The sequence below is a fragment of the Zootoca vivipara genome, chromosome 11, assembly GCF_963506605.1.
Source record: "Zootoca vivipara chromosome 11, rZooViv1.1, whole genome shotgun sequence".
Lineage (NCBI taxonomy): Eukaryota > Metazoa > Chordata > Lepidosauria > Squamata > Lacertidae > Zootoca > Zootoca vivipara.
The window spans coordinates 26,931,695-27,003,783 of NC_083286.1; the positions used below are offsets into that span (position 1 = coordinate 26,931,695).

Genomic DNA, 72,089 nt, shown 5'->3' on the forward strand with positions numbered 1-72,089 from the left:
AATGGTGTGAACTGATCATTAGAAAAAATAGAAACCAAAATGGACTTCTGAACAAAACCGTAGCTCAATGTGCTAAGTCAATATCGGAGATCAAAAAGCCCATGTTTTGGGAGGGGCCATCAAACCAGGTGCCAGTGGCCACACCAATATCCTCAGTGTGCGGATGGTCCTGCTGCCCCCCGCCATGTGGCAAGCCTCCCCACCTCCTCCCATCCTAGAGGAAGGCAAGGAGGGAGACAATGGAAGCAGAGGTTTTGGGTAGCACTAAATATGCAGCAAAAGCAGGGAAGAACATAGGGCAGTGGTTCCCAACCTTTTTTTGGCCATGCCCCACCTAAACATCTCTAAAATCCTGATGCCCCCACCCTGTGAACTCCTATTCATGTGGAGGAAGCCTAAAAGGCCATTAATTGTTAATACCTCATTCTCAAATTGCCCGCCCCCAAATCAAATTGCCCCCTTGTTGGGAACCACAGATGTAGGGGGAGAGGAAGAGGCCCCCACCACTAAAGTGATGACCCTCCCACAGCAAAAAGGAAAGTCGGTAAGGAAGAGAAGGAGTTCCTCCTGCCACCCTTGCCCTCAAGAGGAGCAGGGGGGGGCAGAGACCAGTGTAGATTTAGGGCAGCACAACCGGTTCTGCTGCAATGGGTGCCAACCCTCGGGGTGTTGCAGGGTGCTGCAATTATGAGATAGTAAATTGAGCAGAACAGAAGCCAAGAGGCAGGGAATGCCAAATTTTGGGCTTGCACAGAGCACCACGGAAATTTGAAAGACCAAAACCCACCCATGCAGGGGAGGTGAAAGCAATGAAGGATCACACAGTGTGATTTGTTCCAGGCCCTGTACCTGCTTAGGCACGGACCAGCCAGCAGAGGTTTAAAAATAATGCTACTTGGAGCAAAGCCTAAGCACAGCAGAAGGCTCACATATTAATAGGGGGAGATAACTTGGATCCATGCCTTTTACAACTTTAAAGCTAATAGCCAATGTCACTACCGGTATTTATCACATTTATGATGTACTTTCTTTGGCCAGCTCCCACCTACATGCATCCGAATATATACATAATCCTGTGATCTGGGCATTGGGCATTGAATTGGATCCAGGCTTCTGTGACTGGAGCCCCAAGAGGCCTTGGTTCTCCCTTCTTCTCCCTGCAACCTTCTTCTCCTTGCCTCCTTGCTCTGAGAATGTGTGGAAGGTAATGTGAGAGGCTGCAGGGGAAAGTTGGAATGAGGGGTTGCCTTCCTCCTCTCCGTTCCTAGAACTCTTCACCTGAACCAAGCTCCTTCCTTCCATGTGTGACAAGGCAACTTTGGAGCCAATCCACTACAGTGTTAAAGGTAAAGGTAAAGGACCCCTGACAGTTAAGTCCAGTTGCGAATGACTTTGGGGCTGCGACACTCAGCTTGCTTTACTGCCAAGGGAGCTGACGTTTGTCCGCAGACAGTTTTTCCAGGTCATGTGGCCAGCATGACTAAGCCACTTCTGGTGAAACCAGAGCAGGGCACAGAAATGCTGTTTACCTTCCTTTTTATCTACCTATTTATCTACTTGCACTTTGACGTGTTTTCGAACTGCTAGGTTGGCAGGAGCAGGGACCGAGCAACGGGAGCTCACCCCGTCGCGGGGATTCGAACCACTGGCCTTCCGATCAGCAAGCCCTAGGCTCAGTGGTTTAGACCACAGCGCCACCCGCGTCCCTACAGTGTCAACTACACTGCGTCAACTACAGTGTTAGTTGAAGTGAATAATGTTTCTGTCCCTTTACTCTAAGGCTGTGTGCACATTTAACCATCTGCAGCAAAACTGAGTAGATTTTCTCATCACAGAATGTTGTTGCATGCACCACCTCAACATTCCTCTTTCAATCTATATTTATTCTAGATCCTGCTGTCCAAAAGGGTGGGTGCAGTTACTGGATAAACATTTGAAAAACTTCTATTTGATTCGGTTTTCCATGGCTTTTCCTCCCTGTGCATCCGAATGCTGAAGTTTTTGAGAACTGTAATCTTGGTATACACCCAACCACAATGTCATTAAATAGGTATGGATATATACACCTGTTACTGCTCCCATACTTTTTCAATGGGACACACTAGGAAATAATGCAAGATGAATCTGCATTGTGCTTTTCATACTTTGAATGGAACTTAGTTTATGAAAAATGACTTTTCAAGGACATAAGATATGAAATAGACTCCGGGACTAAGTAGAAAGAAAAACCTATATTTCAGAGTGCATTGAATGCAGAATATCATGTCATGTGTAAGGAGTCTAAGAGTCCTCCAATTTTCTGCAGGCTCTCCCTACATTAACTTGCAACATGTCTCATGCTGCAACGTTCTGTCTGTATTCAGAAAACAAACGTTTCCCCAATATTTTTAAGCATGGAGCTGAGTGCATCTGTGTCTTTTTTTAAAAAAACAACAACAGCAAGTGTAAGTTTCTCTAGAGGAGGTGACACCAGGAATCCACCAGCACATCTCAATTTAGCTGTGTGTGAGAGAGTGGGCGAGAGAAGTGATAGCGGTTTCTATCTGTGGGCATAAATAAAATAAAACAAATCAATGTCAACGTAGCCAAAAATATATAATCCAATAAGGGTGCTGCTCACAGTGACACAGGAAATCTGTGATCAGGAATTCCATAGGTGTTTTTAAGGTTAATAGCAGAGTGGATTGTATTGTGGCCACTGTGCTTGAGGAAGGAGAATTAACTAACTAGTTGCCAGTTCATTATTGTGTCTCGTTTAAGATGCTCACACTAATGGTTGAATTGCTAAATGACTAAGGCCCCAAATATCTGAAAACCTGCCTCTTTCCCTCTCTTGGATGTTACTATCAGCAGAGGGGGCTCTCTTGGTAGTTCCACTACCATCAGAAGTTGAGGGGGTAGACTAGGACAGGGCATTCTTTGTGGGAGCCCCAAGCTGTGAAAGGCTCTCTCCACAGAGCAGTGTCTGATACTATCATTATGATGACTCACATATTCTGAAGACTCACTTTTTTACCCTGGCCTTTAACATCTGGGAGATACATTTTCGAGACCCATGCTTTCTTGTGACTGTAATTGGTTTTACACTGTTATATATTACAGTAACCTGCCCTGGATGAATGGCAGATAAGAAATTGAAACAACAAAAGGAAGTGGTTCCTTTCCCTTGTGCTGTTTCTCCCAATTAAAATCACTGCTAACACATGCCCAAAGTTGCTACCGGTATTTGCCCCATGGGAGAGAACAAAAGGTACCACCTCTGCTCAAAATTGCTGCTTGCTATCCATCATTGTAATACTGAGGTCCTCTTGGCTTTTAAGAAAAGCAGCAGGAGCAGGGAATGTTCCGTTTATGACCACAGATTAAACTTCCATTGCAAGACCAAGAACATTGCCAGTGTGTTGGCTAGGCACTCACTGGAAGCAAATAACCTACCCTCCCAGGAAACAGAGCATGGCCTTTCTAGCATGAGTGAGAGACAAGGAGTTGGAATCAATAATGTTGGAAAGTGAACTTTGACAAAGAACCTTTGATGGATTTGCTACCCATCAGAGAATACAGCTGCTGAGCAGAGAGCATTTACCAGCCGTTGAGGGAAACTGATTCCAAAGTGGACACAATTACCTTAATTACTTGACATATGTTAACCCTGGCATGTTGAATATTTGTTTTCCTTTGCTTCATTCAAATTCCAAGGTCCTAGACTATGGACCTATGTTGTATGTTTAAGATAATATTTTGTTCTCTGGCTAATTGTGCTGTTTTAAATGTGTATTCTATATTTGACCTCCTTTTGTAATGTTTTATTTTGAAATCTTTCAGGTAATTTAAGTTTCCTGTTATTTATATATTCATATATGATTATATTTCATTTTTTGTAAGGTTTTATTCTGGAATGTTTTATTTGATGTTTTAAACAAACCACGTGGATATCTTTTTCTTAAAAATATAAAGCAGTATAGAAATTAAATGAATAGTACTAATAGTAACAGTAGTAGTACTCTGGACCAGAATTGAAATCTTCCATGTATGTTTTGCATGGGTAAGGCAATCTTCTTTCCTCTATAATGTGCCAAAATAAAAAGACCCTTAAATCCCTTGTATGCTGCATGGAATATTCCATGCTAATGAAAAAGGCCATCATTACAGATTTCTTAATTTTTTAGGTTTAAAATTATTATAATGGACTTGTGCAGTGACTAACGCTGTAATCTTATTTATGCTTCCCCATGAAATATACTGAAGACTTACTTCTAAGTAAGCATGCATAGGATTGTGTTGTAAATGAAGAAAAATAATACTCAGTGCCCCTAACTTCATCTGCAAATATATATTCCCTACTACTAGCTGATTTTCTGATATGTCCAGAAACTAGTACCTGTCTTGTCAATGCTTGAGCTACTCTCTCTCTCTCTCTCTCTCTCTCTCTCTCTCTCTCTCTCTCTCTCTCTCTCTCTCCTAACAGAATAACCACTATCCTGACTAACAATCCTGAATGGTGGTTTGAGTCCCTTTAAAACACCCACCCACCCACCCACCCACCCACACGACATCTTAATTATTTAACCGTCACAACTGCAAATACTAAATGGTACCAAACTACATTACCAAATAAGCTTTTCTGAGAAATCCAATGGCTGAATATCCACAAGCCTAGAACTCCATCCCAAGTCCAAACCACTCCCACTACCATCGGGGGAACCATCAGAAAAGTTTGGTGGGTGCTGCATTATTCTTCTAACCTTGTCCCTTCCCATCATAGTCAATGGGTGGAAATTACTTTCTCCAGGTCCTGTCCTGGAATGATTTCTGTTGTGTTCACAGGCAAGTTCATGGGATGGAGAGACTAGAATCTGGTGTAGTTGGGTTCCTCCATTCATGCTGCCCACTCTCAGCCCAGGAAATAATTTTCCCAATGGAGGGGCTCAGTGGACTTTTTGTACAGCGTACAGGGCCATTTCTGCAGGCTTTCAACAGGAATCGGCAGCCTCCACTTCATTTCATTTCAACTCCCCTTGACCCATGAGCCAGTGAGGATAGGATTGCACCCTTTAGGATGAACAAATTTGCATTAAGTGGTGCCATGTGTCATCCTACTCCTAGGCCAAAAGGGTGACAGTTCATCATCACCACCACAGCTAAACCTAAAATTAAAGTTTAGGTTTATTTGTTTTATTGATCTTCATAATTGTGGAGGACAACTGAAAGCCCCATCTAGAAATCTGTGCAGGCCAATGTAAAACAATATCACAGCAAAACAAAGGGGGGGGATCAATTGTCCCACTGCTTAAGGCAAACCTCGAGTCATCTTGATAAGCAAACACCCAAAGAGGGTGATGAGGATGGAACAAACTCTGATTTCAACCACCATCTCCTCTTGAAATTTAAGGAAGGGATATACAAGTTGAAGGTAAACTGGGGATGTGATAACTGAAACAAACAAGATAAACAAATTCCTTCCAGTAGCACTTTAGAGACCAACTCAGTTTGTTATTGGTATGAGCTTCCATGTGCATGCACAACGGCAGACCAACACGGCCACCTACCCGTAACTGAAACAAACAAGGTCAAGGAAGGAAGCAATTTTCACAAGATAGATAAAGGAAAGTGATTGCAAGAGAAGAGGGGGTTCAGAGGGGGGACAAAGACAGGCAACTAACCAGTGCTTATGAAAAGTGAAGTCGGGTGTTTGAGAAAGAATCAGGAAGGAAGGTCATTGGGGACTTATTAGAAAGAGCGACAGTGCAAAGGAACATGGTAATGGTAACTGTGGGAGCCAAGGAGAAGATAGCAGAAATGGTGAAACAAAAGGGACTGCACAATAATTTTTGTGCATTAAACAAAACGCAGACTGCAGTCCTATACACCAGGGATGGGGAACTGTGGTCTACCTAGGGTTGTTGGACTGCAGCTTCCATCATCCTTTACCATTTGGCCATGGTGGTTGGGACTGATGGGAGTTTGAGTACAACAACATTTGGAAGGTCAAACGTAACCAATTCCTACTAGACACAGTTATAAGGAAGTGTGAGTAAGCTCCATTGAATAAGACTTTAAAAGGTTAAAAAATATGGTAAAGGACCCCTGGACGGTTAAGTCCAGTCAGAGGTGACTATGGGGTTACGGCATTCATCTTGCTTCAGGCTGAGGGAGCTGGTGTTTGTCCACAAACAGCTCTCCAGGTCATGTGGCCAGCATGACTAAACCACTTCTGACACAATGAGACACCGTGATGGAAACCAGAGTGCATGGAAACGCCATTTACCTTCCTGTCACAGCAGTACCTATTTATCTACTTGCACTGACATGCTTTCAAACTGCTAGGTTGGCAAGAGCTGGGAGCAACGGGAGCTTGCTCTGTTGCGGGGATTTGAACCGCTGACCTTCTAATCGGCAAGCCGAATCATGGTTTAGACCACATCGCCACCCACTCCTCCTGAATAGGACTTACCTTGGAGCAGACATGCAGAGGATTGCAGTGACTGTGCGTTTGCAAGAGATGCTGTAGTAAGATTGTGCTACTGCCCACTTCCTCTCTCCAATGACTTGTAGCCATCTTTGTAGATGTTGATGATTGTAGACATCTTTGCACCCACCATCATCTCACACAATTGCCCAGCATCAGGGCTCCCAATGGACCATTGATGGAGGCAGCATGCCTCTAAATGCCAATTGCTAGGAATCACAAGTTGGAAGACTACTGCTGCACTCTGATCCTGCTTGTGGGCTTCCCGCAGACATCTGGTTGGGCATTCTAGGAACAGGATGTTAGACTAGATGGGCAAGTGGGTGGGCCTGATCCAGCAAGACTCTTCTTATATTCTTAAAGGGATTATAAGGTCCATATGACATGTAGGAAAGGCATATGCTATGGGGAATTGGAACCATTAAAATCATCATACTGACTTGCAAGCCCTAAGCTCTTAAGAGGCATATGTTGGTGTAGAGAACAGGGGAGGGGTTGTTAGAAATGTCTTGATAATGCCGTGACAATAATGTTGTCAAAGCCAAGTGAATCCGAGGAGTCTAAGGCTTATCTGGTAAGAAGAGCAGCATGGATAATGCCATTTTGGACTTTGAATTAAAGACTGTCCATAAAGAAGACTCCAGAATCTTTCCTATTAGGAATGGTTGAAGAGGAAGTGGCAAAAAAAGATGAAAAGATATTTTTATACTCAGTAGCGGCGGCGAGAATTTTAATTGCAAAATTATGGAAAAGTAAGGAAGTACCCACTATTAGAGATTGGCAAGAGAAATTAATCGGTTATATTGATTTAGCAAGATTGACGAATTCAATTAGGGGCGGTTCCAATAAAAAATTTATTGATAATTGGAGAAAATTTGGAGTATACTTAAAAGAACTTGGGTTTGAAACCAATATTTTGTAGTATTCCAAGGAGGAAAGTTAATGTAAGCAGTAGGAGGATAAATAATTTTATAGTCAGGATAGAAGAGAAGGGGAAGTCGAATTACAAAAGAAGATGTGAAGACAGAATGGAAGATATATAAGACAAGTTGACGATATATTTGAGAAGATGGAGTAAGCTTTGTTTGAATTTGTATGATTATCTATGTATGTATTGATTTTGCTTTTATTTTAGAGAATTGTTTTGTTTTATATTGATTTTAAACTTAATAAAGATTAAACATTAAAAAAAAAGAATTAAAGACTGTCAGTATATAAGGTTCCTAATGGCTTTGTGAATTTTTCCCCCTGTTTCAAATAGCAGGGTATCCGTTTCTAAATAAAGTTTAAAAAACCCCACCTTCCTCTACATTGGAGAGGAATGCCATCGTTTTTCATACATTTCCTGCCTGGGAAAAACCTCTGTGATTCAAAATATGTTCCATATTGGGGTAGCAATGGTGGAGATCTGCAGATCCGTGGACAGATCCATGTTTGTTTTACCACATTCTCTTCCTTCTTCCCACTGCATGCAATTTGCAATGTACCTGGATGTATAACCTCCATTCTCACTTTGTGGAGAACTCCTTTCACCCTGTATAGAACTGGAAACCCCCTTCCCTGACAAATCTTGTGGTTTCGAAATGCTGGGCTTGTGATTTTGTGCATTTTGTACATTTGGCATAGGCGAGGCATGAAACCCTAATAAATCATCTTCCCAACAGGAGCTGTGAAGTTGCCCCAAAAGACTTGCATGTGGGGTCACAATAGGTTGACAGGGCAGAACCCTCCTCCCAACTTTAGATAGGGAAATGATCCCCAACTGCACACACACTGCCACCTCTTTGAAATCTGTTTACAAGCAAGCAGCCTATCAGCTAAAACCTCTCTCCCACCTACCCCCCAAGATCTTTATCGATTCTTTTGGCAGTGTGAACCACAGAGCTTCAGAAAGACAGTGACCGAAGGCACCGCATCAGGAAAGCAACAGGAACAATATGTTGATCGAAGTGCCCATCCGTTTGCGGGCAACCTTCATGTTACAGAAAGAGCTTTGCTTATCTGTAGGGAAGCCGGCGGTGGGTTGTCAAGGCATTCAGAGAGGCGAAAGAGACGGACAATGAGACGGATTGCCGGAGCCTTCGCACCATGGACAGCTCCTGGTACAGACGCTGGAGAATTTCCCCTTCCTCTTGCGTGTGTGTGTTACTCATAATATAATAATAATAATAATAATAATAATAATAATAATAATAATATCCTGCAGTCCACCCCCTATACTGTATTAGCAAACGCCTCCAGCTCCTCCTCTCCCTTGGGAACAACCATCTCGATCCGAGCCCGGGAGATCTGACGTCAGGGATCGCTTTCGTCGTTTTGACGTGTCAAGCCCTCATTTCCATTCTGGCTGTGGCGGGTTGGAGTCCTGCTCAAGCATGAGCCGGGCAGAAACGGGCGACCTGTGATCGCAACCAGGCACTTTCTTGAGAACAGCCAGCTCCTTCTCCACCCCACCCCCCACCAGCCTTTCTCCTGATCGCATAGCAACCAGAGAGGGGAAGGAGTTTTCCACTCTTCCTCCTTTTTTTGAACCACGAATCCTGACTTCTCCAGCTGCCTGACTCGATTCCTTGATCGATTCTCCTCGTTCTCTCCAAAGCGCTCCGTCCTCCTTCTTCCTCGCCGGCTGCCATGGAGAGGCGAGCCTGGGCAGGGCGCAGCGCGGCCGTGGCTTTGCTCGCTGCCTGGAGCGCAGCCGTCCTGCTGGCCCAGGCGGAGAGGCAGTTCGTCAACGAGTGGGCAGCCGAGATCCCGGGAGGTCCGGCTGCAGCCCAGGCCATCGCCGACGAGCTGGAGTATGAACTTCTGGGGCAGGTAAGGCTCCCCGCTTCCCTCCCCACTCCACCCCTCTCCCACCCCATTGCGCAAAGCAGGCAAGTTTGTTTCTCCCGCTTTCCCGAATAGGAACCGGGCGGCGTGCGTAATTGACAAGCGATGCCATTGACTAGCAGCTCGAGATAGTGGCTGTGCGCTAATGGCTCTGTTGCTGAGACAGAGAGCTACACACGTCACGTGCTCCTTTCTAGACACTGACTCCCTTAAGCAAGGACTTCTCATGATATTATTATTATTATTATTATTATTATTATTATTATTATTATTATTATTATTATTATTATGGAGTGGTAGGTGGGTTTCCTAGCTCAGGATGGCGAATCTTCCCTCCATATGGCAAGCACAGTCTCCGGGGAAAGTCCTCAGAGTTCCCAAGCTTTCTCTCCTGCCACAGGATTCTTTGCTTTTCTACGCACACCACCGAATAATAATGATAATAATAATAATATTCAAACAGAGTTGAGGAAATGACTTTAGGGATAGCACACTCCCTTGAGTTCTGCGAGAGGTGGCTTTCTCGGGGACAATACCAAACGGAGTGGAATCGTCAGCAGGTGCTGGGAATTACAACTCGGGGGAACCGAGGGATGCTTCCTCCTCGGAAGCCCCCGCAAGGAGACCTTCCTTGCTTTGCATTAACCCCTACAGCTCCCCAAGTGCCGTGGCTGAAGGTGGACCGTGGAATGCCTTTAGCTGGGCTTCCAACCTCAGGATCGGTTTCAGTTGCCAGGATTATACGAAGCAACAATCGAGAGAATTGATAATTCCCCGGGAATGGGTGAAGCAGTATGCAGAAGGAGAATGCGTGGACACAGTACCTCCCCCATCCTTCTGAGTAACCACAGACATCTGGGTTTATGCAGGAGGAAGCCGTCATTCCGTGGACCGAGCTTTCAGACAAAGAATGAGCTCTATCGTTCCTCCTGCCCTCCTCCTTTGATAAAGTTCTACCAGCCCAGAGCAACGAAACCACTTGCTGTTTCTCTCCCCAAACCCTCTGCTCTTAGGGAGATTTTTGTGCCTCCGTGGTTTGGTGAAGGTGCCATGTGGATTGAGCAATCCTACACTGTATCCTAAAAGTTAATAGCGCCAGGTGTTTTCCACAATCTCCTCTCCCTTCCCTTCCCTTCCCTCCAGCCCACCTCCTCCCCCCAAGTTTGTCGTGCCATGACGTCACTGTTGTCAGGGATGAGTAACTTCATTTACGTAATAGCAACCTTGCCCCGTTATCTAATTGTAGAGTTTCCTACCTGTATCCTGTACCCCAGCAGTTGATTCCTGTAGTGCAGAAACCAAACCCCTCTGATCTGGTTTCTAAAGAAACAGCCTAATATGTCTGTGTGCTAGTCCAGTGATGCAGAGCATGGAGAGGGTGGAGATCAAAGTCTAACATCTGCTTTCTCTTTTATTATCCTCATTTACCTCTTATGCTTGAAACAAGCTCCGTTGTCACTTCTGGAAGCAAATTTAACTCCCTGCGCCCCCATAAAGGTAGTGCTGACGAACTGCTGGGCTGGCAAATAGAAGTGCATAGGATCTGATTCACTGCTGTATCCTGTGCCAGCGGCACAAGCCTATCCCAGCCTGTTACACAGCAGTGGGTGTTGACAATATTGCATTGGCAACGACTCAGACCACCCAATGAAGCAGAACAGGGGCACCCAGGAATACAGCGTCATGTAGAGATGAGCAATGAGGGGCAATGTAGCTGGGGGTGGTTGGCTAGCCAGGTTTTTTGCCCAGGATGAAACCTCTAGAGGAGCGCCATTGAGGCTCCCAGCCTGTGTGTGTATGTGTGTGTGTACGCAAATGTGTGTGGGTGTGTGTGTGTGCCAAACTGGGTCTTTGATCTGGGTGAAATAAAGTCTAGTTTTGCCCTTGAGTCCAGGTCCAGAGACCATGGGATGAGCTTTTGTACCCCAACCGAGTCAGCTACTTTGGCACAATCTAGGGCAGTGAGCTGTTGCAAAGAGATTGCAACTGATGGGGAGTTAAATGCCCCCTTGTTTTTCAGAGGGTTCTCTCTACCCGAGAATAAGCCACTGTGAATTTTTGTAGATATGCACATCTCATGGCCAGGTTTCCTATATTCAAGATCAACTGATTCATAGGCACTTCGATACGCCCCTCCTTTCAGAACTTAACTTGAGTCAGCAAGAGACACTGATTCCAAAGCCATAGCTCATCCCTGGAGCTTGTCAAGTAATAATAAAGAAAACTCTGCCTTTCTTTTGCCACATATATATCTGGATTTGGAAGGCAGGCTTTCTAGCTCAGAGGGTGTCTCTCCAAGCCTGTCAAGAACCGCTTTGGCAGATCTCGTTTTAGAAATTTTGATTTGTTTATTTTAAATATTTCCGCCTTGCTAAATTTCCCAAAGATCTAAACATGGATAATACATGGGAGTTGCTGTTTGCAATGCATTTGGAATTCAAGTAGTGGCGGACATTTGCAAGCACTCTAATGAAGATGTGTAGTACTTAGATTGCTGCTGCATTAAATGGGAGGTGATAATGTTGGTATGAGATGAAGCTAACAAGGATGACATGTTATATGGTCCAGGTTGTAGTGCTGTAAATGTGGTTGTGGCTGCCATCAGCAGTAAACCACTTCCAAATGGTAGGAGCTCCACGACACAGCCGCAACACCTATAACTGGCTCTGGCAAATGTTTGCCAGATCCACTGGGGGCAGTGGCCCTAGCATGGCTATTTACTAACCGCTGGCAGGCTTATATGAGGGAGCTGGGAGGAACATTACAGTGGCTACCTGGAGCCCCAGAAGTGATTTCAGTGGCAACCAACCTGTGTTCATACTGTCTGAATCAGGCAACAGTTGTAGCTCTAGGAGCTCACATTTCCTGTCCCAATTAAAAAGGCGGTAAGAATTGTTGCTGAGCAGAACTGAAACCAGTCTCATTTAGTGCTTAACAGAAGGCGGAATCACTCAAGCTCTTATCTCTGTTTTAACACTTCCTGTATTATGCCACTAGCTGGGTAGTTTCTAGGCATGCAGTGATTACCTCTCCTCCATCTAGATTTCCACATGATTCCTAACATTTGCTCATAATTGCAGTTAAATGGCTGGAGTCTATGACCTGCTACTGTTGCAGCCAATGTGCCAGGAATTTTAAAACAGAACCATGCATGCCAGGCCATTACAACCCAACAAATAAGAGTTATGTTTCTGGTGCCACCTTAGCGAAGGGAATTAGATCTCCATCCGTGCTGAAAATAAAACCCACTCCCTGTCCTGACTTCTGAAAGACCTTATTTGAATAAGCTCCAAGATTTAGGCCTGCTTTTCTGGTCAAGTAAATGTCCTCTCAAAAATCTTTCCCCCACTCTGCATAGCATGTAACATGAGTTCCAACTGCCAGAACACAAAGTAGGAAAAATGAGGATTCTAAGCAAGCCAGAATTTGTATGGCTGCTGCACAACATCACTGTGGCATTGCAGAAGCAGACTATTTCAGCATAGCAATGCAAACAAAACTACCTTAGACATTTCTACCAATTATCATTTCGGCGATGATCACTTGGTAATGAGAAGTGGAGGGCACTGAACATGTTGCATTTAGGCCGACAGTGATTCCATATATCATTTGCTCTAATATCTCAAAGATGAGCAAGACGGCAATATACTGGGGGAAATCAATGTTACGGAGAAAGAATGGGAAATGATGAAATGAGCTGTGGGGAATCCAAGAAGTGCTATCTAATGAAATCCATAGCAAGGCCATTGGATAAGAGAAAAGTAAGGAAGACAGAGTGGAATACATCATGAGGTGGCTGTGGTCTGCCTCCACAGCTGGAGTCAGCAATGCTTCTGAGTACCAGCTGCTGCAAACCGCAGAAGGGGAGGGCGCTGTTACTCATGTCCTGCTTCTGGGTTTCCCACAGGTATCTAGGAGCCACGGTGGGAACAGGATGCTGAGCTAGAGGGGCCTGCATCCCGTTGTGTGTGTGTGTGTGTGTGTCTATATATATATATATATATATATATATATATATATATATATATATATAATTTTCTAATTTACAGTTCAATATATTCATTTAGACAACCTTAAATCAATGACTTCCCTTCTTCTCTTTCCATGGCTCATTTTGCATACCACACATCCCTGCATATTTTGCATGAATTAAACTAAACCATTCAGTAATCCATTGTTACATCCATCAAAACTTATTTACACTCCTGAATTTATCTTAATGCTACCAGCGTTTTTAAATGTGTTTTAGATTTTCACCCATATATTCAGTGAACATTTTCCAGTCTTCTTTAAACCTGTGTTGTTCTTGTTCTCTTATCCTATATGTTAAATCTGCAAGCTGCGCGTATTCCATCAGTTGAAGTTGCCATTCTTCTTTGGTTAGGACCTCGCTCGTTTTCCATTTTGGGGCTAGCAAAACATGGGCCACAGTAGTAGCATACATAAATAAGCTCTTTTGACGCCTGGGACTCCTTGAATCCTTTCCTGTGTTTGAATCATTTCAGTTCTATATCTATCTACCGGTATCTATCTGGAACTGAAAGGATTCAAACAGGGTCTGATGAGGGAAAGCCTGGGCAAATGAAGGTAGGCAAATGCACTTATATGTCCTCAGCCTTTGTTTTGGTTGAGGATAAGGATGGAGAAGTCCTATGCTCTAAATAAAAAGCACATAACAGTTATCGTCTGTACACATAGATGGGTAATAGTCGGAACCTATTTGTTCCTTTTAATTCTAAGAAAAATCCTGTCCCCTGTGCATATTTTCAACACATTGCTCTATTCAAGACACATTACTATTAGATTAAAAACAGTGTATGTTGACAATTATTCACGTGTTTAATTGCTTGGAAAATATTGGTGGAGACACAGTTCTGTTCCCACAGTCTTTGCACTTCTGCTTTTGAATAAATATTTTATCCCGCAAAATTGAATGTACTTCTATTCGAAGCATTTCTGGGAAATTCCAATTATCCGATGCTATTGACTGTTTGCTCCCTGTGGGAAAATATCTCAGAAATCATCCTGTGTATTGCAGATTGGATCACTTGAAAATCATTATCTATTTAGACATAAGAGCCATCCTAGAAGGTTGCGAAGGAGTGCTACTCACATCACAAAAAGACTCTTGGATGATCAACGCGTAAGTATTGCATTCGCAGTTTCCCGTAGACTGCAATACTGAATACACTTACAAGGGAATAAGCCCCCATGTGCCCAGATGGGCTTACTTCTGAGCAAACATACATAGGATTGCAGTCTCCTCGGGCCTTTAATTTGTTTATTAAATTCATATCTCCCCTTTCCCCAAGAAGATTAAAGGATTGCCCATGGTTCTCTTCAACTATTTTACCCCTCCAACAATCTTGTGAGGTAGGTTAGACTGAGAAACATTGTCTGGCTCAAAGTTACATGGGGAGTTTCACAGCTGTCAGAGTTTGCTCTGTCGGTGACAAATTGCGCCCCACCCTCAGTTTAAGGTACAGAAGCTGACTGGACCAGCAGTTGAATCTTAGGCCCCAATTTTATCATGATACCAGTTTAAACGGTCATGGTTTCTCCCAAAGAATCCTGGGAACTGTAGTTTGTTATGTGTCCTGAGAGTTCTTAGGAGACCTCTATTCTACTCATACAGCTTCAATTCCCAGAGTTACCTGGGAAGAGTGACTGCTTGTTAAACTATTCAGCAAACTGCAACTCTGCGGTGGGAATATAAGTCTAACAAATCGCAGAACCCTTAACAAACTACAGTTCCCAGGATTCTTTGGAGAAAGTCATGAGTGTTTAAAGTGACATGAAACTCCTTTAAATGTTGCAGATGGGGCCTTATTTCAGCTCTGGCAATGGGATGTGATTCTCCACAGCACTTGAGGGCAGCAGGCTTGCTTAGCAGATGCCCAACAGGCTGTGTGGCACATATAGCTCTGATTACCGACAGGTGGAAATGACCAGGTGGCTCAGGGGAGCTGCTTCCGCCTGGTATCTGCTGCCTAATGGTAGGGCCAGCCCTGAATGTAGGAGAGTGGAGCAGACTGATGAAATTTATGGCAAGTAGATAATGTTTGCATAGTAGGGCTATTGTTGCCTCATGGTGTCAATGTCAAGATTTGCCCTACAAAAGGGTGAAAAATATAATCATCAGAAATTCTGGGGTTCATTGAGGAACTAGTTATCTCTCACTTGGACTACTGCAATGTGCTCTTCGTGGGGCTACCTTTGAAGGTGACCTGGAAACTACAACTAATCCAGAATGCGGCAGCTAGACTGGTGACTGGGAGCGGCCGCCGAGACCACATAACACCGGTCTTGAATGACCTACATTGGCTCCCAGTACGTTTCCGAGCACAATTCAAAGTGTTGGTGCTGACCTTTAAAGCACTAAACGGCCTTGGCTCTGTATACCTGAAGGAGCGTCTTCACCCCCATCATTCTGCCCAAACACTGAGGTCCAGTGCTGAGGGCCTTCTGACAGTTCCCTCACTGCAAGAAGCCAAGTTACAGGGAACCAGGCAGAGGGCCTTCTCGGTAGTGGCACCCACCCTGTAGAACACCCTCCCACCAGATGTCAAAGAGAAAAACAACTACCAGACTTTCAGAAGACATCTGAAGGCAGCCCTGTTTAGGGAAGCTTTTAATGTTTAACAGATTGTTGTATTTTAATATTTTGTTGGAAACCCCCCAGAGTTGCTGGGAAAACCCAGCCAGATGGACGGGGTATAAATAATAAATTACTACTACTACTACTAGTAGTAGTAGTACTACTAGCCCAAGGGGAGTCTGTGGAAATTGGCAAAGCTCAACAACTTGCCAAAAAAAACAACAACTTTTGTGTCTGGATTGTCATTTTTGAAATATGGCAACCCTACTTAAAATGCAACAGATTCCTTGCTTTTTTAAAGAAACCAAAAGGCGAAGGAAGAGGAAAGAGGGAAATTGTGATGACAATGCTATTTCTCAGAAGCAAAGTGTTAGCAAACGAGAAGATCCAGATCTTGATGTAGAATCTTGGCCAGCAGCTTGGCAGCTGGCTACTGGAATTACACACCTAGGAAACAAGACAAAAAGCAGTTATGTGTCAGATAACCAAGGGTAACATAGACCAGTTGATTGCTGATACCTTAGTTCTTGGTATAGCCACTGGGAAATCAATTAGGTGTGTGTTATTTTGTTCACACCGCAGCAGCTTCTCTGTTGTGTCTCTCCACACTGGGGGTGTAACCTGCAACAGCCAATAAAGTGGAGAGTGTTCACACCACACCAGATGTCTTGGTGACATCGTCATCAGACATTATGGCAATCGCTCACATCCTTTGGGCATTCTCAGCAACTCTTTCCCCCTTCCCAGTTCAATTCAGAACTGGATTCAACCAACTGAGTTCTCTCATGTTGGGGCAGGGGGTGGGGAGAAGCTTTGTGTATTCTGGACTCTATCCTGTGCCCACTTTGAGCCCAACTGTGCTCCCAGTTACATCACCAGCAGCACAACGGGGTCTGAATCCCCTCCTTGCATTGTGAGACTCAAACCTACTTGCCTGACTAATGCAGCAGTGTCTGCTGTTTCTGCTTGCTGAGTCAGTGGCAGAGATGGAGTGAGATCTCTGCCTCCTCTCTCCCCACTTTCTCTCCTTCCCACTCCTTCCTCTTTGGTTCTTGAAATACCGCTATGGCAAATGGCAGGCCCTAAGAATGCTGGGAAATGCAGGTTTTGTGATATCCCTGTGCTAGCATTTCAAGTACGAAGGTGAAAGGAAACGAAAGGGAGTAAGACTTTCCTTGCTGCAGCCACAGCCAGATATATAGGAAGAGAAGTTCTTTTTCAGCTTGGATTGTAACCTGAGCCGCCAAAGAACTATGGGGCTGGGGTGGTTGGTTCAGTTCAGTATTCTAGTGTGCTTTACAAGCATGACAAATTTGCCTTCCAAACTGGATCATTGCAAAGTTCAGTGGCATCAATGTTTTCCATGTGAAATTTGGTGCTACACATGAAATAATCAGCAGGGAGACCCACTTTGCATAATGGGAATGGGTGTCAGTTAAGTAACCCGCCCTCTGGCCCCCAAACTACTGTCTGTCAAAATTGAGCACTTATCAGAATGTGGTCCTCCAGGCTTTGTATATGCAAAGGCTTGGTTGCAGAATTTGTTTTCAATATTAGATGTCAACTCTGACATGTGTGCAGAGCAATATTAATTACATTTGCACTAGGCAGCAGCTGCTAAAGAAGGCCAGCTTCCTGGCTCTTGCTACAACCTTTTGCAAACAGGGTTATGCCTAATCTGCAAAGATATATTATAACATGAAATAGAGAGCATGCCTGTCCTGCGATTTAATGCAAATACCCTTTGCTGGGATAGTTCAGTTGGTAGAGCAGGCTTGAATGACCTTTTAGAAAGAAAATACAGTATGTTGAGTTAGAATCATTTAATATAATTTCCTAAAGTGATAAATCACCACATGCCAAGACTAAACAACAACAACCCAGCAACCTAAAAAATAATAATAATTAAACATATCTTCCAGTAAATAGGATGTTCTTAATGCTTCCATAGACAGACACGCTAAATTAAATAGGGTGTAGTCCTCTGTCATTAATGCTCTTATTCTATTATTAGATATGATCTAATAGTAACAGTTTTCTTAATATGGAGCTTTACAATGAGATGTAGTTACGGGGCCAGGTGGAAGAGCATATGGACTGTGAATAAACAACTTTGATACTGGTATAACAAGAGAGTATATCTCCCACATTCCCTGCTAGAATTGTTTTCTAGTTCACACAACTAAATGTTAAACCGTAGCTCATGAATAAAGGTTTTTTTTATACACATGAGTGAGTCTTGTTGCTTAAAAAAAGGGAGAGAGCTTATTTTCTGCTACTGATGTGCCAAAAACCTGTATGCCTGTTCCTCAAAAAAAGCTTTCTTCCCCTGTGAAAGAGGATTCTGTTTTTCTACTTCACTTTTGGAGTGCTTTAGAATTTCAGTAGCTGTGAGGGTGACCTTGTGTTATCATTGCAAAGTGGCCACGGGTGATCTGGGTGCTTTTCTTCCCATTAAATATTTCTCCAGTTCTCAGCAGCCTCCCCAGTGGCTTGCACTTCCTGGTCTGGAAAAGTCCCCTGGGCAACATCCCTGGATTTTAATTAAAGTGTGGGAAGCTGAAGAGGCTGTGGAGATCAGTGTGCTTGCTGATGTTGTTTTTAAAGGAAGTTCTTCCTTTTACAGTACCTTAAAAAAATATCCACACTGATTTCTCTACAATTAAAAAAGACAGAAATGTTGCGAGTCTAAAATGCGCCTCTGAGATTCTTAGAAAAGGGGTGGGATAGAAATGCAATAAAAAATACTTTGGTACACTAACAACAACAAACTCCAGGTTCTTTATAGATGTTGCTATTGGCAAATATATTCCAGGTGTCTTGGGCAGAACAACAGTATGAAAAGAGGCGAAGTAAGCGTTCGGTATTGCGGGACTCGGCAGAAAATCTTTTCAATGACCCCATGTGGAATCAACAATGGTATCTGGTAAGAGCTTGCATTTATATGTAGACTCTACCTGTCTTAAGAAAAGTCGAAAGTCATCTATGAGCTGCAGTGCAACCATTTAGGCTGCAATCCTAAACACCCTCTGTAGGGAGCAAGTGCCATTGCGCTGAACCGAGTGGGACTTACTTTTGAGTAACGATCCATAGGATTGGACTGCATGAGACATGCAAGGTATTCAACTCTTGACAAGCAATTTTCTGCTCCTTAGATCTCAGCTTCCAAATTATAAAATTAAGAGCATAGTGCACAAGAACTTTTGCAAAATGTTTTCACCTTTTGCGATGGGTTTTTCCTTTTCTCCAGTAGCTTTCTTATTTCTGGAAATGGAAAATTCAACAGCTGTCAAAGAACAGACTGGTGGTTTGGAATAATCTCTCGGCTGCAATTGTTAGAATAAAATGCATTGAAGTTGCCATCAGAAGCAAACTAAGCGAGCAGGAAGGCACTTCCACTCATGCATTGGGGGGCACAATTTCTGCCAACTCTTCCCTCCATCAGCAGCCCATACCCCACACTCTGTGTTTGCTGCTGTGACACAGAAAATGGGAAATCCCATCCCACAAGTGAGCATGGTTGCGACCCAACAGACTTTGCTTATGAGGAAAGAAGATCAGGCTACCAGGCTACAATTTACAGCTCACTTACTGGGAACCAAATCCCATTAAGTATGATATGACTTGTTTTTGCTTAAGATTGGGAAGTACATTGCAAGAATTATTGGGCATAATCCAAAATTAAGCCCTGCCGATCTGACTAGAGAGCAGGAGAGCACATGCTTTGCAAGCAAAAAGCCCCAAATTCAATCCCCACCTTCTCAAGGAAGGACTGGGGTGTGTGTGTCTGTTATATGAAACCCTGAAGCAAACTACATGGGTATATAAATGTATTATCCTTTATTTTTCCTAGCAAGACACAAGAATGACTCCGTCTCTGCCAAAATTGGATCTCCATGTTATTCCTGTGTGGCAAAAAGGGATTACTGGGAAAGGTGTTGTCGTAACAGTGCTTGACGATGGCTTGGAGTGGAACCACACCGACATTTATATTAACTATGTGAGTTTTATACTTCAGCAATCAATCAGTTATTATTTACCAATGGAGTGGCTAGACTCTTGGGGCTTGGATGTGGAAAATGAGTTTTATCTCCCTGCTCAGCAAGGAGGCTCACTGGGTGACCTTCAAGTCACTCTCTGTCTGCCTGAACTGCCTCATGTAGGTATTGTGAGGATAAAAATGGAATCTTTCAATAAAGGCCAGGAGATTACAAAAATGACAAATAAAGTTAAATTAATAATGAACAATAGTTCAAATGTCTCTCACAAACGTAAATATTTAAAAAAAACTGTTAGAAAAAACTAACAGGAATAGTCACTAAAATATATTATCAGTGCTATTTTTCTAGAAAAAGAGGTGCTGGAACTCACCATGAACACCTCCCTTGTTCTCTTAGAATGGCAATGGCGCCCACCTGAGAAGTGCCATAATTGAGTTCTGGCTGAAAAAAAAGCCCTGTATATTATCATGCTGCTGCAATTGCAAAACAAATAAAGGGGGTGGGCGTTTTCAAAAAGTTAGAATTAATTTATCTCCGCTGCCTCAGCAATTTCAGAAGTGTTCTTTATCCATCCTCTTCCTTTGTTTCATTTTTCAACTTAGGATCCTGAGGCAAGTTATGATTTCAATGACAATGATCACGATCCATTTCCTAGATATGACCCAACAAATGAAAACAAGTGAGTAACGACTTGCTGTTTCTCTCTTTAATATATGCTGCTGATAATCTCTGCAAAACAAATCTTGATAGTTGACCCTTGGTGAACTTTGACCACTTTCATAATATGTACGGTGCTATTTAAATGAGCTAGCGCAGGGGTGGGAAACCATGTTTCTGCTGAGGACTGCATGATGGATGTCGGCAGGGATTGAGTCAAAAGTGAGTGTGTGCAGATCCAAAAGTGGGTGGCTATACCCCTTGCTCTCCCTTTTTCTCCATATGAACCAACCCAGAACCTGCAGTCATCATCCAAGGTCCTCCTTCATATGCCTCCGCCGTCAGTGAGAGGTCTGGAAGGTGGCAACACGGGAATGGGCCTTTTCTGTGATGGCTCCCCACTTGTGGAATGCTCTCCCCAGGAAGGTTCACCTGGCACCTTCATTACATATCTTTAGGCGCCAGGCAAAACCATTCCATTTGTCCCATGGCTAATTAAAAAAATCTATAGCCTTTCAACTCTCGGGGGGTGGGGTATAGTTTTTGTTTGTTGCTGGACTACAATACCCATAATCCCTGGCTATTAGCCCTGCTATCTGGGGCTGATGAGAAATGTATTCTAACATCATCCAGTGGAGGGCCACAGGCTCCTCACCTCTGTCCTAGCCAATATGGTTTTTCGGCAGGCTGGGCCTTTAATGATGGTTTGAGAAGTCCAGGGCAAGGAGAATTAGCTCATTTCAAACATGGAGTCCAGCTCAAGTAGTTGTTCCAAGCCAATTAGAATGCTAGTTTGTAGTGACACAATAAGGAACTCACACAATGGTTCACCAGCATCTATCAGGCAAAAATGATATTTCATTTACTATATGGATGCTCTTATAACAGAAATAATATCACCTTAGTAGAAGGTTTTCAATGGATTAATGTTTTAAGCCTTTTGAAAAGCCATCACTCGGCTTCTCTGCAGCAGTTATCGGCAATGGGAGACCATTATCCCCCAATTCAAATGGCATTATCTCTAAAATCTACCATTTCTGCATAACATCAGCTCTTTATTAATATGTAAATGGAATTCAGACTGGCAGCGTTCAACAGCTCAACTGCATACAAAGCTGTACTACTAAATAAGGCAGCTTTTCATCTACGGAAGGTGAGCAATCATATAGAACACATCATAGAAAACATCTTACCATTTACCCTGAGATTGGCAACAAGGACAAGCCATACATATAAATTATGTTTTATTTCTCCTAGATACCTTGGTATCTTGTGTACTGGAAAGAAGGCAGGCTTTGCTTTATAGTATTTCCATAGTATTGCCATTTTTTCACTTGAGAAACTAGGTTTGCCCTTGGAATTAATTCATTAAAATTGGCTTATCATTAAAATGAACGGCAATGGCAGCATACTGCAATCTGATCCCTGTGGGCTCCATTTGAATCTGATGCATTCAAATGAATGATCATTCGTAATAATAGTTGTAAATGATCGGGATGGACTTGTGGGTTTTGTTGCAGACATGGAACACGGTGCGCAGGAGAGGTCGCCATGCAAGCCAACAACCTGAAATGTGGAGTAGGAGTTGCATACAATTCCAAAGTTGGGGGTAAGAATCCAACATAGCAATTCAATTTTAATGGTGTTTCCTGCCCCTGATGTGCTCGAGGTCTGAGCAAAGGAATACCGTAGCAAATGGTGCAACTTGCATTGGTGAGAATGTATTATTAGAGGAAGTCTTCCATTTCTGTTATATGCAGTGGCAATGCAGAAGGGCTGGAAAGTATTCCTAGAAACGTTGCATGCTTTAGAAGGCTTATAACCTCTCCCCCAGGTATCACTGCTCTATTTTATTTTAACAGAAAATAATATATTCACTTAACCTTCATGTTTTTTTCTGCCTGTGCACCTAGGCTGCTAATATGGGCTTCTTCCTATCTCCCTTTAAAATGGGCTAAAATTCACTTGTGGGGCTATACAATGCACTTTCACAAATGTTGAAGGGGTCATGTAAATGCTTCTCTGCACAGCCAAAAACTCCACTCCTACGCCAAAGAGGAAAGGTCACAGTTAGGACTCCCAGTACCAGGCACAACTTGAAAGAAAAAGATCTCATCCCACCCCCTGCCCCTAATGGAAAATAATAGGTTTTCTAATGGAAAATGGTTCTCTTAATTATTCTGAAAGTGGCTTACTAATGGGAAAACTGGTGAAAATACTATTTATTTATTTTTTTTAAAAAAAACCCTGTTGTGGATGTTTAAAAGATACAAAAAAGAAAAAAAATAGTAGTCAGTCTAGTAATGTTAAAGAAATATAAAAATGCAAAAACAAAAAACAAATCTAGGTATGTTTTCCAAAACTCCTAAGTGTCTTTTGTTCATGTCTGAGTGAAAGAGTAATATGGAAATAGATAGGGGCTTGTTTATGTTTTGCTTTTTAAATCTGAGAATGACAGGCATGTAGTTCAAATGCCTTGTCAAGAGTAATGTAGCCTGCAAAGTAAAAGATTTATTTATTTTTCTACACAGATTTTCTCACAGTGTCATCAATCAAATTTCCCAATTACCTTGGTGGTGTCCAGGTCATTTGCTTGTCTTATACTCAAATTGTATGCACCCACCCAAATTTTAGAAATCTTGAATAACAGAGGATTCTGAAGCAGTACTAAAGGGGGCAGAAACACTGCTCTTTTTACACATATTTAAAAAATGAAAATGGGACAGCTGTAAGTGGAGCAGACAACTGTGAGCTGGCTGCTCTCACATTTGAATTCTTCTGAGTTAACAGCCTTCTCCTCTCCTGCCTTGCAAGCTATCAATCATGCTACATTCCAGTCTGACTTTCTCAACCTGCTTCACACCTTTCTAACATCCTAAATGAAACAACTGCATCTCAAGTCAGAGCCGGCTTAGTCATCAGAATGTGAGGCTGCTGATGAAAATGGTAGGAATAGGGTGTCCCTATTTTCAATGAAGAAATGTTGGAGAGTGTGGAATTGAATCCCCTGCATCAAATAAAGCCCTGGATCAGTCTTCCCCAACCTGGTGCCCTCTGGAAGTTTTGGACCACAACTCCCATTAGCCCATGTCAATTGTATTTTTAAGCCCTGGCAGCTTATATTGGATAATAATATATTTCTATTCTATAGCGACAATAAATCTTTCATAATACTAATGTTGAGAAAGCATGAAATAACCACTAGTTTGTCTCTATCTCTGCTTTGTCTCTGCTTTCTCACATTAAGGCATAAGAATGCTGGACGGAATAGTCACAGACGCCATAGAAGCAAGTTCAATCGGTTTCAGCCCAGATCATGTGGATATTTATAGTGCCAGCTGGGGCCCAAATGATGATGGGAAAACTGTTGAGGGACCTGGCCGGCTGGCACAGAAGGCTTTTGAATACGGCATCAAAAAGGTGAGGCCTCTTAACCGAGAACGTGGCAGTATTTTTAAGTAGTTCATACATGCCAGGGTATAGGGCCTGGGAACTTGCTTCGTTCCCAGGAACACTATTTTTGTGACTTGTTCCCTCGTTCTGCTGTTTTAGAGATGCTGCTGCTTTAGAAAAACTGGAACTGTTCTAGAGACAAGTTGAACAAGAGTGGCTGAATGCTTTTTCATACCCTCCAACTTTCCTCAGTTGAAAATAGGGATATTTACAAAAAGAAAAACACACACCAATAAATAAATTTTAGAGAGGCACAAGATTAGACACACAAAACTTTTCAAAAAAAAAAAATCAAGACTCCTTGCACTTTGCTCTGCTCCTTCTTTCTTCCTGCCCAGGGCAGCCCTGCCCTGCCCTCTGCCATAGGTGCCAAGTTCCAGATTGAAAAATCCAGGATCAGCAGCACCGCTTCTACGCACTTCTGGACATGTGTAGAAGTGACTTCCGATGCCGCTATGGCCATTTCCAAAATGTCCACAGCGCCAGAAGTCGCTTCTACGCATGTCCAGAAGTGCATAGAAGCGACTTCTGGCGCTGTGGATATTTTGGAAATGGGCACAGCGGCATGGGAAGTCGCCTCTACGCATGCCCGGAAGTGCGTAGAAGCGAATTTTGGTGCCGGCGCGGCACCAGAAGAACATGGCCGCTGGCAGGAGCTCCGTAATCTGGGGGAATACAGGGTATTCTGCCATTCGGGACACCTGCGGGAAACGATAAGAAAATACGGGGGTACTTGGCAGCTATGCCCTCTGCCTGCCCCTCAGAGCCGCCACGGCATGTGGGGCTGGACCTTAGTGGTAGCAGCCTCATCCTGGCTTGCTCTCCAGCAGCTGCTATGAGCTATCCAAGGGAGGAGGCCAGCGGTAGTGGCCATGGAGAGGCCACAGAGAGGCAACAGGATGCCACTTCACAGCAGCTGCTGCAGCCGCCGCCACTGCCACTGCTCAGGACAAGCACCAGCTCATCTTCCTCCCCATGCAGTGGCAGCAGTGGTGAGAAAAATAGGGGCATTCCAGTATCAAATCAGAAGCCAGGATGTCCCTGGAAAAATCAGGGCACTTGGGGGGGGGGGTTATGCTTTTAGACTCTAGGGCTCAGCTCAAGATCTAGATAGCAGCAGCCCACATTGTCTTTCAGCTCATTTCCTTGACTGCCTGTTTTGCTTCCAATACTAATAGGGGTCTTGTGTGTGCAAAGAGGTGCTATAAAATATTGATGGAAACTTTCTGCTTCATGAATATTGCATTTGTCTCTCTTTACATGCCAAGATTTTATGCATTATTTTGTAAGCCCATGGAGTAACTCAATCCAATTATAATTAAGATGGTGAGAATGCACGTTTGGGGGGGGGATTCCATCATGTTAGCTCTTTGGTCTAGCTAAATATCATGCAGGCCTTTACTGGCATCTTTTTATTCATGCCTACCTATGAAATACACATGTACCATGCCAGCGCTGGGAAATCAGAGGGCACAGGGCATGGTTGCTTGCAGTGTGTGTGTGTGTGTGTGTGTGCATGTGTGTGTGTTGCTGAGTCAAATTAACAATATCAATTTGTATGCTGTTGGAGGGGGTTGGTCATTATCTTGTTGGCCTGTATATGTAATAAAGGAAAATGATGTAGATTCTGTAGGTTACGATGCTGTTTGCTGATCCAGGTAGATCTGTTTGCATTGTACCAAAGGTGCTGAGTTCCACATGACATGGGGGGAGGTTCATCATGTGCACATGACGTCACACGTGCAACACACACATGTGACATGTGCATTGGGTGGAGGCCCCTAGGCCCAATGAGGCCCTTTGCCACCGATGGTAGGTCCAGGGGCCCCCTCCACCATTGTGAGGAGGCCTGGCAAGGTCCTCCACTTTTGCAGGGAGGCCTGGCAGGGCCTGGCCCCTCAAGATTGGGAGGCCTCAGCCCCATCCCCAGCTGACCTCAGCCCCATAGATTTGACACCTATGCATTGTACCCACATAATGGCGCCCATCTGGGCCCAGTTGAACAAATAGGATGCATCTTTTGATGTCAGTGGGAATACTCAGCCACATCCTAGTAGCACTTGCAATAAATCAGATGTCTGGGATTAGATTTGAACAGTGCTATTTTTCTAGAAAAAGAGGTGCTGGAACTCACCATGAAAGCCTCCCTTGTTCTCCTATAATGCAAATGGCGCCCACCTGAGAGATGTCGGAACTGAGTTCCAGTGACTTCCAGCTGAAAAACAAAAAGGCCTGAGTTTGAATAAGGGCCTCTGTATAAATCCATTTGAAGTTAATTGTATTTGCTTTTAATATATTGCTCCATTTTTGTAGTTTGCCTGTTGGCCCACATAGTTCGCACAACAGGGAGCCCCATTTTAGCTGGCAGCAATGACTTGTATAGACATAGTTATGAAAGTGATCCATCAACAAATGTACAGAAAGCAACTTGGCTGCAAGGCAATTTAGAAGACCAGCAGCCTTTCTAAAGCTTCACTTATATTTTTCATAGTTCTCACCTCAAGAAGGGTATCTTTAGTACTGGGAAAGGTACTGGGAAAGTGCCCAAGAGGTTGGAGCTACTCCCTTTTAAATTGGTGGGGGGGGTTGTTTTTGTTTTTGCTTAGAAGGTGAAAAAGGTAAAAGTAAAGGTAAAGGGACCCCTGACTTTTAAGTCCAGTTGCGGACGACTCTGGGGTTGCGGCTCTCATCTCACTTTACTGGCCGAGGGAGTTGGTGTTTGTTGGCAGACAGCTTCCGGGTAATGTGGACAGCATAACTAAGCCGCTTCTGGCAAACCAGAGCAGCACATGGAAATGCCATTTACCTTCCCGCCGGAGCGGTACCTATTTATCTACTTGCACTCTGATGTGCTTTTGAACTGCTAAGGTTGGCAGGAGCAGGGACCAAGCAACGGGAGCTCACCCCGTCATGGGGATTTGAACCACCGACCTTCTGATTGGCAAGCCCTAGGCTCTGTGGTTTAGACCACAGCACCACCCGCGTCCCTTCAGAAGGTGAATAAGGGGTGGATGAAGTGGATAAGAAGAAGTTTTTCTTCCTGCCTTATCCTTCTTAAGTAATTGTGCCATGCCAGCCCTGGACTGCTGCATAGCCTCTGTTGTGGCCTATATGAGGGTGAGCAAACTGATTCTGAATCCTGGCAAGATGGAGGCATTGTGAGTGGGTAGCTCCTGAGTCAGGATAATTGATCAATGGCCTGCTTTGGGTGGGGCTGAATTCCCCCTGAGCATCTAGTGATGCTCTTGGATTCATCTTTGAAGCTGGAGCCCCAACACAATGTTGCATTTTATTCATCACATGTTTGTTTGTTGCTCTAACTCAGGGATGGGGAGCCTTCTTCAGCCTGAGGGCCCCATTTATTCATGGACAGCCTTCTGGGGCCTCCATTCAAGTGGTGGATGGGTCCAACGGCAATAGTGGGTGGTGTAGCAGATTATGAGCTTTTAGTTTTAGTTATATGTAGAGTAAACCCATTGAAATTAATGGACATAAGTTAGACACATCCATTTATTTCAATGGCTCTACTCTGAGTAGCACTAACATTGGGGACAACCCTTTACAGTATCCTACCCATGGAAAATCAAAGGTTTCTGACTTTTGACAGATACTTTTGACACAGACACTTTTTCATCCAGGCAAGCAAAGAGGCGTTGTCACAGTCCAATGACAAACTCTTGCCAAGCAAAGGCAGTTGGAGAGAACATGGAGCAGGACTGGGGAGGGATGTGTTTGGGGGAGAATCCTATAGGTCAGATAAAGAGGCCAGGAGGGCCAAATTTGCCCTGGGACCTGAAGTTGCCCACCCCCACTCCAGTTAATCAAATGCATTCCTTACAAACATTACCAACAATAATTTCTTTCTTACTACTCTTTGTCCTAGCCTGTGAACTATTCATTTGGAAATTCACCCAAGCAGATTAATAGTGGACCACACTGTTCTTTATAGTGAGTGTAAGTTCATTAATCCCTTTTTTTAAAAAGACTCAACGAAAACTATCTGCTGAAAGGTCACCAGCAAGCTAATACAAGATCTAGCCAATTTTTTTTTCATGCTGCTCTAGCTCTGAGTGTTTGCATTTTTATAGCTACCTCTCACTCATCATCCAAGACTCAAAAGGCAACGGGGGCGATTGGTCCCTGACTTTAACTAATGGAGAGTCATGGATTTTGAAACAACAGGAAGGCACAGATTATAGATTTTGCTATTCCACTGCCATGAAAGTACATGCTAAACATAGAACACTTGAAATGCCAATGCACTTTTGTGAATCATACACTAGTCACATTGGTAATAAATCAGCAATATTATACATGAAATTCATGGAAATGAAATGAATTCTTGGCATCTATTTAAGTGTTGTTTTAAAAATATATACTGTACCTGGAATCGGTGGTGTTCCGTCACAGCAATTATTTCTGTTGGTTATGTTTTGTTTTTCTGTGTGACTATACATTGTTCGTTTGGGACGAAGGTGGCGCTGTGGTCTAAACCACTGAGTCTAGGGCTTGCCGATCAGAAGGTCGGCAGTTCAAATCCCTGCGACAGGGTGAGCTCCCGTTGCTCGGTCCCAGCTCCTGCCAACCTAGCAGTTCGAAAGCACGTCAAAGTGCAAGTAGATAAATAGGGAAGATAAATACAGCGGGAAGGTAAACGACATTTCTGTGCGCTGCTCTGGTTCACCAGAAGTGGCTTAGTCATGCTGGCCACATGACCCGGAAGCTGTACGCCGGCTCCCTCAGCCAATAATGCGAGATGAGCGGCGCAACCCCAGAGTCAGTCACAACTGGACCTAATGGTCATATATTGTTCAGTTGAGCAAATCAAGAGAAATTCAGGTGCAATTGCTACCACCACCCCTATTGAAAAAGTGGGGTTTGATACTGCTAAATCTTTAGAAGTTGTTGTTCTACATATCTAAGGATAATTATGAATGTTTCTCTTTAAAAAAAAGAAATGTTCATCTACTTAGTATTGTCTGCTCTGAATGGCTGCAACTCTCCAGAGTCTCAAGCAGAGAGCTTTCTCATCACCTGCTATCTGATCTTTTTAACTAGAGATTTCAGGAACAAACCACATTCTTTAGTATGGAGCCTCTAATTCATCAGCCACACAGCCATGCTATTTAACCAACCACCCCTCGAACCTCTCCATCACTAAAAACCACTTTGTCCCCCAATGTGAAGTTTTCACCGCATATTCCTCCTGTCTCATTCCCCTTAGCCTTAAGGGGTCAAGCCTTTGAAAACCCCTGTCACTCCATTCCACCGCACTGCACTAGACCGCATGTGAGGGTTTCCCTAATCAAGTTATCCTTTCATTTACAAGAGAGAAACAGCATTCATTTTCAACCTTCCATGACTGACCCTTCCTGCGTCAGACTGTTCTTATAGCGACTCAGTGTAATGTTTATCTACTCTGAATGGCTGCAACTCTTCAGAGACCTTATAGCCATGAAGTGCTGTACTCTTGCACCAATTACAAATGGTTATATATTGTTATATTGTATTATTATTCCATAAAAAAATAAGGGGACAACCTTTTCTCAATCGATTTATATAGCTCACTTATTGCTGATGTGTTCAGTTCAGCCCACGAAATGGCTGCAACGATGATTTTTCTGCGGGAACGTACGGCAATGAGGCTCCCACTCTTGTGATAACCATGTTGGCCCTTTTGTTTCCTGTAGGGGCGAAAGGGGAAAGGTTCTATTTTTGTCTGGGCTTCTGGGAATGGCGGCCGCCAAGGAGACAACTGTGACTGCGATGGCTACACAGATAGCCTCTACACGATCTCCATCAGCAGTGCTTCTCAGCAAGGCCATTCTCCCTGGTATGCAGAGAAGTGCTCTTCAACAATGGCCACAGCATACAGCAGTGGGGATTATACTGACCAGAAAATTGTAGGTTGTTTTTACCAGATTTAACAAGCTTTCCTTTTTGAGGGGAGGGAAGGAAATTGTCTGATCCATGTTTTAAGTTCTAATAGTGGGATGTAAGATACAGTACTGCATTTCCCTAATGATGAGACAAAACAGTCTTTCACTTCAGAGCAAGAAGTGATCCATAGTTTTGTCTTCATGGTGTTGATTGCTGAAAAAAAGAATGTCACTTATGGGTGAGAGGAGGCTCTCTCAAATCTGTCACCCTGAAGGGCCAAACTGCCTCTTTATCACTTATTGGACAGCGAATTGGATTGAATTTGCTTTCCGTGTTTGGGTAAAAAAATTGTGGGTTTCCTGTCCCTTTTGTGGCAGGGAACATCTCTGCTCATTGACCAACTGATAGATTTAATCTTGCAGTGAACAGAAACTAGGGTTGCCAGACTCAGTAGAGGGCAGGACTTCTGTGCCTTTAATTGCCCTGCTCTCTTTTGAGTCTGGAAACCTTAAAGAGAAACCAGCAGACCCTTTGGCTGGAAATTAAACAAAGGGTCTGCTGGTTTCTCTTTAAAGTTTCCAGACTCAAAAGAGAGCAGGGCAATTAAAGGCACAGAAGTCCTGCCCTCTACTGAGTCTGGCAACCCTAAACAGATCACCCTTCTTGTCATGTGTCTAAAACAGGAGGCAGTATGCAAACCCACTGCAACCCTATCAGAAAACCACATGGAAGAAGCAATCATATTGCTCCTGTAACATGGAAGGAGGAAAAAACCCTGGTCTGATTGTGAAACAGAGATGGGGGTTAAAATAACTGAAGTGTGATTGGTCAGAAATACTTCCAATTTGGGGCTGATTTATAAAGCTCCCCATAAGTGCAAAAAAGAATATGCCCTTTTCATTAGTTCTTCACTTCCACACATTGTACCTTTCCTTGCTGGCATGTTAGGTACTTTATCTAAGTGGGAAACTTCATTTTCTAATACAAATCATCTGCTTCATTTTCCGAATGACCGTGTTCTGCTTCTGTTGGAGGGGAAGAGCAACATTCAGTCTCAAACGCTGTGATTTTAAAGCCAGAAAGCTCATTAAAAACTCCTAAGCCCAACATAGCAATGTGCTTTATGATTCATTGGTAAACATGGAAAGCTCACTTGTATGCTCCTTGAGATCTCAGAATAAGGCAAGTTGCTTGACTTGGACATATTTTCCTTCAGTACAAGTTTCAAAAACTAGAATTAAAATGAATGCAGTAAAGAAGAGTCTTCCAATCTCATCCACTTTTTTTATTAGAAAGAGGCAAATACCGTATGCCCTCAGGTTGAACTCATTACAAAAATGGGAACTAGATCCAGGCTCAACAATCTGACATGATTGTTGGGTTTGTTCTAAGCATAACTCATTCTGGATCCCACCCATAGACAAGAATGTTTTAGCGCATGGAGACAGTAAACTCAAATTCTGTGATGTATGATGTTTATCTCCTTCAGATAAGTGCTGACCTTCATAATGAATGCACTTCCACGCACACTGGGACATCTGCTTCTGCTCCTTTAGCTGCAGGGATCTTTGCTCTCGCCCTGGAGGCCAAGTAAGTCTTCTTAAACTCCCTTTTAGTACCCATCTCCTTCTTTCTTGTTATCATCACTGTGAAAATAATGGCAAAAACCCTCCAGCAGTTCAGGTCTTTAAAGTTAGCTGGATTGTTTTTAATCAGATCTCACTGTTCCTCACACTGTTGAATATATAGGCTCGTCTCCAGACTTAATCATGTTTAGAGTAGATCAATGGGACATGCAGGTAGTCTCCAATCCTAACCCCACTTACCTGTGAGTAAACCCCACTGAATTAAACAGGAGTTTACTTCTGAGTAGACATGGTTAGAACTGTTCTGTAACTTACACCCCCCTGGTTCTAGGCATGACTAAATATGGATCCAACCCACGGTAAATATAAAAGCCACTGGCATTGACAATTATTGATTTCGATCCTAGGAATTAGATGCCCTACAAGTTTCAAGGTGGTGATCTTTCTCAGAGGCTGAATGAAAGCAGGGTGGGAGTGAAAGGGCAAAGCTTCCATCCATAAATCATTATGATCTTCCTTGTTCAACCCCAAAATTGCCTTCATTAATGTTTACAGTGAAGGCTGCAGATATATATACCGTAATGGGGAATAGTATTATGACACAATAGTGAATCAACTTAACAAATGTTATATAATCTCTATAAAAGTCCCTGCAAAAACATGGCTGGGGAACCTAGTAGGGATCTGCTGATTGATGGAACTATATGAAGAACAGCGGAGAGGATGAAAGCCCCAGGATATTTTGCTAAGAGTGCCAAAATTAATGGGCCTAGCCCCACCCACTGGAAAGAATGTGCTGAGTGTGTGGGAGAAAATTCCAGTGGATTGTGGTCAAATACCATTGGGTGAGATATTTAGAAACTGACTAGAATTCTGTTTGTGATAGTCCTAATCTAACCTGGAGAGATATGCAACATTTGGTAGTCTGGACATCCGAATTCGATCCTTTGGCCAACAATCCGGGATGGAAGAAGAATGGAGCCGGACTGATGGTGAACAGCAGATTTGGATTTGGATTGCTCAATGCCAAAGCACTGGTAGATTTGGCTGACCCTAAAACCTGGAAAGAAGTACCCGAAAAGAAAGAGTGCATTGTTAAGGACAGCAGCTTTGAACCGAGGTAAGAATTCCATTGTTAGCTAATAGCCTATGTCTACCGGAAATATTTTATCCCATTAAAGACACTTGAAAATCCTAGAAGGTGAGTCACTGTTGCTTACCAGGAGAGAGGAGAGAGGCAGCAGGGTGGTCAAGGTGGTGCAAACGCAATGGCAGGGGCTTCCAATTGGCTCTGTCAGTGCATTTGCATTGTGAATACCTCCCTGCCACCTCATCCTGCTCCCTCCCTGTAAGAAGCAATGATCCACCTGCTGGGAAGCTAGCATAGAGGGTCTGGTCCAGTCAGCAACCCACTTAAGTTAAAAAAAACACATGTTCCTAGTCTACTGCTTCCCTTTCATGTGCATTAGAACAAGAAGAAGGCGAAGAATTAGAAAGGGACCACTATTCATTGGTAGCAGAGCATCTGGCTTTGCATGTACATGGTTCCAGGTTCAATCCAGTCAAAAGTCTTTCAGGGCAATGGATAGGCCCTGGATTGCTACTGCCAGTCAGAGAAGACAGAAATGATATCTGCTCTGTGCCACCACCACCACCCCAATACCAGACAGCTATGAGCTGCTTTGAAAACTTCCACATGGTTCTCAGAGGTGTATGTAGCATTGTAATCTTGGGCATTGTGGGAAATTTAGCCCATAGCTGCCTGGTACAGAGCAAGCATCAAAGACCAGTGGATCCTTGAACCTGGCTTAGGTTGTCAGTTCAGGTGCTGCTGCTGGACCTGTGAAATACTAGGTATCCCCCATACACTGGGATGAAAAAAACCATTATACACGTTCCTGCTCGTTCACCCAGAATTTATTTCAAAGGAGGTTTACAGGAACAGTAAATGAAGCAAAATGTCCATATCTTACCTTGAGACTATTAATATCACAAGTGTAAAAAGGCAACAGAACCTCACTGAATAGATGAAGAGAATAAATTGACATTGGGGGGGAAATAACTGGATAATTTCCTTGTAACATTGCCAGGTTATTAAGATCTAGTGGTGAAGTTACCATTGAAATTCCCACAACAGCTTGTGAAGGTCAAGAAAATGCCATTAAATTCCTGGAACATGTACAATTTGAAGCAACGATTGAATATTCCCGCAGAGGTGATCTTCATGTGACCCTGACTTCTCCATCAGGTACAGGAGACAAACTACCTAGTTCTGCTATGTCTAGTAATTGTACCTTAGACACAACCAGTTTCTCTTTTCTTTTTACTGTTTTGTAATGTTTTGGGAGCTGCAAGGATTAAGCCTCCCTTTGGGAAGTGGGATGCTAGTATCAGCACACCAAAAACCCCTGAAATGTCAAACTAAAAACATGTATCAATGAGGGCGCTTTTGGATGGCAAAGCATTGTTTGCCAGTAGCAAGCCCAACCACATGTCAACATGCATATCTTCTAACAAACCTACCAGAACTGAGCAGGTATTTGATACACAGATTTTCATGGGTTTGGGGAGGGGTGAGCCAGACACCACAATGCTCCTAGCACATGTTTCAAGGAGAAAACCCTAAAAAGGAAAAAGAAATGAAATCACAAAAGAAATAAAAAAGGAAACAAAATATCTTCCCCAGTCTATATACTTTGTACTTGCCTCCAGCTCTCACTTCCTGGAAAATTAATTTACTCCATGGTTTTCTTGGAGATGGCCATGATTCATGTGCCCTCTGGCAAATTAGACAAGGGAAAAACAATGGCTAAGGCAGAGGTGTTGTACCTGGGCTCTTGGTAGCATCACCTTGCTGAAAGTATACGTGGACCACTTTTTCACTGATTTAAGGGGATGAAGCAAAGGGGGTGAAGAAAAAGTGGAGGAAGCCAATGGAGGCAACCATCTCTTTTTTAAAACCCAGAGCACCCTGGGAATGAGATTGCACATTATGCTGTAGAAGCATCATCCCCATTGGGGCATTCTCAAAGAGTAGCACCTACCGAGATGTTGCTTCTTGTTGCAGAAAGTCTCTGAAAAGGTCCGTCACCATTTTCACTAAGATGTGGGGATACTTCCTTGGCTCCGCCTTAGTTAGATTGTGTGCATAAATCCCTGCTAAGGCCAGTGTAAAGTAGAGAGGTCCAGCAGTGTTAAAATTGAAATATAACTCTCCCTTATTGAGGGCATGTGGAGTTTAATCTATCTGCAACCAGCCATTGTTGTCTTAGCAACAGAACTCATCTACAACAGAGCTCTCCTATTTTATATCTTCCATTTTATAGCTTCTAGGCATTTTAAAAAAATTCTTATTATTTCTCATGACCAATCCTCAGGGCCCCTTCAAGCTCTCATTAAAATTAGAAGCAAGCTTTCTGGTGCTTCATCCATAAAGAAGATAATAGTGTGAGAGATCACAAAACCTGTCAATTTGCAAAATAGGGAAGCCACCTCCCTTATCTACTCCTTTAGGTTGTAATCTCTAAGTTGCTTACTCCAGAGCATGCCGATTGTCATCAAACAGGACTACTCTAAAACAAATGTGTTGCAGAAAGCAAATTGAGAGAAGAGAAAATATGACGCTCAATGATAGAGCACATGGTTTGTGTGCAGAAGACCCCCGTTTCAATTCCTAGCATCCCCAAGGAGGACTGGAGGAAACCTGTTTCTGAACCTGCTGTCAATCAATTTAGAGCTGCTACCCACCAGTATACTAAGCTAGATGGACCATTGGTATGACTTAGTCCAGGCATCCCCAAACTTCGGCCCTCCAGATGTTTTGGACTACAATCCCCATCATCCCTGACCACTGGTCCTGTTAGCTAGGGATCATGGGAGTTGTAGGCAAAAACATCTGGAGGGCCACAGTTTGGGGATGCCTGACTTAGTATAAGGCATGTTATTATGTTCATCAAAATCAATGACAAAGGCACTGATCATAGCCCACGTACTCCCACCAATACTATATTCTGAATCTTCTTCCCCAGTCATAAAATCTGAACCAATTACTGAAAAACTAAGCCAAAGCCAAGACTTTCAGGCCTTTAAAGGCCATTTACCCTGCTCATGGCAGTTTCTTTTTTCCTTTTGCCTGTGCAGTATATCAACACATTAATGGACATGTTGTTAGTTCCATTCAACATATGCAGAACCTACAATCTTGCACAATAACTACATTTTGAAGGAGAAGCAAAGCCATGCTAATATCCCTATCCTTGAGTTTGTGCATCTACCTGTCCCTACTCTTAGGCATGGACATCTAAGCAATGGAATTCGGTGTATGTTGACTCTCCATTCATAGGATTTAAACAGGAGCTGGAACCCTGGGTGATCAAGACTACAGCTTCTGTGAAAACCTCTTTGCATATTGCTCCGACCTGGCTTCCACTGCTCAGATGTCCATGTCCAATGTGTGGGTTTTGGTAGTGGAGCAGGAGAAGCCTTCAGTGTCAGGGATGGTGCTGGTAGTGTGGCCCAAGTATCTCTTTCAACCATGCAGGGAGCTAATGTTTACCGGTAACTCGTTTTGATGAGTTTTGCAATGATGTGGAAAGCTGCAGATAATGGCAGGGATCCATGGAAGTCCTTGGGCAAACATTTGTTTCTAAAGAATCATTGGAGAATCCCTATTTTTGTCTTCTGACCCAAGGATCTCTGCATCACAGCTGAGGTCACTCCTAACATCCCACTTTATGAGCAGCTTGGCAAGCAGTGCAGGGGGCTGCTCAGTCAGAAGCTGTGGATTTTGTAAGTGACTGATCTCAATGCCTAATTTCTAAACTTCCAGGAAAGTATACAATGTATTCAGTCATTGATTTTATTTGTTCAATGTGCTGAATCATTTTGGCAGTGCATTATGATCTACAGGAACTCAGCATTCCCAAATTCACATATTACTATAGCTCTTGAGGGACAACAAGCTATTCCTTTATTCCTCAGTGAACCTAAATGGTACAGACTGTGAAACTCAAGGTCGTTCTGTGTCTCCAGAGGTGACACTGTATTTATCTCTGTCTGCTAAGCCACATCAGTTTTCCTCATGTGACCTTACCCTGGGATTCTTATTCCTTTCCTCTAATACAGGGACCACCACAGTCTTACTAGCCGAACGGCAAAGAGATAAGTCACCCAATGGCTTTAAAGACTGGGATTTTATGTCAGTTCACACTTGGGGAGAGAATCCAACAGGCACATGGACTTTAAAAGTTGTTGATACGGTAAGCAGGGGAAGCTACTGAAGCAGTCAAATGCATGAGTGAAATGATACGAGGGGTGTAAGCCTCTTCCTTCAGAAGCAAGGAAATATAATCAGCAAATACCTATCACTTAGTTGGGTTGGATAGGTGAAACTCAGAAAATTAGAATATTGTCGAAAAGTGCATTTATTTCAGCAATGCAACTTAAAAGGTGAAACCAATATATGAGATAGACGACATGGAAAGCAAGATATGTCAAGCCTTTATTTGTTGTAATTATTTGTCGTTAGGCGGGTCAATTATAAAAGGAATGTAATTAATGAAATGTAATAGCGATGTTTATTTTTGTATTATTGTAACTATTTGTTTTATTACGGAGGAATTTCCAAAAGAAAGCATTTGTAAAAATTAAAAGGAAAATAAAAAAATAAAAAGTTTCATTAGTGAAATAAAGGCACCTTTCGACGATATTCTAATTTTCCGAGTTTCACCTGGAAATTATCGTGTGGTGCTTCCAGGAGTTCAGCTGAGACAAGAAGGCATCAATGTTTCTAATAAAAGTTCAATGCTTTATTTTTTGCACATTGTGACAGAAGCAATGATTCATGAGATTGCTTTAAAGAGCAGGCATGTATTTATTTTGAAGAAATTGGGGTACTGAGGAATAAATGCAACAGGACAATGTATGGATTTCATGGAGTAACACAAACAGTGTGTAGAATTATTCAGCCGGCCTGCACACCATTTGTGTTGCACTTGGAGTCACCGCCGCCACCACTTTACTCTCCGCTGTCTCCCACCTGTACAATGTAGAAGGCTAATTATTGCGCTATGATCCCTCAGTCTAGACGATTGCAAAACGAAGGAAGAATTGTGAACTGGAAACTGATTTTGCATGGCACTTCAACTCGACCTGAGCACATGAAGAAACCTCGCATCTACACATCATACAATACTGTCCAAAATGACAGGAGAGGTGCGGAAAAGATGACGGATTTTGTAGAGGTATCAATCTATTCTCATCATACCCACCCTTGAAGCATCCTTGTAGCATTAGAATCAAACAGGAGGAAATTTCCCCCTTTAAAATGTTTTTGTCTTTCTGGAATTCCCCCATTCTTGGGTCTATGTATATCTAATTAATGTACAGAATTGGCAGGCAAAAATATGTGGCGATGGCTATTATGTAGCTTAGATGGCTTTAAAAGGGACTGGATAATTTCATGAAGGATGCAACAGCAACTGTTAGTCATGATAGCCTGATGCAACTTTTGCCAACCTTTAGATGTCCCTGGGGGTTCCTCTTTTGAATGGAAGTGAAGCTCAGCTTCCAACCACGGTGGCCATCTGCCAAAACGCAGTGCCCCAGCAATATATAGATATGAAATATATAGATTCCATAGATCCATAGAATGGGTTCTGTACATTTTATAGAAGCACAGACCTTGCATTTTGGGTGCATTTAGATGACAGGTGGTCACCATTAATGGAAGCATCGCTGGGTCAGAGCAATGAGGGACCCTTCTCAGGCTCTTAGACAATGCCTGACCTGGCTGACCACTGGCACTAGGCCTGAACACAAATGAACTTTGATAGCTCACATCACACTGCATGGACCATTCACAGGTAGCTAAGGACCTGTTTTATAGCCCCTTTGCACATAATAGCTGTGAGGATAGCTTGAGTGTGCTAGCCCCCAGGCCATGAACAGCTGGTTGTATGAGTTCAACCCCCACAGGCAACATTCAACTTTTGACTCTTGGGGTTTCCAATCTGCTCAGCATTTGCTTTAAACATGTGGGGTTCTTTTTCCTTTTGCTAATATTCAATGGTTCTTGACATTTGGCACACTCATACACACACACATATATATTTCAGGATCACACCACACTGGAGAACCTGAGTGGGAAAAGGAAGGTGACAGAAAGTACCACTGGCACAGAGAAATTACAGGATGTGGCCTCATCAGATGCAATGCTCCGGCTACTGCAAAATGCCTTTCGTGACCAGATGGGTGGGAATCGAGTACCAACAAAGGTGCTAAGTGAAAACTCAAATATTCCCTATGAACATTTCTATCAAGCTCTGGAGAAACTTAACCAAGCCTCTCAGCTGAAAGACTCAGAGGAGTCTCTGTATAGTGACTATGTTGACCTTTTCTACAATACCAAACCATACAAGCATCGGGATGACAGACTACTCCAAGCCTTGGTTGACATTCTGAATGAAAAAGATTAAGATATACATATATAGAATAAGGCACTAGGTTGGAAACATTCACAGCCACCCCATCTCCTTAATACTCCTCATTCCAGACTGGCACCCACTTATTCAATCTGCATCATCATCATTTTTATGGCTTTCTGCATGCCAACTATCTTCTTTAGGAGAAAGAGAATGGGTTGCTTGTTAGATGTGAGGAAAGCACACCTTTTATGAAAAGCTTTCAATAATCCTGAGATTAGGCAGCTTCCTTCAGAAATGAGACTGATTTATCAACTTGAGAAAACACTAGAGATTGAATGCAGTAGGCCCTGTCCAAAAAATTATGTTACCAACCGCAGTCAGGGATATTGTTTCAAGCAGAAAAGCCAGCGATTATCTATCTTCTCCTGGATTTAAGTGAGTTCTTCAACCCATAGAGAAGATCTCCTTTCAGAAGGAATAAGGCAGTATTGTCACAAAATCCAGCCAACTCCTTTCAACCCCGAATGCTGAAGGTTGTCTGTGGACCCAATCCCCCACCCTGCCCTAGTTTGGATTCACATGTACAAAGGCTCCTTCAAAAAAAATTATTCCCTACAGCTGTGGTTCAAGCACTTGGTCCACATGCCTAAATATGCCTGCCAGGCCATTAGGGACAAGCCACACCCACCTGCCTCTATAGGTAAAAATGTAGCTGGGCCCAAGCACTGACAATCAGCGGACCATCTACTTTGTATGTAGAACCTCTTAGCCCTGATCCACTAATAATAATAATAATAATAATAATAATAATAATAATAATAATAATAATGGCTGGGTTTCCCCAGCCACTCTGGGTGGCTTCCAACCGAATATTAAAAACAGTACATTAAAAACTTCCCTAAACAGGGCCGCCTTCAGTTGTCTTCTAAAAGTAAAATAGTTGCTTAGTGCCTTGACATCTGCTGGGAGGGCATTCCACAGGGCGGGTGCCACTACCGAGAAGGCAATCTGTCTGGTTCCCTGTAACCTCACTTCTCGCAATGAGGGAACTGCCAGTAGGCCCTCGGTGCTGGATCTCAGTGTCCGGGCTGATGATGGGGGTGGAGACGCTCCTTCAGGTATACAGGGCCGAGGCCGTTTAGGGCTTTAAAGGTCAGCACCAACACTTTGAATTGTGCTTGGAAACGTACTGGGAGCCAATGTAGGTCATTCAAGACCGGTGTTATGTGGTCTCGGCGGCCACTCCCAGCCACTAGTCTAGCTGCCGCATTCTGGATTAATTGTGGTTTCCAGGCACCTTCAAAGGTAGCCCCACGTACAGCGCATTGCAGTAGTCCAAGCGGGAGATAACCAGATAACTTATTAGGAGAATCCTATACAACACCTATACCATGCTTGGATCTACATGGATTATATAGATCCTGGGAAATGTAAATAGCACCAGTCTTCTTTAATAAGGCACAGGAAGAAATGCAGGTGTGACTAGCACCATACCAAAGCCTGGGCATCAGGATCTAATGAGTCCAGTTAGGCCCTTTTGCTGGTGTTAAAACTCTATAGCCATATTAGGCTCTGAATGTGCTAATTTTACCCCCCAAAATATCAAAACTAAGTCCATACATTTCAAGAGATAGGCTTCCTGGGGGAAAGCCCTAATATAACCAGAGAGTACTAAATATAAATAGAAAATGCTGAATCTAACCAGATCTGGCATTATTGTGGTGCTTTTCTTGCTGTATGACACATTTGTCAACATCTAGCAGAGAGGCTATTTTGTCAGAAATGAAAAACCGGGGAAGAGAGGCATGGGTGCTTTAAGAACAAATGGAAATTGAATGCGGAAGAAACATTTCAATGAAAGATAACTAGACTGGCTTGGCTGCTTTATTAGGTGAGGCCGTGTCTGTAGGGAGGCACCTTAGCCTGAACCCTGGTCAAGGCTGAAAGAGGTAAGAAAAAAGAAAAGGGGGGAAAGGGGGAGGGAGAGGTCATCAAGGAAATAACTAGTGAAACAAAATGTGGGCACAGAGGCCGCAGGAGCAGTGAAAAGAAATCAAGAGGACAGGAGTTAAAAAAGAGGACAGAAGAGAAAATGTGGGAAAGGGCTGTGGCAGAAAACATCACTTGCACAGCATCTAGCTACAGGTATGGTGACTGCCAGGGGAAATGCTCAACCATCAGGTAAGGTTCAAAAGAAAGTATAAATTGCAGGCTGTTGAGCGGAATAGTACCTTTTCCCCATGCGCACATTTTTTGTATAGAATAAAGCTGTAATCTATTACGTTGAAGATGCATCCCAAAGGAGAATATACACTGTTGAATCAACAGTTTAAAAAATGTAAATGAGCGCATTAAGATGAAACTAATGTAAATCTCATAGCTAGGTGAATAAACAGTGATGATCAACATCTCCCCACTCTACCCATCTCTTTCCTCTATACAGTCCAGTCATGGGGAAGGGCCGTAGCTCACTGGTAGACCATCTTCCTTGCACAAAAACGGACCCACAGCATCTCCATATAGGACTGGGAGAAAGTCCTGCCTGGAATTCTGGAGAGTTGTTGTCAGTCACCGCAGATCAGGCATAGGCAAACTCTGGCCCTCCAGATGTTTGGGACTCCAGATGTTTGGGCCCTCCCATCATCCCTAGCTAACAGGACCAGTGGTCAGGGATTATGGGAATTGTAGTCCCAAACATCTGGAGGACCAGAGTTTGACTATGCCTGCTATAGACAATACTGACCAATGAGCTGGCTCAATGAACTCAGGTGGACCAAGGAGCTGACTCAATATGAGGCAGCTACCTATGTAATGCTAATTTCAGATCAAACTGTAGTGCCAACCAGCTGTGCATGGTGACGTTTCACGGTCTGTTGACCCAGTATCTCCCTCGCCTATATTCTTCCTTGCCGCCACCAACCAGGAATTCTATGTACTGGTACACATATATTGGATTCCAGTCAGGTGAAAGGTAAACCAAACAATTAAGTTTATTTAGGTGATGATCTTACAAGCATATAAATTCTTCACGGTTTCTCAGGTACTTTTGCTTAAACTTAACCTTTAGTACTAGTTCCCCCCTTTTCCTCGCTGACTGAAGTTCCCTTCTTATTTCTCTCTCCGATTCAGCACCACTCTATCTCAAATCCTCTCCACCTCACTCATCAACTACCCCTTCTGACTGACTGCTTCTCCCTATATACCCCTGCTTCTGCCTAGAGAGCTCCTATTGGCTATTCACCTCCCATACAACTTAACTTTTGCTGGTCCCCTAGAGGTGAAACGCCACAGTGACGTTGGTTCGCACCCACTGAACCTCAAAGTATGCACAAATGTGGTCTTGATTACAGCAAGAATTATAGTTTTTCCCGTTCTTGGTGCTCATTACATTGGTTGTCACCATGAGGCATGCCCACTTGCCTTTTGAGAACATCCCTTCAGTAGCAACGGGTCTCTGCATGAGGTGAAAAAATGGCTCTTAGGGGCTTCACCCTTCATTAGTTTAGTTCCTTCTCAACCTTCCTCTTCTCCTTCTACTTGTGCTCCATCATATGCCTAGCTAGCAGGAGCAGTGGTCAAGGATGATGGGAACTGTAGTCCGAAAACAGCTGGAGGCCCAAGTTTTGGAAACCCTGATAGGGAACAGAAAGTTCAATGATATAATAACCTAATAGAAAGTAACAGTTGAAGTAAAGATGGGGTGATTAACAGGAAATTGGAAAGCCAAGTTCCTCCCTCTGGTTATCAGAACCTGTGAGCCACATTGTACATAATGCAGTGCTTCTAGTCCTCATTAGTATCTAGCTTAGATTGTGGTATTTACTGGCTGCTTCCTTTAGGGAGCAGTAGAACAGTAGAACAATTTACCACTGCACATCTTAATTAACATCAGCAATGGCCAATACATGATTGTAACCCTTTCTGAATACCTTTTGTTTAGCTTTGTTCATTTAAGATCAACAACCCTTATTGTAACTAAAATTACATGAGACCTATATTTAAAGTCCTCTGATACAAATTCTGTTGCTTGAATGCTTCCAACCTAGAGTGCATTATATAGATGTTAAATTATTTTTGTTAGTCTTTTCTTGGTGCCAGTCTGTGTTTTGTGAAAAAGTAAAATGAAAGATAAAGTATGTCTTGTCTCAAAGGGGAATTATATTTTCTTTACAGCTATTTATAACATATTAAAGCTTTTATCAGACACAATTTGAAAACAATAAATTATTACAAATTTTAAATATAATAAATGACAGCAAACCATTTTTATTTTTTATTTGAGCAAAACGACTTCGTCCAATAAAGTATTTTTGATGGCTTGTTGGGTTGGCAACAGCCATATGTATATGATGTGATGTGATGTTAAAATTTGTTTAATCATAGCATAATACAACGTAATGTGATAGCAGAGCCCAGAGTGTGTGGTCTTAACATTTGTAAAGAAGCACAACACAGAGACGTCACATGAAACACATGTGGCTTGCAAATACGAGGCAGTGCCATGAAGGGTTGAATCTGAAGAAAAGCACAGAAGGACTGCCTCAAAGTGTCGTGGCGCTCTCAGAGCAGGACTTGGGGGGCAGAGGTATAGGGCCCCATGCATCAGAATGAGCAAGAAGTCCCTCCAGTGTAAGCAGTGACATGATCTTGAAGCAAGTGAAGTCGTGCACATTGCCATCTAAAGGAGGGGTGGTGAAAGTTTTTGGCCTTAAAGTTTTGGCCTTAAAGTTTTTGCTAGACTACAACTTCCATAATCCCAATATCCAGAGGGTCACAGGTTAGTCATGCAGGATAGGGGAGCGGGTGGCACTGTGGTCTAAACCACTGTGCCTCTTGGGCTTGCCAATCAGAAGGTCGGAGGTTCGAATCCCTGCAACGGGGTGAGCTCCCATTGCTCTGTCCCAGCTCCTGCCAACCTAGCAGTTTGAAAGCACACCAGTGCAAGTAGATAAATAGGTACCTCTGTGTCAGGAAGGTAAATGGCGTTTCCATGCACTCTGGCTTCCATCACAGTGTTCCGTTGCACCAGAATTGGTTTAGTCATGCTGTCTGTGGACAAACGCTGGCTCCTTTGGCCTGAAAGTGAGATGAGCACCCCAGACTATTAGATCCTGGGGTGTTGAAACCATTGAGTCTTGAGTCTAAAATTACCTAAAAGCACCACTGCTAAAGGAAAGCTGTTGTAATGCATTTGATAGTGGTGGTTATTCTAGTGAAACAATACCAACTTAAGCAGTTGGGACAAGATGACATTCAGAGTCAACATGGGATACCAGCATTGTGCAAGAACAGGCATAGGCAAACTCGGTAGTCCTACAACTCCCATCATCCCTAGCTAACAGGACCAGTGGTCAGGGATGATGGGAGTTGTAGTCCCAAAACATCTGGAGGGCCGAGTTTGCCTCTGCCTGTGCAAGAACTACTGTGATGGCAGTCAGGTGTACTAGGCAACCTAAACACACATTTGCCAATGCAATGGGTTAAAGCAGGGTCTCCAGCTGTTTTTGGACTACAGTTCCCACCACCCCTGACCACCAGTCCTGCTAGCTACCATAGGGATGATGGGAGTTCTAGTTGATGCAAAGCCCTGCCACACCCCCAGGCTGGGGGTGGGGGGAAATCTACACACAGAGAGAGAAAGAGAGAGAACAGCAGCAGCAGCAAAGCTGCATGGTGGAACACCTCCCCTCTCACTCACTCACTCAGCAAGAGGGAAGGTGTTCCACAGAGGTCCAGTGACTCGGCTATATAGCTGCAAATATGACGTTTGAACCCTTCATGGATGAACCCTTCATGGATCAATGCCTTGAACCCTTCATGGATCAATGCCTTGTCGTGGCGAAGGGGCTTGAATAACTCAGAGAAGCTATGAGCTATGCCATGCAGGGCCACCCAAGATGGACAGGTCATAGTGGAGAGTTTTGACTAAACGTGATCCACCTGGAGAAGGAACTGGCAAGCCACTCCAGTATCCCTGCCAAGAAAACTCCATGGACAAAGACAACAGGCATATAAAAGTTATGACGCTGGAAGATGAGCCCCTCAGGTCGGAAGGCGTCCAACATGCTACTGAGGAAGAGCGGAGGACAAGTACAAGTAGATTCAGAGCTGATGAAGCGGCTGGGCCAAAGCCGAAAGGACGCTCAGTTGCGGATATGCCTGGAAGCGAAAGGAAAGTCCGATGCTGTAAAGAAAAATATTGCATAGGAACCTGGAATGTAAGAACCATGAGTGGAGGTAAGCTGGATGTGGTCAAAAATGAGATGACAAGAATAAATATCGACATCCTGGGCATCAGTGAACTAAAATGGAAGGGAATGGGCGAATTCAGTTCGGATGACTATCATATCTACTACTGTGGGCAAGAATCCTGTAGCAGAAATGGAGTGGCCCTCATAGTCAACAAAAGAGTGGCAAAAGCTGTAATGGGATGCAATCTCAAAAATGACAGAATGATCTCGATACGAATCCAAGGCAGACCTTTTAACATCACAGTAATCCAAGTTTATGCACCAACTACCGGTGCTGAAGAAAGTGAAATTGACCAATTCTATGAAGACCTACAACACCTTCTAGAAATGACACCAAAGAAGGATGTTCTTCTCATTACAGGGGACTGGAATGCTAAAGTAGGGAATCAAGAGATAAAAGGAACAACTGGCCTTGGAGTTCAAAATGAAGCAGGGCAAAGGCTAATAGAGTTCTGTCAAGAGAACAAGCTGGTCATCACAAACACTCTATTCCAACAACACAAGAGACGACTCTACACATGGATATCACCAAATGGACAGCATCGAAATCAGATTGATTATATTCTCTGCAGCCAAAGATGGAGAAGCTCCATACAGTCAGCAAAAACAAGACCTGGAGCTGACTGTAACTCAGATCATCAGCTTCTTATAGCAAAATTCCAGCTTAAACTGAAGAAAGTAGGAAAAACCACTGGGCCAGTAAGATACAATCTGAATCAAATCCCTTATGAATACACAGTGGAAGTGAGGAACAGGTTTAAGGATTTAGATTTGGTGGACAGAGTGCCTGAAGAACTATGGATGGAGGCTCGTAACATTATACAGGAGGCAGCAATGAAAACCATCCCAAGGAAAAGGAAATGCAAGAAAGCAAAATGGCTGTCCAACGAGGCCTTACAAATAGCGGAGGAGAGGAGGCAAGCAAAATGCAAGGGAGATAGGGAAAGATACAGGAAACTGAACGCAGATTTCCAAAAAACAGCAAGGAGAGACAAGAGGGTCTTCTTAAATGAGCAATGCAAAGAAATAGAGGAAAACAATAGAATGGGGAAAACCAGAGATCTGTTCAAGAAAATTGGAGATATGAAAGGAACATTTCGTACAAAGATTACCATAATCAAGGACAAAAGTGGTAAGGACCTAACAGAAGCAGAAGACATCAAGAAGAGGTGGCAAGAATACACAGAGGAATTATACCAGAAAGATATGGAGGTCTCGTACACCTCAGGTAGTGTGGTTGCTGACCTTGAGCCAGACATCTTGGAGAGTGAAGTCAAATGGGCCTTAGAAAGCATTGCTAATAACAAGGCCAGTGGAAGTGATGATATTCCAGCTGAACTGTTTAAAATTTTAAAAGATGATGCTGTTAAGGTGCTACACCCAATATGCCAGCAAGTTTGGAAAACTCAGCAATGGCCAGAGGATTGGAGAAGATCAGTCTACATCCCAATTCCAAAGAAGGGCAGTGCCAAAGAATGCTGCAACTACCGCACAATTGCGCTCATTTCACACGCTAGCAAGGTTATGCTTAAAATTCTACAAGGCAGGCTTAGGCAGTATGTGGACCGAGAACTCCCAGAAGTGCAAGCTGGATTTCGAAAGGGCAGAGGAACCAGAGACCAAATAGCAAACATGCGCTGGATTATGGAGAAAGCTAGAGAGTTCCAGAAAAACGTCTACTTCTGCTTCATTGACTATGCAAAAGCCTTTGACTGTGTCGACCACAGCAAACTATGGCAAGTTCTTAAAGAAATGGGAGTGCCTGATCACCTCATCTGTCTCCTGAGAAATCTCTATGTGGGACAAGAAGCTACAGTTAGAACTGGATATGGAACAACTGATTGGTTCAAAATTGGGAAAGGAGTACGACAAGGTTGTATATTGTCTCCCTGCTTATTTAACTTATATGCAGAATTCATCATGCGAAAGGCTGGACTAGATGAATCCCAAGCCGGAATTAAGATTGCTGGAAGAAATATCAAACAACCTCAGATATGCAGATGACACAACCTTGATGGCAAAAAGCGAGGAGGAATTAAAGAACCTTTTAATGAGGGTGAAAGAGGAGAGCGCAAAATATGGTCTGAAGCTCAACATCAAAAAAACCAAGATCATGGCCACTGGTCCCATCACCTCCTGGCAAATAGAAGGGGAAGAAATGGAGGCAGTGAGAGATTTTACTTTCTTGGGCTCCTTGATCACTGCAGATGGTGACAGCAGTCACGAAATTAAAAGACGCCTGCTTCTTGGGAGAAAAGCAATGACAAACCTAGACAGCATCTTAAAAAGCAGAGACATCACCTTGCCGACAAAGGTCCGTATAGTTAAAGCTATGGTTTTCCCAGTAGTGATGTATGGAAGTGAGAGTTGGACCATAAAGAAGGCTGATCGCCGAAGAATTGATGCTTTTGAATTATGGTGCTGGAGGAGACTCTTGAGAGTCCCATGGACTGCAAGAAGATCAAACCTATCCATTCTTAAGGAAATCAGCCCTGAGTGCTCCCTGGAAGGACAGATCGTGAAGCTGAGGCTCCAATACTTTGGCCACCTCATGAGAAGAGAAGAATCCTTGGAAAAGACCCTGATGTTGGGAAAGATTGAGGGCACTAGGAGAAGGGGACGACAGAGGACAAGATGGTTGGACAGTGTTCTCGAAGCTACGAACATGAGTTTGACCAAACTGCGGGAGGCAGTGCAAGACAGGAGTGCCTGGCGTGCTATGGTCCATGGGGTCACGAAGAGTCGGACACGACTAAACGACTAAACAACAACAACATGACGTTTTCAGTGCATTTTAAGTGCATTATACAAATGTGACACTAGATGGCGCTGCTGGGCCAATGGCAAATTCCATATATATTTTTAAACTTTTTTAAAAAGCATTTTCAAAGCGTTTTTATGTATGTGTGGATTCAGCCACTCTCTGCCCCTAGAGGCCAGGGAAAGAGCTGGGTGGTAGAACAAGTGTGCTGCCCCTTGGCAGGGTGCCTCCTGAGGCGGTTGCCTCACCCTCATGCGTGTCTCTAAGGCACAGCTCTGCTACCTCCCTGATTAATGTTTTTATCTTGCCCTTCCTCCAAAACATCCATGGCAACTGACCTGTGTTTATGTGTGTAGTGTGTGTGTGTGTGTGTGTGTGTGTGTGTGTGTGTGTGTGTAAGCATGTGCGTGTGTGTAACAAGACAGGGACTTGGGTTGCAATCCTACACAGGTTTATCTAGGCATAAGCCCCATTGAACTCAATGAAGAGACATGCCTCAGATTGCAGTGTTCAGGGGGCCTGCTTAGGGATTGCAGAGTTTGTCTGTTTCAAACTCGGTGCTTTTTTTTTCTTTAAAAAAATGTTTAGGGGTACTCTCATTTTGACTCAAGAAAACCACCATTTTATAGTTCAAATCGAGGAAAATAAATACAGTAAATGGATAAAAGTACAAAGATTCACAAAATGTTTAGGGGTATGCGTACCCCTGCGTACCCCTAGCAAAAAAGGCACTGTTCTATATGTGTTTGAAAGACAGTCTGTATGCCCATGTCACAGTAGCTTTGCTGATGTTTCTGTAAATAATATTGCTTGTAACTCTTATCAAGGTATTTATTTTGTTACTTATTTACTGCAGTTTAAACTCTGCCTTTCTGATCATTCACTGGAGGCCTTTTAAAATTTAAAACAAGGATGTGTGATGTAATAGATTCAATGACAAAAGTGGTGGAGGGGGGAAGCTAGGACGGAAAGAGGAAGCCCAATAAATTCATGTACCAATGATTACATAATGTTATACAGTAATGGTGGAATGGCCAAGAGGGGAGACAGCTGTGGTGGGGGGTGGAGAAAGGAGGAGAAAGATGCCACCTGGTCCCAGCCAGGCCCAGGAGGTGGGCCTTGCCCTCTCACCTCTCCCTAAGATGCAACCAGGCAAAATGCCTTTTGATGGAGACAAGTGTTATCTTCCTCTTACGATACTAGACAAGAACAAGAGCTCTGTAGCCAAATGGTTATCAGGGAAATAGCTCTTAATGGTGAAGCTACTTCAGCTATTTAGATATCTAAGAATACGCAGCAGAGAGTGATTTCTTCTCCCTTGCTGTGATATCGGTAGCGAAGAATATGGGTTTGCTCTTGTTTTATCTACTAATGTTTTGTTTAACAATACTTCTTATCAGTTAAATGTTCTGAATGCTAAAACATGCAGTAATGCGGGTCTGTACAGCCTGATAAGGAAGTGCACTTAGAATGAAAGATTTGCAGGTTTATTAATGAAGTCCAGAGTTCCTCTGTGGAATAAAGCAATAAAAGCTCGGCTAGTGATAAAGCCAATGCCATATGTCAGTCCCATTAAAGGCAGTGAGCCAGGGCAGAATCCTTTCCTTTGAGGATCATGAAGTCTCTAACGCATAGCATGGCAAATATTCTTGCTAAGAAAGAAGGGAATGTTCCATCATCCGTATTCCAAAAGCCAAGTCAAATAGTGCGTGACTCGGTGACAAATTTATATAAAAGAGATGCAAGATAATAGGAGGAAATACAAGGGATGCTTAGGCAATCACCACTTTTGCTTTGCTGGAAAAAACTTCCTGCCACTCCTAGGATGCAGGACAAACACAGCATTCTCAATCTCTCAGGATTCAACTAAAATGCCTCATCAGCCTTGTGCAAGGCTTCTGCTTGCTCAGTAGGGCTTTCCTCCCCTCTTTTCGCCCTGCAAAGCAGAAGTTCAACCACTGAACTACGGCCCATCATTATTTTTTGCCACAGAGCGCAATGCTGGCACGTATAATTTCTCCTGAAACAGAACTGAAATGTAGCCTGCAGAGGCAAAGATCTTTCCTGTTTACTTACCTCTGCAGTGTGTGGGAGGGTGTGATGTTCAGGCTCCAAGAAAAGTAGTTAATTATGGCATTTCATGTTGCACACACAGAGGCTGTTATTGGGTCCGTTCCATTTGCCTTTGCCGCCTACTATTTTCTAGGTCACCCAAGGAGCTGATCTACTATTCCTAATTGCTTTTCGCATGGCTGGCACTGTTGTCAGTGAAACTACTGGAAAGAAATTAATCATGATAAAAGGGCACCAACATATTTTGGCGCTAAAATTAAGGGTGGTCTGTTGCTCTGGCTAGTATATGCCTCTAACTCTGGAAAACAAAGACACACAAAAATGACTACTATGAGAGTTTTCCCATTTAGGAAAAATGAGCTGTTGTTAGGGATCCCCCGTGTTTTAACAATGCTTCACAACAAAGGCCCATGTCACCCGCACTATTGGGTTATCCATATAGCTTATGTGCATTTAAATTCTTATTCTGTACAACAGAATAGTGATATCAGTCTCACCAGACCAGCCTTTCTCAACCTGGTGTTAGCCAGATGTTTTGGACTCCAAACCCCATCAGCCCCAGCCAGGATGGTCAATGGTAAAGGGTGATGGGAGTTGTAGTCCCAAAAGGCTGGAGGTCTCCAGGTTGGGGGAGGCTGTACTAGACCATCTCCCCCCTACCAACCATTTATGACAATGAAGAAGAAGACCAACTATCTGTTTCTGCTAGTCTAAGAAGATGGGAGATGGGAGAGCTGACTTAGCCCAGAGCAATGGGGTCTTGACACCTTGCTCATTGCTCCTCCATGGTAGGTTTCTATCAGAGGAAGCAGTAGCACCACCGCTGCAGATGACCAGATATGGGTATTGCAGCTAACAGCTGAACAGAGGTAAGTAAAGGGGCCAATAGTCTTCCTCCATAAAGCTTTTGACATGCTTCTGGATTCTCTGTCTGGTACTTTGAACAAAGTAAAAAGTTCCCTCTCTCCCCTGGTTTGGTTGTTGCACAGATGGACTGTTTGTAATGGCGCAACACTGAATTCCACCCCTCGCTTCTAACTTGGGCAAAAAAGAGAGCACCATAGCACCTTTGTCTTTTGTATTTGAATTAAACGCTATCTGGATTTTGATAGGATGCTTCTTTTTATCAGGTTAAACTATTTGCCCATTTAACCCAGCATTGTCTGGCAGCAGCTCTCCAGGGACTCAGAGAGCAGCTTTCATCCCATCACAGTTGTCGCTTCTCTTGCCTTTTTTCCAGACTGGCTGAGACCAATAACAGAAAGAGTTGTGCCAACTCTTCATTGAGTGAGCAAATAATGCGTCACAGCCAAGATTAACTTTTGTTAACTCTCTAACTATGGAAAGATTAGTCATCTCCAGACAAATATCAGATTTCTGTTACTCAGAGCACCATCTGCTGTTCTTGCATTTGTCAATTTCACTTCCTATTGATTGTCTTCTTAACATAATCGTTTCCAGAAAGGTTGCTGCCTTTCATCTATCAAGGCAAAAACAACAAAGACGCTTGGAGCACCTTAAAACTGAACACATTTATTGCGGCATAAACTTTCATGGACAACAATCCACTTCAGTGATGCATGAAGTGTTATCTGAAGTTGGCAGGTAGGTAGGTAGGTGGATAGAAGGATGGATGATAATAATAATAATAATAATAATAATAATAATAATAATAATAATAATAATATATTATTTATACCCCGCCCATCTGGCTGGGATGATAGATAGATAGATAGATAGATAGATAGATAGATAGATAGATAGATAGATAGATAGATAGATAGATAGACAGACAGACAGACCACTGAGCCTCTTGGGCTTGCTGGTCAGAAGGTCAGCCGTTCAAATCCCCATGATGGGCTGAGCTCCCGTTGCTCTGTCCCAGCTCCTGCCAACCTAGCAGTTCGAAAGTACACCAGTACAAGGAGATAAATAGGTACCACTATGGCAGGAAAGTAAACAGCATTTCTGTAAAATAGTGGGTAAGAAGGATGAAGACACAGCTCTCAAAACAACAAGCTCTTTATTCTAGCTCTGAGTCCAGACTGAACAGCAGCTTAGCCAACTGGCTTATATAGTACTCAGTAACTTGCAACAGTAACAAACTTCCCCTAGCTACCCAATCCGTGAATAGCACTCTCAATCCTTCATTTGCATGTTGTGGACCTGAGTGAGAACTGCAGCCACAGTGGGCAGGGTAAGAACTGCAGTCATGGTGGCCAGAAGGAATACTGCAGTTAACTTAATACATAACACCTACTGTGGACCTGAGTGAGAACTGCAGCCACAGTGAGCAGGGTAAGAACTGCAGCCACGGTGGCCAGAAGGAATACTGCAGTTAACTTAATACATAACAATTTCCGTGCGCTCTGGTTTCCTTTGTGCCAGAAGCGGTTTAGTCATGCTGGTCACAGGACCCGGAAAGCTGTCTGTGGACAAACACCAGCTGCCTCAGCCTCAAAGCGAGATGAACGCCACAACCCCATAGTCACCTTTGACTGGATTTAACCGTCCAGGGGTCTTTACCTTTTTTAGATAGATGATAGATGATAGATAGATGATAGAGATAGATGATAGATAGATAGATAGATAGATAGATAGATAGATAGATAGATATAGATAGATTAGATAGATAGAGATAGATGCAGGTGGGAAGATTGTGAGAGAGGGGGGAATAATGCAAAATGTACAGACCATTAAATTAAAGCTTAAATGTAAAGTTACTGCAGACTCTTCACAAATTAGTACTGAAAACAGAAACATCCTGGAATTGAATCTGTTATCCTAGATTCTACTGATATCCCAAATTGACGGTGATCGTGTTATTACCAATTACAGCCTGTTGTGAATGGCTGCTCTGCTTATTTTGCATGGAATGGTCACAGAGCACACTTTTTGCATTTCATGACCACCTGACCCTCTATAAATCCCCTGTTGACATTTACCCATCTGATGAAGCGTATTCTAGCCCATGAAAGTCATTGGTGATAGCCAATGTTAGCCTGACTCAGAGTAGGCCATTGAAATCAATGGATTTAAGCTACATGTATTAGGCTGTAATTCTAATGCCACTCACATGGAGTAACCCTCATGGAATTCAATTAGACCTAAGTAGAAATGGCTAGGATTGCAGTATTCCTTTAATTTGCCACAAAACTCTGTATTGGTTTTACTGCAAGAAACTAACTAACATGGCTACTTCTTTATATCCTGTAGATAAGAGCTCTGGGCCAATGGGAGCATTATTTAAATAAAATGTTTATCATGGCAAACTGATATGCTACAGGACACTGAGACTCACTGTAATAACAAGCAGGGATTTTTATTAGCAAGTTTAGAGTGTGGAGCTCCATCTAGCGGTTATTATCAATATTATTCATCTAGTGGTTGTTAATAGTATTAGTACTACATCTTTGGCGATCACTCATAGCCGAGTAAGATTGTCTTCCATAAACACGATTTTAACAATGGGTCCATAAGTGACTGTGGAGGCCAATTCTGGATCAACGGTGTCTCCGAAAATTTTTACACATCACTTGGGAAGACAGGCAAACGAATATCAGTGTACTGGAAGAAGCAAAGATCACCAGTGTTGAAGTACGCCATAAGCAGAGCTGTCAGGTTTTCCCTTTTCTCGTGAGGAAGCCTATTCAGCATAAGGGAATTTCCCTTTTAAAAAAAGGGAGAACTTGACAGCTATGTACATAAGTAGCAGGACGCGGGTGGTGCTGTGGGTTAAACCACTGAGTCTAGGACTTGCCGATCAGAAGGTCGGCGGTTCGAATCCCCGCGATGGGGTGAGCTCCTGTTGCTCAGTCCCAGCTCCTGCCAACCTAGCAGTTCCAAAGCACGTCAAACTGCAGGTAGATAAATAGGTACTGCTACAGCAGGAAGGTAAATGGTGTTTCCATGTGCTGCTCTGGTTCGCCAGAAGCAGCTTTGTCAGGCTGGCCAGTAAAGCGAGATGAGCTCCGCAACCCCAGAGTCATCTGCGACTGGACCTAATGGTCAGGGGTCCCTTTACTACATAAGTATTTCAAATGCATACTCTAATCCTCCCCTGGCTGTCTTCCATACTAGGCGGTGTGGCATTTCTATGTGGGGCTTTAAATAAATGAACAAGGAAACAATAATATTCACAGAACCAACCTTAAACCTATACAACACTTTACCAATATACAGTATAACCAAACCCAAGAATGTGTCTACGAACCAATTATGTCACAGACTTACCTACTTACAATAAATATGTTCCTTAAATCAACAGTCTGAGTGAGATTATTATGTCAAAGTTGGTTGAACCATCATTAAGGCTGTAGAATATTGATTTTACTGTGTAATTCAGGCAGACATTCTTCCATTTATCAAAATGCTTGAGAAACACACAAGAAAGATACGGTATTGGGAAGTTTCGCAGCACACATTTTGAAAGGAAAAAATGGCACAGCACCATATAATATTACTTTAGAACAGTTTCAGCTTTTGATTTTCCCTGGAAGCTGTTGTCAGCTGCTTCTGTTCCAATGCAAGAAAAAGCAAATTTGCTAAACAACTGCAAACCCTCAAAATTCTATGCCCTCATGATAAAGATATTGAAATAAAGACCCAGCTCTAAATTTACATACAAATTAGTATGCATTTTACAATCTGGTCCGATGACAGGTTACTTAGAATCCAACACAGGACATTTAGTCTTGCCATTTTTAATATTCAAATCACAGTTTTATATTTCTATCACATTGTATGATATTTTTTTTTAAGTTACATTAGGACCACATTAAAATCCTATAACTTTGGGAAGTATTTGAGGATATTAATGGCATGTATCTTTATGAATGTAAAAATGCAGTATGAGAAATACCGCTCTGCTTTGTGACAAAATTCACTTTGGTAGTCCTACTGAATGAAACACCTAAGCATTTATTCAAAAACCTATGGGATAAAAACTCTTATTTATGTATGTACTGTAGAATTAGCATTAGGATATTGCCTTTTTTACTTTGTTTACTTGCTGTAAACATCCCACTTCTCAAACAATTTCCCTAAAACATTTTACATTAAAAACAAAATGAAATAATAATAAAATATAATTAAAATAACATTTTTTTAAAAAAAAACCCAAAAGCATACAAGAATATATCAGTTTAATTCCATCAATGCTCAATTGTATTTTAATGATGGATTTTTCTATGTTTTTAAGCTGCTCTTGTTTTTATGTCTAAGCCACCTTGAGTCCCATCAGGGAGAAAGGTGGGGTACAAATTACACACACACACACACACACACACACACACACACACACACACACACAGCTCACCTCCACTTTTAGACCAAGGGAGCTGGTGTTTGTCCACAGACAGCTTTTCCACAGTGTTTGTCCACAGACATGGCCACTCCCCCTGGATCCCTTTAACGGGATACCCCAGCGTTTGGAGGGGCAGGTGGGGACTACAACCTCCCCTCCATCCTAAACAAGGGATTGCCCCAATGCTCAACCAGTTGTGACGAATTGCTATGAGGTAGGGAAAACCACCAGGTCAGTGCCAATTAGCCGGGTGGGCAAATTCCTACCTGGCCCCATAAAGAAAGGTGACCACCGTAGCCACAGCAAAGTCATTGCCTATCAGCGTAAACCGTGGGTGGGTGGGATGGGGGGGCCAGCACAGGAACAAACAGGCTGTGCCCCAGGTATGGGCTGTTTAAATGGGCAGGGGGCGGATCCAAGGGAAGCCCACCGTTTGTTCCATTGGCTCTGACCCCTGGCACAGCCCACGTCCCAGCCTGCATCCCCATTCACCAATGCAGGGTGCAGGCTAAGATCCAGCTCCTGATAGGCGGCGGGGGCATATGTCCCCTCTGCCTATCAGGAAGGGCACTGCCATTTGAATTCCCCTGTCGGGGCCCCAGTGAAGCCTCTTCCATCCAGCCACACCGCCACACCAAGAGAGGTGAGCAGACTTAAAAAAATACTAATTATTTTTTTAAAAAATTAAAAAACCCAAAATGATCAGTTGTATCCATCTGTCCTTAGAAGTGTGATGTGATATGATCTGAACAGCCTTTGGATCCACTGCTTCCTGCTGGGTTTGGACATCAATAGGAAAAGATGCCATAAAATATGTTGTCACAGCCATTCACCAAAATGGCAAGTCAAATGCCAGAACTGATTCTGGTTCATAGAAGGCACCCTCCACATGCATGTATCTCTAGGGGGACTTGAGAACAGGATGTAAGGCAAAATTCCCCTTATGAATGGGTGCAAAGATTTCCATCTACACTGTCACAGGCAACATATACATTGACAGGGATTATAAAGTTCATTTCATAAATATTACAGAGCGCTGAAAGTGCAAGGACAACAGCTGAGAAAGGGATGGAGGAAGCAGGAACTGAGGGGCTGAATAAGACGATCATGCGATAAAGCGTTTCAAACAATTTATATTGATTGGAAAGCGGTAATATGAGTCTGATGAAACTGCGGGAGGCAGTGGAAGACAGGAGTGCTTGGCGTGCTCTGGTCCATGAGGTCACAAAGAGTCGGACATGACTAAATGACTAAACAACAACAATATGTTTTTTAGCCATTTTGGGGCAGGCTGGTAGCTGTGTAGTCCATTGCGGTAAAAAGAGCAACGAGCCTTATGGTACCTTAGAGATTAAGAAATGTATTATGACATAAGCTCCAACCACTTCAGCAGGTGCATGAAGTGATATCCTGAGTTCCAGGAATATCTACACATTTGGGGGTGGGAATTATCATCAGTGAAATGCAATGCAGAAAAGTACGGATAGTAATAATTAAATTTTAACTGTAGTGAAATAATACAGTGGTGCCTCGCTAGACGAATTTAATTCGTTCCACTGGTCTTTTCTTATAACGAAAAATTAGTCTAGCGAATCCCATAGGAATGCATTGAAAAAAAATTATTTATTTATTTGCCCATAGGAACGCATTAATTGAATTTCAATGCATTCCTATGGGAAACCACGATTCGCTAGATGATTTTTTCATAAAACGAATTCGTCTAGCGAGGCAACCTCCGCTCGAAAAATCATTTCGTTAAGCGGAAATTTTGTTAAGCAGGGCATGCGTTAAGTGAGGCACCACTGTAGTGTTCTCCAAAAATCAACTCTAGGGGGCACTGTATGCTTAAAAGGGACCCCTGACCATTAGGTCCACTGGTTACAGGTAGGTAGCCGTGTTGGTCTGGATCGAAGTAAAAAAAAAAAAAAATTCCTTCAGTAGCACCTTAAAGACCAACTTAGTTGGTCTTTAAGGTGCTACATTAGGTCCACTGTATGCTTAGATTTATTTCTTCATTATTATTATTATTATTATTAGAAAAATCAACACATCAGTGTTTTATAGTTACCTAAATGCTTGTCTACAGCTCACACTAAGCAAATTGCACCCCCACACACACCATACACAGGAGAGAAGTCTCAATCTCACATGAGTTTTCTGCTCCAACTTAAACCTGCTTGTGTGAGCAGATGCATGAAAGCAGGTTCAGAGATGGGGGATTGGCCACAAGAAGGGTGCGGAATATCTTTGTGACTGTCTATCTAGAGATGGCCTGAGCTGTCTTTTTATATATATTTTAAATATTTTATTTTTCCAATTTTTTCATCTTACATTGTTTTTACGAGAAAAATTACATCAAAACAGAAATGAGCATTTTCTTCGACTTTAGCCTGTATATAGCCTGTGTTGTCTTGGCTGTAACTCTGGTAAAGTCCAGGTTGAACAACTACAATGTGTTGTACGTGGGGTTGCCTTTGAAGACGGTTCAGAAACTACAGATAGTGCAGAATGCTGATTGTTAACTGGAACAAGAAAAAACATGGACACATAACACCAGTTCTGCCCTGACTACACAGGTAGCACAGGCCCAGTTCAAAGGGCTTGTTTTAACACTTTATAATAATAATAATTTAATAATAGTTCATTATTTATACCCCACCCACCTGGCTGGGTTTCCCCAGCCACTCTGGACGGCTCCCAACAGAATATTAAAAACACAATGAAACATCAAACATTAAAAAAATTCCCTAAACAGGGTTTCCTTCAGATGTCTTCTACCGGTAAAAGTTGGATAGTTGTTTATTTCCTTAACATCTGATGGGAGGGCCTTCCACAGGGTGGGTACCACCATCGAGAAGGCCCTTTTTATAGTTTGAAATTCCTGAGATAATCACCTAAGACCCTGCTCTGCATGCAGAGTCCAATGGTGGCCACAAGACAATGGGTATTTTATTTTATTTTTGTAGTAGTAGTAGTAGTAGTAGTAGTAATTTATTTATACTCCACCCATGGGATTTATGGGATTCTCTCCTCAGAAAGGCCGGCCTGGCACCAACCTTGTCAATGTTTTGGCATCAGCAATATTATATTGTTGAATCTGTGTTTAATATGTTTATATTATTTTATTATTGTTGGGTTAAGGAAAGGGGCCCACCCATTTTTCCTCTGGCACAGAGCCACTTCCTTTGTTACCTTGGGGGAGGGCATTACCAAGGGGGGCATACTTAGGGGAGGGCATTACCAAGAAACTGCCCTGGCTATTCCAACAATTGAATCATTGGTGGAATTAGAAGGGACTCAGGCACACAGCCTACTCCCCACCCCCACCCCCCAAAAACCCAACCTCACAACAATACATTTAATAAGCCGAATATGTATTTTAAAAGTGCCAGAATGTCTCCCTCAATTTGAATGCACCTATTCAATGTAGAACAGAACCTGAGATGTATTTAACTCAAATGCACTTTCTAGTTCATAGAGGTATTACATTCTGTTTACAGAAGCAGGTAACACAAAGCCACGATTTGCCACCTGTGGAAAATGTATGTTATACATCCAATATTGGTGTAGAGAAAAGGGGCAGAGAGAGATTTTTGTCTTTCTCTCAAAATACTATTTTCAGAGACTCACAATCAGGGGCGCCAGCTACTGGCAGGAAGGCACCCCCCCCCCGAAGTTTTAAAGGAGGGTCTGAGCCCCCTCAATATCCAGCGGAGACGTCACGACACCAGGCAACATTGCACGACATGGCGTGCGGGATGTCGCATGAGGGATGTCGGCTTCCTCAATTGCGGGTGCAAGCTGGTGCCAATGCTCACAATACGCACATTGAACAAACTTTCTCAGTGGTGCCCCCCTTCCCATTTCTGCTCTCTTCAGGAAAATGTGCTTGGCCTTGGCCTTGTCAGTTTTTAGACACCAGCCTCAGACATTCTTGTTTGCCTAGACTTTTGGAGGCTAAGCTAAATTCTACTATGGCACTCATCTTTTAGTGGGGAGATGTAGGACTTACCCTCCTTGCAGTGTTGTGCTTTATGTGTACACTGTTTTCTTTATCTGTTTGTATTTTATCTTGTTGCCCAGTCACTTTGAGACTTTTTATTTTGATCGAGTGACTAACTAATGCTAATCGCAATAAGATGATGATGACATTCCTCAGATTTCAGACGTTCCCTTTAACAAAAAAGATACACTAGATGGCACTAGTCATGTTTTCATTTGCTCAGAGTTTTCTGAAACAGAACTTCAGGAAATCGGCATATATCCTTTTTAATTGGAAGCAGTTAGAAGGCAGTTTAGTCTTGATGCAGGGGAGAGTTGCTACTGCAAAAGCTTTCATGCACTGCTACTATTTTACATTTTATGACTATCTGCTATGCAACCTAATATGAATATATTGGATCTTGATATGATCAAGTGATCTGTCTGTTTCTTAATCATAATAATTGCATGTGGGGCAACCGAGGCCTAAAACCAGACATACAATCTGCTGGAGAGCAAGGATGCAAACCCAGATACCCCATCCTATGCCTTAACCACACACCCATTCTTCCCTTCTTGCAAGATCATGATGATTACTAGTTGCCAAATTCAGCAAACAGCTATGTCTGGCTTCTGTCCTGGGACACCATGTTCTGGCCAAAGTAAGCTGATTTAAGAAAGGTTATTTTACACAGGCATCCTCACTGAAGGTCAGGGAAGAAAATATGGAAGCCAGCATGCAGGTCCCTGTCTGCTTAGAGCCCTAGAAGCTGTCAAAAAGCAGCACTTTTGAGCTGTGCCCATAAGAGGCAGGCAGCGAAGTTGTGCCAAGATCAGAGTTTTATACTCTCTGCTCCTGTTGAAAGATGGGCTACTACATTTTGCACTGGCAGCAGCTTCAAAGGCTGTTTTTAATTCACCCACTCTCCACTTCCTCCCAGAGTTGGCATGTCTAGAAGATAGAATAATCCTATTTCCGTGGTTTGGGACACTGAGGGATGAGAACAGGGAGTTTACTGGGAAAGGCCTCTCTAAAGAGGCTGTAAGATTAACTACTGTGTTGGGAATGGGGATAAAAAGTATTAGGGGGATGTGAAAGGATACAAACTCCTGCCTTCAGCTTGGGGACAATCTTCTTAAAGGCATACATGCCCGTGGTGGCTAAAAACTCTCTTTTATTCTGAAAACACAACCAGTAAAAATAGAAGGTGTCCCCGTATGCTGTGTTTCCCCAGAGCTTCCTCTCATTGGCAGCTTTGAATGCTACAGATTCTCACCATGCTAGGTCATATTGTTTGCACATTGCATGATTATGTAAGCATAACTTTTGCTTAGTTCTAATTTCAGCAGCCTGACTCAACTCTGGAGAACTTTGAATTTGTTTTAGGGGTGACTGAATACTAATAACATGAAACAGCTGGATTGTGGTTTGTTTGTTTGTTTTTTTAAAAATAATCGATACTTTATTGAATCTTTTTCAATAATAAAGCAATAAAGTGATACAAAAAAAAAGAACAAAACACACAACTGTGTAAAGGGTGGAATTAAATGAAAATATATTTTAAAAAACTGTAACCCATAGATTATTTTATGAATTTGGTATTATTCTCCTAATACTAATGTAAATATTAATAGCTTACTACATTTTGCATAAATTCATTCCAAATATTGTCACATTTATCCAAGCAGAGTCTATGTCTGTAAGCAGTCTGTTTGTAGGTTGCAAGTGTTATCATATTATCAATCCACTGATTGAAGGAGATCATGTCTTAATTCTTCCAGCTCATCAACAACAGCCTCTTGGCTACCATTAGAGCACGTAAAATCCATTTTTTGTTGTCTCGTGGTTAACTTCCGTATAGTAGGTATATGGTGCAGAAGAATATTCTCTGCTGAAAATTTTAGTTCTTTTCTGAATAGTCATAGTTACACAATCCAGCACTTTCTCCCAAAATTTAGGAAGTATAGAACAGCATATAAACATATGTTTCAGGGAGGCTTGATCTTTATTCCAGATATCCCAGTTTGCGACTCACCTTAATTGAGTTCAAGGGGTAGTCAACTTTATTTTAGGAGACAATGAGATACCTGACTGAGGGCATGCTATGTTCCATTTGGGTCCAATCCAGACAGTATCTTTTCTTAGGAGTTGTGGTGTGAGTGAAACATAAGCTTCTCTCTAAATATAGAGCAAAGTTAACTTCAAATATATAGAGACTTACTTGGTGTTTGGCATCGAGATCCTATAGGCATTAACGATGCAAGTGATGATAGGCAGAAATGACTGGGCACAGTAGCTGCAGGTGGGGGCCTATGGTGGAAATGATAATAAAAACATATTTTATAATTGCTTTCTTTTTGAGTTGCAGTGGCAACATGGGCCAAACTAGCCACACCTCCCTGGAACTATTTGAATTTCAAAAGAAGCCTTTAAGGTGGGTGCTTATGGATTGTGAAGGAGGAACATGAGGAGAAGGAGACCACTTACATAACAGACATCTAAAGCACATCCAATGTACATATAAAGCATATTATTTCTCAAGGAATTTTGGGACCTGTAGTTTAAGTATGCTGGGAATTGTAGCGCCATGAGGAGGCAACTATAGTTTCCATTATTCCATTATTCTTGGCATGACTCATATGGTTTAAATGTATGTTGTGGCTCTACCTGAAGAGCAAATGCATCAACAACAAAAATCGCAAAGTGATCCGGAATCGTGGAGAACTGAACGTAAAGGAAATGAGAAGCTGAGAGAAACCAAAACGGACAGATCCACCCATCCCTAGAGTTAGGCACACATGGATTGTAATATGCACCTTGGGACTGTAGAAATTTTTGCTGTTGTTTAGTTGTTTAGTCGTGTCCGACTCTTCGTGACCCCATGGACCAGAGCATGCCAGGCACTCTTGTCTTCCACTGCCTCCTGCAGTTTGGTCAGACTCATGGTGGTAGCTCTGAGAACACTGTCCAACCATCTCGTCCTCTGTCGTCCCCTTCTCCTTGTGCCCTCCATCTTTCCCAACATCAGGGTCTTTTCCAGGGAGTCTTCTCTTCTCATGAGGTGGCCAAAGTATTGGAGCCTTAGCTTCACGATCTGTCCTTCCATTGAGCGCTCAGGGATGATTTCCTTAAGAATGGATAGGTTTGATCTTCTTGCAGTCCATGGGACTCTCAAGTCTCCTCCAGCACCATAATTCAAAAGTAGAAATTTAGCTTTCTTTAATGTGTGGAGAATCAGCTTTTATTTACTGCTGCCGATTCATCTTCAGAGCACTGCCATCAAATACTGTGCATTTAATGTATAACCCAGTAGCTGTGGTACTTTAGATATGGTGCAAAACCAGCCAGACACACTTCATAAGTAAAAAGAAAAAGAAAGATGTTCTTTCTTTATTATTCGCTATAAAGGTAAAGGTAAAGGGACCCCTGACCATTAGGTCCAGTCGTGACCGACTCTGGGGTTGCGCGCTCATCTCGCCTTATTGGCCGAGGGAGCCGGCGTATAGCTTCCAGGTCATGTGGCCAGCATGACAAAGCCGCTTCTGGCAAACCAGAGCAGCACATGGAAACACCGTTTACCTTCCCGCTGTAGCGGTTCCTATTTATCTACTTGCATTTTGACGTGCTTTCGAACTGCTAGGTTGGCAGGAGCTGGGACCAAGCAACGGGAGCTCACCCCATCACAGGGATTCGAACCGCCGACCTTCTGATCAGCAAGCCCTAGGCTTAGTGGTTTAACCACAGCGCCACCTGGGTCCCTATTATTCGCTATAAGGTAACATAAATACTATACTTAGTTGGTTGCTGTCTCTTTAAGGCTTATGCTGGCTTTTAAAAGGTGGTTGATATTATAATTGATAGCTGCTTTCAAATACCTACATGAGACCGATTTGCAAAGCTCCGTTCTTAACCCAGAGTTAGTGTATATGCCAATTATCCTTAGTCCCTCTTAGTACTAAGGATTTCTGCTGGTTGTCTTATAATTCAGTCTCTCAGGCAGTTCTTTTCTCTGGTCTGCTCCAGAAGGTCCTTGCAAAAATCTTCCTCACTGCTCACTGCCCTTAGATGGCCTCTCTGCCAATATTTGGCTTAAGTCAATGATTTAGCATCTGGGGGCAGACAATATTACCAGGCTTTCCCTCATCTCAATAGCCTCTTGCCTGTCTTGTTTCAGCTGCAGCCGCAGATGTAAGATTCCTGCCTTCAGCCACCTCTTCCAGGTTCTTCCTCTGCTTCTGCTTTTCGTCAGCAGTCTCAATCTGTCATACTCCTTCCCTGAGCTGTGGGAGAACTAGCCTATTTATATTCCAGACAGCCTACCCTTCGACGAATCAGATTTCAGTGGCAGAGAATCCTGTCCTATGAGTGACCAAGAATTTCAATCCAGCGAGCCAATCAGAAGTGCAATTTTACCATTCTCTAACTCAATATAAAAAGAACATTGCTGTTCTCAGACCAGTCTTATATAACTCAGTAAAGATTTGCAGGGAAACCCAAATGCTTGTTTACAAAACTATCGTCCTGCCAACTTTTCTGTATGTTTGTGAAACATGGACCACTTATAAATGCCATCTCCAACTCCTCAAATGATTCCATCAATGGTGTCTCTGGGGGGAAAAATATACATCACTTGGGAAGACAGGTGAACCAATGCCAACGTACTGGAAGAAGCAAAGATTACCAGTGTCGAAGCAATGATTCTTCAACTTCGTTGGACTGGTCATGTTGTTCGGATGCCTGATTATCATCTTCCAAAGCAAATACTCTATTCCCAACTCAAGAATGGAAAGCGAAATAGCAGCAGACAACAAAAGAGGTTTAAAGATGGTCTCAAGGCAAATAATTTTTTTAAAAAAGTAACATAAAAAGGTAAAGGGGCCCCTGACCATCAGGTCCAGTCGTGTCCGACTCTGGGGTTGCGGCGCTCATCTCGCTCTACAGGCTGAGGGAACCGGCGTTTGTCCGCAGACAGCTTCCAGGTCATGTGGCCAGCATGACAAAGCTGCTTCTGGCGAACCAGAGCAGCACACGGAAACGCCGTTTACCTTCCCGCTGGAGCGGTTCCTATTTATCTACTTGCACTTTGACGTGCTTTCGAACTGCGAGGTGGGCAGGAGCAGGGACCGAGCAATGGGAGCTCACCCCATTGCAGGGATTTGAACCGCCGACCTTCTGATCAGCAAGCCCTAGACTCTGTGGTTTAACCCACAGCGCCACCTGGGTAACATAAGCACTGATAAATGGGAAACACTGGCCTTCGAGTGCTCCAACTGGAGAGCAGCCTTTACCAAAGGTGTCATGGACTCTGAAGAAGCACAAAGTCAGGGCGGAAAGGAGAAATGAGCTAAGAGGAAGGCACGTTTGGCAAACCCTCACTGTGATGAACTCCTGCCTGGAAACCTATGTCCCCACTGTGGAAGGACGTGTAGATCCAGAATTGGCCTCCACAGTCACTTCCGACTCACTGTTAAGACTGTGTTCAGGGAAGACAATCTTACTCAGCTACAAGTGATCACCAAAGAAAGAAAGAAGAATATAACTCAGTACCAATTAACTGTTGGGAATTTTCCATTCCACCTTTAGTTGCAGACATGGGATTCTTGTGTGTCACATGTCTGTTTACATTCCAGCACTGTTTGCTGGAACAAGCGGAACTTCTGTTGTGTTGTTGTTGCTTTTGCTTTTCTCTCACTGGCTGAGAGCCAGTGTGGTGTAGTGGTTAAGAGCGGTAGACTCGTAATCTAGGGAACCGGGTTCGCGTCTCCGCTCCTCCACATGCAGCTGCTGGGTGACCTTGGGGTAGTCACACTTCTTTGAAGTCTCTCAGCCCCACCCACCTCACAGGGTGTCTGTTGTGGGGGAGGAGGGGAAAGGAGATTGTTAGCCGCTTTGAGACTCCTTCGGGTAGTGATAAAGCGGAATATCAAATCCAAACTCTTCTCTTCTCTTCTTCTCTCGGAAGAACGGCAAGGAGAGAGACAACATGTTTTTTTGTTTCTGATTTATGATAATAAATCCGTAGTTTGCTAGTATGTCTTCACAAGCCTCAAGACTCTTTTTGTTGCGCAGTTTGCTCTGCTAAGTGTGCCCATGTCAGCAGACTTGGGACACTGATTTATGTTACACCAAAGGTTGAGGGATCTTTGCAGCATGAGTGAGTGGATCCTTTGTATTTTAAACTTAATCCGTCACATTGGGAACGTCGCACACACACACAGTGAACTCCTAGACATTGTGTATATAACGCAAACTCATTAGACACATTTTAAAATAGGACTTCTCCACAGGGACTAAAACGAAATTATCCCCAAAGAAAGGCCACAATCCAGATTCTCCCATATAAGCAGCTCATGCAGCAAAATGCACAGGATCCTCATGTGGCTCCAACTCTTCCTCCTTTGTTGACATCACTTCCTGCCGGACACATTGCAATGCACCTGGCCATTTCCTGGAACAGGAAGGCCCATGCATGCACAGTCCCAGAGAACAGTCAAACCACTGAATCTGCATCAGTCAGTGGTGGGTGGCATGGTGGAGCCACGTTGCTCACCTGACCTCCTTTGGGCTAAGTCGCTGCTGCATGCCAGGATGGAGTGTGGGAGGGGGCGGTGAGGGTGGTGAGGTGCAAACACGCCAGCAGGTGCACTGTATTGGCTCTGCTGCTGCATTTGCACTGTATCAACCTCATCACCTCCTCTTACTGCCCCCTGTCCATCTCAATATGCAACAAATGCAACCAGAGAGATGTCAGGTGAGCGGCACAGCCTGACCATACTGTCAGCTAATGATCTCTGTATGGGAGGTGTGGGAGGTTTTTTGCTCAGCTATACTTGTTACCAACTGAGAGACAGATAGTGATAGGGACTGAGGAGAAAGGGGTATTCCAAGGGGGCATGAATTGTGCCTAAAATTAGCATTAAAATGGACAGATTTGACCACCAAACATTGTAAGCTCATTTTTTCCTGGCAGTTAGTTTTTGGATCCATAGTACGGTCTGTGTGCTTTCACAGAACAGCATGCCGAGTGGGGAATATCATGCTGCGAATGAGCATGAAGAATACTAATGCACACATGCTGGAAAACCTTTTGCATTGTGCATCTGACTCTGCAGGCAGAGCGGAAGAGAATCTCTAATGGTTTTGCACTAAGAATGTTTTAAGGTTGCCTGCTGGCCTCATTGAACCAGACCTTCAACTGCATTTATGCTGGAAAATCATGATGCCACAAACCGGGAGGCCCTAAAACCATTTTCACTTTTCTGCACACACAAACTTCAATATGCAGAAAGAACAATGACTGTGGGCAGCTGTTACTCAGAAGCTCAAAAAAGAAGATGTGCAAGTTCATGTGCAATAAAATTAAGACTGAATCTGGGGGGGATTGAAATGCTGTCGGTAGGTGGCTCACCTTTTTATTGTATTTAATAATTTTATAATAGTTTTAATTTTTTACATGTGTAAACTGCCTTGAAATTATTTATTACAATCAATCGTATAGACCTTAATTAGATCAATACACACAGATATAAATAAATGTACCATAAGAGTTCCAGGTGTGCATTAGAGCAGTGACACTTGCAAAGCATTGCTGGTTTAAAGTTTTGGCCTGAATGAGCCAGTTTTAAGCACCAAGTGAGTCCTTGGAGTGATTAAAGAACATTTGTTTTAAAATGGACCTCTGGGTGTGTAGACCAAGCTACCTTTGTTTACTCCATTGATAAAAAAGAGTCTTTAATGTAAATTAGTTATGATGCCTTTGGGTGTTTTTTGAATTTAATTAATACCCAAACCAATTCAACACACAGTCCAACTGGATTAAAAAATAATTATTTTTGTTTCTCAGTATTCTGATGCATTGTTGTTTAGGCTAAGATTGTTACGTGTTGTCTCACAGAATCTGGGGTGTGGTGAAGTGGTTGTGTTCGCTTTGTAAGAAGCGAGGGCCATCTCAACTAGAGAGCAGGATTAATGGGTCCTCTAACAAGAAAACAAAGAGACCCTGAAACTAATTTCCACACTGACATCTGGAGCATTTCAGGAGGCATGCAACTCTAACTCTGCACAAAATGTATGTTGGCAAGTTGGAGAACCATGCGAAGATTAAAGCCTTGCAGTTATAGAAGTATCAGTCACAGCTCAAGTTATGTGCAATTCATGAGGAAATCAGGAAATCCTAGATTCCATCATGCTGCAGAATCTTAAAAGGGAAATCCCATTGACAAGCATTGTCTTTGTAATACTTGGCAGTATTTTACCTACGTTTTATCAATAAAACTATTCAAATGGCAATGTATTATTTTATATATTTTACAGGGTCAAGGTTGAAGAACTTGACCGAAATGTGTTGGGCCTAATAAATTGCATTTTTCTGCTCCTAGAGGTTATCTTTCCTGTGGCCCGCATGCTGACAGACATTCATTTAGCAGGGAGGGATGAAAGGCCCTTGCTGCTTAGGGGCTCAGAGCATGGAATGACCTAGTCAGTATGCATTTCCCCAGTTCTGGAGAGACAGGCAGCTGGCTGGCAATAAACAGGAGCTTAGAGTCCCAAGGGAGCTGTTGCTCCAGTGATGATCTGACTCAGGACAAGAGGCTAAATGGGAGGGGGAGGCCCTCCACTTCCTGGCTCTCAGCTGAGCCCTGATCCAGGCAGGCACCTGCACAGACATCTCCCTCCTCCCAAGTATTCTCATAGGCGCTTTGCTCGGAATAGTATCCTTCCCATTTGGCCATTCTGTTTGTGATTCAGCGAGGAACACCACTAAAGTGGTGACAGTTCCCCGCCCCCTGCAAAATAAAAATAAATAAAAATGCAGCCATCCTGTGCCACCTCTTCTCCTTCGTGATGAGCTAGTCCAACCATGAAAAATATTACGGCTTTGCCCAAGCCCCTCGAAGAATGCAAAAATCTTCAGGTGCTGTGCACCTAATTAAACACACTTCCCTACATGTCCTGCAAAAGGGGGACACACACAGTGCTTCTCCACTGGAAGAACATGCAAGTCTGCAACAAGGAACACCTGCTATTTCCTGCTTCAACCTAGAAGCAAATTTAGAAGCTGTACAAACCATTTGTGCATCTCTTTTGTATGCACTTCCAGGTGAGACACAAAAGCATCCTCTGTAGCTGCTCAGCAACTGTTACATTTCCTTCACCTGGAGTCTCACAAAACCTGGAGTTTTAAAAACAATGTGAAATCATTCTGTTTCGGTTGGCTTTTAATAAAGACTGAAGTTTTATTTTTCTTATTTACCTAAAGCTAACTGGCTATCTTACTTGTGGTTGTTTGATTGTTGCTTTCCTTTGAGATGGACAGGGCTGGACTGTGCAGCTGAATGAATAATAATCAAAACCGTGTACTATTGTAACCCCTCCATTAACAAGCACTTCAGTCCAGTGTGTGTGTGTGTGTGTGTGTGTGTGTATCAAGCACAATTATTCTATTGTTGGACACATTTCCCTATATAAAGCAGAGGAAGGAAACAATGTACGTTCTATAAAATGAAATCCAGCTACTTCACATTTTTTGAGGGTTAACAAAATAGCTGTTTCTATTTCTAGCAGGGTTTTCGAAAAGGACTATTGGTGCTACATACGATAGCTCTTTTCTCATTTGTGGGCCTCACCGCTTTACCATTCCATACACTTTCCATTGTGCCTATTGATATGAATTGCCCAACTTTGTGCAACAAAACTGTGAGGTATATTGCCTAACAATTTCATTCATCAGACTGGAGGTTGAAGCTGAGAGAACACAGGTAGAGCCTTGCTGGATCAAGCTAAAGGCATATCAAGTCCAGCATTGCGTTGGGTAAATGCATCAATTTCAGATTTTCATTTTTCCAATCTTAAGTTCAGTTCTCTGCATTTTCATGTCAGTTCACGTGCTGTGGTTTTTTTAAAAAGTGTCCTCATGAAAATCCATCATGATTTTAGTGCAAATTTCTCCTAAAAGTACACATTTGTATGCAATTTTGCCAAGCGTACAGTTTTTTTACAAAGCAATTTCCCTTCCAATATTCTATTCTTATGCACCCTTTACTTCTTTCTATACGTTTTTTGGTACACATTTCTTCGCTACAGACCTGCTCTGCAAAATTCAGGAAAGTGCAAATTTTCAAAGGATGGCTGTGTTTTGGTTCTTGTACTATTTCAGAAAGTGTGGACTGGGTTGATTTGTCTTTCAAAATAAAATCTCCCCCCTCCCTATTCCATCTCATTGGCCAGCCAGAATAATATAAGAATAATAATTTATTATTTCTACCCCGCCCATCTGGCTGGGTTTCCCCACAAGCAAAACCTGAGTGCAGCAGAATTCTTTCCCACTTGTGATTCCCAGGACTTGTAATCAGACGCATCCTACCTCCAACAGTGAAGGCAGAGCATCATCATTCTGGCTACTTGCAGTATGACTAGAAGAGAGAGCTGTCTGTACCATAAACTACCAGCTGTCTTACACTGTCACAGTTTTCAGTTGCTGCTTCTCATGTGCCACGTGACTTTTCCCTGTTGGATCTTGAATGGTGAGAGTTCATATCGCGCTTCTGGGTTCTTGTGCATAAACAGCACACCCAAACCATGCAAGCTGTTTGGCATCCACCCATGCACAACATCCATATGGACCGATTCACCCATAAGCATTCCTAATTCAAGTACTGCAGCATCAAGCGATAAACAGCTCCCCAGATCAATCTTTCATATCTCTCATGGCTTCATGTGGTGAACAAGTTCTCTGTCCATTTGCACACCAGATGTGGGCAGCTGTGAGCAGCACACAAATGGAGCAGCTCACATAGAAAAAGACTGTTGACATATAGAACTCTGTACCCACTTCATACCATTTCCTCCCCTCATTTCTAGTTTTGAACTAAACCAGGGGTCGGCAACCTAAGGCCCATGGGCCACAAGCAGCCCATGGGGGTCATTTAACTGGCCCATGGACCCCCGCCACCCGCTCAGTCGGCTCCCGTGCACCGTGCTAAACCGGCACGGAGCAGAGCGGGGACCATCTTCCACGGCACTGGTCAGCTTCCCATTGGCTGCAGGAAGCTCCTGCAGCCAATGGGAAGCTGCGCACGCCTCCTCCGCGCCGGAAGGAATGCCAGAAATAGCATTTGTGCATGTGAGCGCGCGCACACACACACACACACACACACACACTCCAGCCCACCATGGCGTCTGTGGGACCATGAACTGGACCAAGCCTCAAAAACTTTGCCAACCCCTGAACTAAACCATGTCATGAATATGGGAAGCTCCCATCTGAGCACACCCTCAGTTTAGAGATCTCCACAATTCACCACAGAAGGCTGACACCTGCTCTTCTATGGCCACTTCTTCATCGTTATTCCAGGATAGCACAACGGGCTCTTACAGTGGTCCCTTCACCAGTCTTCAGCTGACTGTAGCCACTTTGTCATGAATTATCCCAGAGGAAAACCCTCTTTGTTTTCCTAATGCATTTCTCCATGGAGTCAATCAATCTGTTACTCAATAACTGACCAAATGATCTAGGAGTCTACTTCACATTATACATTGCAAAAGCCCCCAAAGTATTCCCCATCATCATTTCAGAAGTTTGCATTACTCGATAAGGTAAACTTAGGCAGCAAGGCCAGGGGCGTACCCAGCACCCGGCAGGTTAGGGCTCCTGCCCCCCTCTAGAAGCAATAAAATAAAAATAAAATAAGCACCCGACACGGCAGCTTGCCGACCAGCTCCCTGAAAAGCGGCTCCTGCCCCTCCCTCCCCGCCTGTCGGGCAAGGCAGCGGCTCGAGTCGGAAGAAGCAGCCTCGGCAAAGCTGCTGTTCTCCCTTCGGCTCCTTCCCTATCTCGCAGCCCCAGCGGGGCTCCTTCCCTCCCAGCAAAGTGGCTTCCTCTCTCCCTCCCCACCCGGCAAGGCAGCGGCTGGAGTTGTGAGCAGCAGCCTCAGCAAAGCTGTTCCTCTCCCTCCCTGACTCGCTGTCAAACTGAAGGAGGTTTTCCTGCAAGCTCTTCCTTCCTTCTTCAACCCTCCTTTTTAGTTCACATTGGTCTTGCAAATTGTGAAAATTATTACTGTATGATAAATGGCCTCAAAAGTTTTGCTTTTTAAAATATCTTTTTTGCAGCAGCTCCTCCTGTGCCCAGCCCATTGCTGTTTGTTTGAGCTCAACAGCCACATAAAGAAGGAGCTGTGAGCTCAAATCCAATTCACACCCCAAGTAGATTTGCTTGGGGGCAGGGATTTAATTTGCATCTTGCAAATCCCTGACATTCTTTTGTTTCAAAGGAAGAACCTGTGTATTTCAGTTCTTCACCTCAAAGAAATGCAAGCCCCTCTCTTGAGCTGGTTTAGGTATCCAAAGCTTGCCAAATTATAGCAAACTGTTATTGTCCTTTCTTAAGTGCTCCTCTGGTTCCTGGTTTATGCTTTCTGGGCTGTAGCTCAGTATAGATCAACTGCCTTGCATTGCCCTAGGACGGTTCAGTTGCAGGCATGTCCAGGTAGAGTCAGAAACTCTGGAAAGCTGCTGCCAGTCAGTGTAGACAATACTAAACAAGATTGACCAATTGACTTAGTATAAAGCAACTATAAACAAGCAGCTAAGCAGTTTACAGTAAATAATAGGATGAATGGTTGACTCCGTGGATCATGTACCTGTGAGTACCATATTTACAGTTTATCAGGTAGTAATTGACAGCATGTACACGGAACAAAACTGAAAGGCTATGTTGCTGAAGGTTGGGTCTATGAGAGCATACTTATTGCTATGGCAGCAAAGCACATTATTGGCGGGGCGGGGGAGTGACCAATATGATCCAGGGGTTGGAGCAATTCCC

The 72,089-nt window shown here is 43.2% G+C and overlaps 1 protein-coding gene across 1 annotated transcript; it reads left to right on the plus strand.

The window, feature by feature from the left end:
• The first annotated feature begins 8,826 nt into the window (after positions 1-8,826).
• On the plus strand, positions 8,827-42,023 carry PCSK1 (proprotein convertase subtilisin/kexin type 1). The gene is made up of 14 exons (XM_035099803.2): positions 8,827-9,280; positions 14,334-14,438; positions 18,709-18,819; positions 19,747-19,893; positions 20,497-20,573; positions 22,072-22,160; positions 23,799-23,971; positions 29,695-29,907; positions 31,374-31,474; positions 32,357-32,590; positions 33,561-33,718; positions 36,595-36,728; positions 37,551-37,712; positions 38,586-42,023. The coding sequence occupies exons 1-14, from the start codon at positions 9,098-9,100 to the stop codon at positions 38,943-38,945; spliced, it is 2,247 nt and encodes a 748-aa protein (XP_034955694.2). The 5' UTR covers positions 8,827-9,097; the 3' UTR covers positions 38,946-42,023.
• The last annotated feature ends 30,066 nt before the right edge of the window (positions 42,024-72,089 follow it).

Excerpts from the sequence above, each read along its gene's own strand:
- PCSK1 (XM_035099803.2), top strand. The coding sequence starts at position 9,098 with ATGGAGAGGCGAGCCTGGGCAGGGCGCAGCGCGGCCGTGGCTTTGCTC. Across the intron at positions 20,574-22,071 it reads GACCCAACAAATGAAAACAA|ACATGGAACACGGTGCGCAG; the intron begins GTGAGTAACGAC and ends GTTTTGTTGCAG. Across the intron at positions 33,719-36,594 it reads GACCCTGACTTCTCCATCAG|GGACCACCACAGTCTTACTA; the intron begins GTACAGGAGACA and ends CCTCTAATACAG.